At 40.1% G+C, this 72,089-nt stretch overlaps 1 long non-coding RNA gene across 1 annotated transcript; it reads left to right on the forward strand.

The window, feature by feature from the left end:
* The first annotated feature begins 42,291 nt into the window (after window positions 1–42,291).
* On the forward strand, window positions 42,292–47,787 carry LOC134355929 (uncharacterized). Its single transcript, XR_010020222.1, has 6 exons — window positions 42,292–42,489; window positions 45,416–45,494; window positions 45,608–45,688; window positions 46,543–46,654; window positions 46,931–47,058; window positions 47,165–47,787. It is a non-coding gene; the product is annotated as an uncharacterized LOC134355929 (long non-coding RNA).
* The last annotated feature ends 24,302 nt before the right edge of the window (window positions 47,788–72,089 follow it).

A 72,089-nucleotide genomic window follows, 5' to 3' on the forward strand; every position in this document is an offset into this window, starting at 1 on the left:
GTCAGTGTGGACATGGTGGAGGATTACAAATACCTGGGGATATGAATTAACAATAAACTGGACTGGTTGAAGAACACTGAGGCTGTCTACAAGAAGGGTCAGAGCCGTTTCTATTTCCTGAGGAGATTGAAGTCCTTTAACATCTGTCGGACGATGCTGAGGATGTTCTACGAGTCTGTGGTGGCCAGTGTCATCATGTTTGCTGTTGTGTGCTGGGGCAGCAGGCTGAGGGTGGCAGACACCAACAGAATCAACAAACTCATTCGTAAGACCAGTGATGTTGTGGGGATGGAACTGGACTCTCTGACGGTTGTGTCTGAAAAGAGGATGCTGTCCAAGTTGCATGCATCTTGGTCAATGTCTCCCATCCACTACATAATGTACTGGTTGGGCACAGGAGTACATTCAGCCAGAGACTCATTCCACCGAGATGCAACACTGAGCATCATAGAAGTCATTCCTACCTGTGGCCATCAAACTTTACAACTCCTCCCTTGGAAGGTCAGACACCCTGAGCCGATAGGCTGGTTCTGGACTTATTTCCTGGCATAATTTATATACTACTATTTAATTATTTATGGTTTTATTACTATTTAATTATTTCTGGTGCAACTGTAACGAAAACCAATTTCCCTCGGGATCAGTTAAGTATGACTATGACTATGACTATATGAAGTACAATAATTTAATTGACATGTAGAGTATAAGAGCAGGAGGTTACTCTGTAAATACGTATAATATTGGTCAAGCAACACACTCAAAATGCTGGAGGAACTCAGTGGGCCAGGCAGCACCTATGGGAAAGAGTACAGTTGACTTTTCGGGCCGAGACCCTTCGGCAGGACTGACATTGGTTATGCTGGTATACTGTATCTGAAGTAAAAAGACAAGTTAAAAAGAGTTAAAAGAGGGTTAAATAGACATTTAGAAACTATCATTTTAGTAATATAAGAATAAGAATTTACTCTAGTTAATCTAAGGAGATAGAGGGATGGTCTTCATTTCAGGCCTAAAGCAGGGTCCATTTTGTTTCTCTGTAGGCTTGAACCTTTCTCTCTGTACCGTATGTGATCCTGGTCACCACATTACTAGAAAGATGTAATTGTACTGGAGAGGGTATACGGTGGAGGATGTGGCCTTATAACAATGCTGACTTTTTCATGGTTCATGAAATTTTAAAAGGATTTCACTTTTTATGGATTTGTGCCAGGTATTTCTTTTCAGCTACTTTACAGTATGCTCAAGTATACTCATGGACAGGATTGATACTCAATAGGTGAATGCCTTGGTAGTCAACTGTCAACTTGAATGCAGCATGTTACGATTACCAAGGTGAGATAATCAGAATGGTTTCACGATGATATCTAAACATTGTGACTTCCGACATTAGCAAAATATCTCATGTGCATAGGGGAAAATATTTTTTTATTTCAAAATATACTTTATTCAAAAATAAATTATGTACAATAAACCATCCAATAATTTTCCATCCTTTACATACTTTCCCTTATAGTCTGTACATATCCATACTTATGGCCACTCACGTGGCACGCCAGTTGTTCACATCACATCATTGTTGAGGAGTATACTCCCCACCCCCGACCCCTCCCACTCCCACGGGTGGAGAAACCTATACCGTGGTCCTTCCCTACCGGGCCTTTGTGGTGGCTGCACCGAGCTTCAGTGCGTCCCTCAGCACGTACTCCTGCAGCCGAGAATGTGCCAGTCGGCAGCATTCTCCCACGGACATCTTCATGTGCTGGTAGATCGTCAAATTTCAGGCTGACCAAAGAGTGTCTTTCACCGAGTTGATGATCTGCCAGCAGCACCAGATGTTGGTCTCCACGTGCGTCCCCGGGAACAGCCCATAGATCAGAGTCCTCTGTCACGCAGCTGAGGGGATGAAATGTGACACGAGTCCGTCCATCCTCCTCCACACCCTCTCTGCGAACTGACAGTGTGCAAAGAGGTGGGTCACAGACTCCTCCTCACTGCAGTCCTCCCTTGGGCAGTGGGGTGCGGAGACGATTTTCCGGGCGTACAGGAGGGATCTGACTGGGAGGGCCCCTCTCTCTGCCAGCCAGCCGAGGTCCTGGTGCCTGTTGGTGAGATCTGGCGATGAGGAATTTTGCCAGATGAACTGGACGGTCTACTCAGGGAACCACCCCACTGTGTCCATCACGTCCTTCTCCTGCAGTGCCTGCAGGACATTACGTGCCGTCCACTGGGGAAATATATCCAAGTGGAGTTTGACCAATGTGTGAAAGAAAAATGGAGGAAGTGGTCAATAAAAGCACTGGTAGTCTGTCATTCTGAGTAAGAAGTTTGAGATAGGCATCAACAGATAGTTAGAAAACAACAAAACCAGCTACAGCCTAGGACAGACAGTATATTTACTTTAGTACTGTGAAAGAATGTGCAAATTGGCTCTGCAACCATTGAAGGCAGCCTCCTTTTGTGATTTATTCTCAAACCTCTCTTGCAAGAAAGCAAGGAATGTGTTAAAAACACCCTTCTCAGGCATTTAGAGAATGTACTTGTCATAGTGAACAAGTTGATATGTGGCATCCTACAGTCGGAATGCTAATTATGTTTCAGAGCATCCTGAGGTCATGAAAATTGCTATATATATTCGGCTTTGTACCGTTCCCGACATTTACAAATCTGTTGAAGTAGGAACAATAATTTGCAATACAATAATTTTTGGTATGAAAAGGAGAAGGAATGAATGATGGTGCAGTGACCAGACAAAAGTGATGGGCAACAGCAGAGGGAATATTATGTGTAGTGACGTGAGTGAATGAACACTGTGTAAGGATACAAATGCTTATCTTAATGATTCTGGTGAGATTGTTCTTACACCATTCCAGCCATTTTCTGTCAGCCAATAACCTAATCACTTTATCGCCCTGAGGTGAGGTGAGGTGAGGTGACATGATGGCCCCCGTCAGTCAGATTTGACTATGGATATTGCTTCCAAGATGTCTAGATACACAAATCTGGGCAGTACAATATGGAGAGCAAGCTGTTGCCCATGCAGCAAGCTCCCCCTCTCCACACAACTGATGAACCCATAGGAACAACAGTGACTAGTACTGTATGGTACCAGCAGCAAGGCAGGAACTCAATGTAGGACTGCCTTAGGGACTCCAGCTCTGGATTTTTTCCATGGGTTTACTCCCAAAGCCTTCCCCATTAGTGGGTATAACTGCAAGGCAGCAGAGGTTTGAGATCAGAGTTTTCCTTCTCCTAGGTGAGCTGCCAACCACGGCTGATGAGCCCCATCTGCCAGAAGCAACTGGTTTTAGGGCACTAGTACCTGCCCTTGCCCCTTCTCCTGTCAGTAAAAATGGTTCCGCCGGGCTTAGTAGCTAAGCCACCTGTGAAAGCCAGGAGCTAGGCTTGTTTGTCAGAGGCTATTAGAGGCACATGCCATTGGGAGCATTTAATAAGTAGTGGGAGCTTGTCCCCCATTAACACCCACTTCCTCGGCTATAACAACCTTAAGGCTCTACTGCCAATGAAATTATTGAAGCATGAGATTTCAGGGTATTTGAGAGATACATGATAAAGCAGGCCAAAGTCAGCATGGTTTCCTTAAGGGGAAATCTTGCCTGACAAATCAGTTGGAATTCTTTGAGGAAATAGCCGACACGATGGACAAAGTAGAGTCAATAAATGCTGTGTACTTGGATTTTCAGAAGGCTTTTGACAAGGTGCAGCGCATAAGGCTGATTAACCATATGGTATTACAGGAAAGGTACTATCATGGATAGAAGATTGGTTGAATGGCAGGAAGCAAGGATGAGAATGGGAATAAAGGGAGTCTTTTCTGTTAGGCTGCCGGTGACTAGTAATGTTTTGCAGAGGTCAATATTGGGAATGTTTTTTTTCGCACTATATGTAAGTGCTTTTAGATGGCATAACTGATGGCTTTGTGGCCAAGTTTGCAGATGATACAAGGATAGGTGCAAGGGCAGGTAGTGTTGAGGGAGCAGGGAGTCTGCAGAAGGACCTGGACAGATTAGGAGAATGGGCAAAGAAGTGGAAGACGAAATATAGTGTTGGGTTGGGAAGTGTATGGTTATGCACTTTGGTAGAAGCAATAAAGGCGTAAACTTTTCTCTAAACATGGAGCAAATTCAGAAATCAGAGATGCAAAGGGACTTGGGAGTGTGAGTGCAGGATTTCCTGAAGTTAAACTTGCATGTTGAGTTGGATGCAGAATAAAAATCAAAGAAAAGTGAAGAAATAATGTACCACCCCAAAGCTATGATTTAAATTGATTAAGCTAAAGCGTTGCAAATTCATTCCTAATTCTGTTAACACCCAGTAGCATAACGGATTAAAGATTTAATTATGTAACATATTAGGTATGCCAGTTGTGTGGTTTGTGTGTGTACACAAGCTTCACTTTTTCATTGAATTGCAACAGTAGTTTCTTCTATTCAGTTACGTGCCTACCTATCTCCTTAAGAATCATTCAAGTTCATTCTCAAACTATTCTGTGCAATAACAATGATCAGTATGATGGGCTTTATGGCTTTGTGACAAAATTTTGCAGAAATACAAAGAAAGTTGGAAGAGGAAGCAGGGAGTCTGCAGGACTTGGACAGGTTAGGAGAAGGGACAAAGTGGCTGATGAAGTATAGCTTAGGGAAATGTATAATCATGCACTTTGGTAAAGGACTATTTTATAAATAGGAAGCAAACTCAGAAATCAGAGGTGAAAAGGGACTTGCAAGTCTGAGTGCAAGACCCCATCGGGATCAACTTGCAGGTTGAATCGATGGCAAGGAAGGCAAATGCAATGTTAGCATGCGTTTTCAGAGGAGTAGAATATAAAAACAAGGATGTAATGCTAAGGGTTTTTAGGGATCCTTGGAGTACTGGAGCAGTTTTGGGCTCCTTAACTAAGAAAGGATGAACTGGCATTGGAGATGGTCCAGAAGTGGTTCACAAGAATTTTAGAATTCTGAACAAGAAGTTTAGAAGAATTGTGGGGGCGGGGGGGCGGGGAATTGAGGGAGAATCTCACTGAAATCTATTGAATATTGAAACGCCTTAATAGAGTGGATGTGGTGAAGATGCTCCCTATAGTGGGGGAGTCTAGAACTTGAGGGCACAGCCTTAGAATACAGGGATGTCCCTTTAGCCAAGTGGTGGTGAATCTGTGGAGCTCTTTGCCATGTGCAACTGTGGTGGCAAAGTCGTTGGGTATATTTAAAACAGACATTGATAGGTTCTTGATTAATCTAAAAGTTATGGAGAGAAGGCTAGAGAATTGGCTTGCGGGGGATAACAAATCAGCCATGATAGAACGGCGAAGCAGACCTAATGGGCCAAATGGCCTAATTCTACTCCTGTATCTTGTGATCTTATAGTCCTATGGTCCCATGGAACAAGATCCACTTTCTCAAAATCTTCTGGTCGCAAAATCAGTACAGAATCTCTGTTGGTTTTATGCTGGATTATCAGACCATAGGATTTCTTTACTAAATCCATCATTTTTATTATCTTTAAAATTGTTATCATGCCACCAACACTCATTTGTAGAGAAAAGAGCCCCCAAACTGATAATAAAATTGTTCTTATAGTCATAAACTGGTTTTATATCTTTCTAACCAGTCTTTCTTGTATTTCCTACAATGGCTCTACACCCTTTCAACTCTGTGGTAATCAAGCACATTTCTCTAAGTTACAAAAAGATTAAAAGGATTCTTACATTACTATTCTCCTTTGTATCACTGAGTCATCTCTCACAAGAGATTAAACTGGAGTTTGTCCAAGTGTGCCTCACCCTCTTTTCACATTTGGGAAGAATGAAGTGTAGCCCACAGTGGGATTTACAAGACTGTCACTGTGATGTTTTACAGTACTGTAAAACATTTCAGAAACAGAATAAATCAATTGTGGTATCCAAGATTTTTAACATGTACGCTTAGAAATTCCAGTGTGTTGTGTGCAACATGACACTTTAATTTTCAACATTGAAAATGCACAACCCAAAGCTGCTTTTTGGTGGTCTGGATCTGGAGGTTGGTGGTCACAGGACCTAGCAGGTCTTGGGAGTGGTCATTATAGAAGTCTGAAGTGTCAGAAGAGTCTTTTGTACTTTTGCAAATGAAGGCAAATAACTGAAGTACAAACTATCTTCGTAGGACACATATTGATCATTCCTGGCATGTGTGGACCCAGCAAAGCTCTCTATGTCTCCAACCTCACCACAAGCCGTGATATTTACCTATGACTCTATTGGTTGTTAGGTATCCTCCCCAAGATATCCTTTGCATGCAAGAACTAGAACAATATACAGGAGAAACTGTGGACACTGCTTGCATTTCTGGAGTTCACTAACATATCTGTTACACGCACTGCCTACAATTGTTACCGCCTTTCCTTGAGAATGGTATGGTCTTTCATCAATTCTATTATGATTATTAGATTTATTAAGTATGCATACTAGAAATTGTAAAATGTAGGATTTTAAAATGTACTTTGATAATAAATTTACTTTGAACTTTGATGAAGGGTTTCGGCCTGAAACATCGACTGTTTATTCCATAAATGCCACCTGGCCTGCTGAGTCCCTCCAGCATTTTACATCTGGATATCCAGGATCTGCAGATCTCTTGTGTTTATGAATACTGTTCTCTGTTTTCTTCAGACTGGATCCTACTACTCGCACAAGCGTTTTCATTGCCATCATAATATCTGTAGACTCTTTGGTGTTGTTGCCCACTAAGGCAAATTAAAGAGATGGAGCTGTCAACAATATAACCTCTGCTGAAGGAAATGAGAAACATTTTAATGTTTTAAAATGTTTATTAAAAGAAACGTCTTTTAATGAGAAACAAATTGCGAAGGAGTATGGATGAAAATGATGGGGATCTAGGACTTGCTTGTTCAATGACGTGGCATTGCAGGATCCGGGTAGCAGATCAGGGCCAGGGACTGATGCTAATATTGAGTGTTTCAGTGCAATGTGGGAGAATACCTGAAAAATGAGGATAAGCTATTTATTCCATGGCAGACATGCTACTCAGTAGCTGAGCTGGCAAGCCCATGGAAGCCCTCTCATGACAATATGGTCCAAGTCCCCCATCGATGGTCCAAAGGAATCATATGTAACAAATAACTCAGCTCCATCTTGAGCACTAGCCTACAAAGTATGCCGGGCATCTTTAGGGAGCGGCATCCCCTTTTCTCACTGTTACCATCAGGTCGGAGATGCAGAAGCCTGAAGGCGCACACTCAGCAATTCTGGAACAGCTTCTTCCCCTCTGCCATCCGATTCCTAAATGGATATTGAAGCTTTGGACACTACCTCACTTTTTTAATATACAGTATTTCTGTTTTGCATATTTTTTAATAATCTATTCAATATACGTAATTGATGTACTTGTTTATCTATTATGTTTTATTTTATTTATTATTATTATTATTTTCTCTCTCTACTAGATTATGTATTGCATTGAACTGCTGCTGCTAAGTTAACAATTTTCATGTCATATGCCGGTGATAATAAACCTGATTCTGATTTGAATAACTGTCTGATTAAAGTTTTGGTGCAACAATGGACACACAAAAATGCTGGAGGAACTTTTCAGGTCAAGCAGCGGCTTCATCTCAATCCTGATGAAAGGTCTGAGCCTGAAATGTTGACTGTTTATTCCTCTCCATGGATTCTGCCTGGTTTGCTGATCTCCAACATCTTGTGCGTGTTGCCCTGGACTTCCAGCAACTGTAGGATCTCTTGTGATTATTACTAGTTACAGCTGCTTCATGCTGGGTGAAAATAAACTGTATTTAGTGACTAACTTATCTAGGCAAAATGCTTATGTAATCACCCCCAAGAATTTTGAAATAAATTGCGAACTATGAAGATCATATTTCAAAGAAGGGCTTGTACTTTCGGGAACTTAAGAAAGAAATCAAACAATTCCTCATTCTTTCTTACATTTGAAGCCAAGTGTTAATGAATTGAAATCAAGCATTTAAAATACTTGGCAGGTCAAATAGCATCTGTGGGGAGTAAAACAGACTATTTTTTCTGGTTAGTGACCTTTCTTGGAATCCTTTATCACCGTATCAAATGATATGCAAGACTATCTGTTAAACTGTGACTGAATGGGAGCCAAGCACAGTCAATTGATCTGATTATTAAGGTATTTTCTAACTGTTTAACTACCCTGCTCTTTCCTTTTGGCACAGGTCTGAGAAGCTGATATATATTCAGACGCACACATCTTCATCAGCACTAGGTCAATGTCATCCTCTGATTACCTGATAAGACGTGCACTGCTGCAAGATTGAAATGACTGGTCAGCATTTTCTCATTCCCGAGAGAGTTATAAATTTCCATGTGCCTCTGCAGCTATTAGCTTTTCTAAGATGTAATACTCAAATTAGGTGCAAGATAATTCATAAATAGTTTGCAGAGGTGTGCTTGGTGTGCCAAGACACTCTGTACCATTTCAAGCACCTTATGGGCTTCTGACTGCTGCTGCATCAGAGTTAATTGAATTTCTGGCAGAGTGTGGATTTCTTCATGGACGCACAGACAGACACAGGCACAAAGAGGCCGACACAAAAACGCAAATATGCCCCTGTGTGCGAACATAAGCATCAACACAAACTCAAGAAGTGTACGCACCCTCACAATTGCATAAATAAAACACACACAACACTAAACACAAATTAATATAATGCATGAGCAAGCAAACACAATCACATTCACAGGTGTACACTGTCATGAGTTGCTGCCAAGGATTGCGATGGTCTGATTGATGGTTGAGGACAAAGTTGAGTCAAGGTTATGATCAGTGGTTGGGTTGGTACTCAGTGCTCAGAAGCAGCTGTCAGTTGAGGATGGGAGAGGTAACCAGGATAGTGGTAGATAGTTGTGGCTGCCAGCTTGGATTAGCTAATCAATAATTGTGCCTGTGCCAGTATACTTGGGGGATGGGGTTAGAATGAAGGGGGAATAATCATTGCAAGGGATGATAGATTGCCCTAGAATGGGACCCATGGGTACCTCCCTTAAAACTGACCTAACACTTCCAGCATCGTTATCGTGCATCTTATTTGAATTCCTGATTAACATATACATTTGATTTTTCATTGAAATTTGACTGTAGAGCATACAAAACGCTGTACCACTGATTCAATTTCTAAGTGGCAGTTGCTAATTGTGGAGTCCAAATTGAATGTAAAGAGATTATATTTTCAGTGAAAATCAGTCTCAACCCAAGGGTTTCCAGAATACCAAAGAGGTTAGAGCCACAGGTCCTGTTTCCAAAGATCTCAGCGTACTAGGTGAGGTGACACATCAAGAGAGCATTATCTATAAACAAGAAAACATCTGCAGATGCTGGAAATCTGAATCAACACACACAAAATGCTGCAGGAACTCAGCAGGCCAGACAGCATCTATGGAAAAGATTGCCACCATCGTGCCAGTGCCAAAGCAGTCCACTGCCATGGGCCAGAATGACTTCCGTCCAGTTGCACTCACCCCCATCATTGCAAAGTGCTTTGAGAGACTGGTTCTATCACATCTGAAATCCTGTCTGCCCACTATCCTGGACCCCCATCAATTTGCCTATCGCACCAACGGGTCAACAGAGGACGCCATCTCCATGGCACTTCACTCTGCCCTGACTCACCTGGACAGCCCCGACTCTTATGTCAGAATGCTGTTCATTGACTTTAGTTCGGCATTCAATACTGTGATCCCCTCCAAGCTGATCGCCAAACTTCGCCAGCTTGGTATCAGCTCCTCCCTCTGCAATTGGACCCTGGGCTTTCTGACCAAAAGACTCTAATCAGTTAAGTTAGACAACCTCTCTTCCTCCACTCTCACCCTGAACACCGGTGTGCCTCAAGGCTGTGTGCTGAGCCCTCTTCTGTACTCCCTTTTCACCTATGACTGCATACCTGTACATGGTTCTAACTCCATAATCAAGTTCACAGACAACACCATGGTGGTTGGCCTGATCAGAGGGGATGATGAGATAGCCTATAGGGATGAGGTCCAGCACCTGGCCGCATGGTGTACCGACAACAACATGGCCCTTAACACCCAGAAAACCATGGAGATCATCAGGCATGTTAGGAGCCACACTCACGTTCCCATCTACATCAACGGAGCTGTAGTGGAGCATGTATCAAGCTTCAAATTCCTTGGTGTCCACATTTCCAAAGATCTCACCTGGTCCCTGAACTCCTCCATCCTGATCAAAAAGGCGCAATAGCGCCTTTATTTCCTGCAGAACATCAAGAAAGCTCACCTCTGTCCCAGGATACTGACGGACTTTTACCGCTGTACCATTGAGAGCATACTCACTAACTGCATCTCAGTGTGGTATGGCAATTGTCCCATATCAGACTGCAAAGCACTCCAGCGTGTGGTGAAAACCGCCCAGTGGATTATCGGCACTCAGTTGCCCACCATTGAGAACATCTACCATAAACGCTGCCTGGGCAGGGCAAAAAGCATTATCAAGGACGCATTTCACCCTAACCATGGACTTTTTACTCTACACCCATCCGGTAGGTGCCTCAGGAGCCTCCGCTCCCGCACCAGCAGGCATAGGAAGAGCTTCTTCCTTAAGGCTGTGACCATGCCTAAGGGTCCTCACATCACAGCGCTAAGCAGTATTGCACCCGTATTGTACTGTCTCAGTACTTTTATATTTGTGTGCTGTAGCACTTACTTCTTATTCGCAGTTATTTTGAAAATAACAATATTCTTTGCATTTCTGGTCAGACGCTAACTGCATTTCATTGGCTTTGTATCTGTACTCGGCACAATGACAATAAAGTTGAATCTAATCTAATCTAATCTAATCTAAACAGTCAGTATTTCGGGCCAAAACCCTTCATTAAGCCTCGATGAAGGGTTTTGGCCCAAAACATTGAACTGATTACGACATTATCTATACTTTGACTTAGATATTCATTTATTTGTTTGCTTGTTTGTTTATTTAGCGATACAGTGCGGAGTAGGCTCATCTGGGCCTTTGGTCCAGGCTGCCCCGACAACCCCCGACAAACCTGATTAACCCTAACCTAATCATGAGACAATTTACAATGACCAGTTAACCTCCCCGGTACATCTTCAGGCTGTGGGAGGAAACCAGAGCACCCAGGGGAAGCCCATGCACTCCATGGGGAGGACGTACAGAACTGTTACAGAATGACATCAGAATTGAATTCTGAACTCTGGAATGCCCCGAGCTGTCATAGTCACTTGCGCCATCATTGAGGTGGATTTCAGTTCATGAGGCTCTGGTATCAATAAAGGAGAAAGCGGAACTTGTTCATTGGGGTAAAGATAAAGATAAAGATCAGTTTGATTTGTCATGTGAACTTTGAAACGTCAAAGCATAATGTAAAATGTATCATTTGTATCAATGTCCGGGGATATGCTGGGGGCAGCCCATAAGAGCCTGGTGCCATGCTCACAATTTACTTACCCTAACCCATTCATCTTCTGGAATGTGGGAGTAAACCGAAGCACCTGGAGGAAACGCATGTGACCTTCGGAAGAACATAAGAATTCCTCACGGACAGCAGTGGGAATTGAACCTCGATCTTCTGATTGTTGGCACTCCAAAGGGTGACGCCAGTTGCTATGTTACCCTGCCATTATCTGAGGTAAATGTGTGATTACCTATTTTGGTAAAAAAAAGATTTATTAAAAGGTGAAAGATGTGGCTCAGGGGGATAGAGAGAGATCTTGTACACAGGTCATGGAAAATTAACATGGTAAAGCAGCAATGAGGAAGGAATATATATGTTGGTCTTAATTGCAAGCGGAATGGAGGTAAGAGCTGAGTACTACATCAAGTAGTACAATTAGAAAGGTTCCTAGTGAGAACCTGGAATATTTTATGCAGTTGTTGACTGTCTGTCCAAGGAAGGATAAGTACAGTGAAGATTCACTAAGTTGATTCTTGGGATGTTGGATTTTGTCATCAGAGAAGTATGTGATAGAGATTATGAAAGTGGTTTCTTTGAAAGAGGCCAGTACAGAGACACTGCAGCAGTCCTGCTGCCTCAGCTTCAGTCACCCAGGTTGGATATTAATTTCTGGTGCTGTCTATGTGGAGTTTGCATGTCACCCCCTTGGGCTGCATGGGCTGCATTCCATAGGTTGTTAGCTTAAGTGTCCACTGTAAATATCAATGAGTGAGGTTGGATGGTGGGTAAATTGAATGATGTGGGTGGGGCGCGGTTTATTAATGGGCATGGATGAGAGAACAGGTCATAGGAAAAGCCGGCATAGATTGAGAGGGTTGAATGATCAGTTAGGAATTACAAAGGTATTAAACATAAAATCCTTACAGAATTTGGCAGGATGTAGTATTTCCACTGCCTGCGGTGACTGGAGCCAGGCATCAGCATTTTAAAATAAAGACTGAGGTATGATGAGATTTATCACGCATGAGGTAAAGAATTATTGTATTTCTCGATCCAGAACTCACTAAGTACAGTCAACACAAAGAATGATAATTCTGCTCTATTCAAGAAATGTGGTGCTGAGGTTGAGATCCATCATACTCATGTTGAGCAGGGATTCAGGCATCAAGAGCTGAATATCCATCTCCTCCTTATATTTCATGTTATCTTTTACCAACACAGAGAAGATTTTGGCCTGCATTTGTTTGCAGGAGACTAAAGGTCTCATAATATGGTTGCCTTTGTCACTGAACCACCTGCTGCTTATTTGCAGTTGTTTTGATGGAACTAACCTGAATAGCAGGTTGTGTCAGTTGAACAAGTTGATCTGCGGTCAATTATCATCTGAAAAGAAAATCTGGTTTAACCTGTGAATATGTGTCAAGAGCTGTGCAATACTTCCCAAAAGTAAACAGATGCCTGCTGACTGCATCCTTACAGGTGATGAAGCTACTGATATAGTGCATATGCTGATAACCAGAGAGCAGCTGTTTCCTAAATAGCAACACCAGAAGGACTGAGATGCCGGAGTATGATTTAAAATGCCTATATTAGCAATTTCATTCACACTAATAGGCAAGGGAACACGCTGTGATTGCAAATGTTTGCTCTTCAATATGTAGGCTTTTCCAACAGTTAATGTGTCATTTGCAGTCAAATTTCACAAATACAGCATCAACTAACCAGTAATCTCAGCAGCAGGGACCTGCTCATCACGAGATAGATTTCTACATTAAACTCTATGACCTTATAATTGTTTTATTTGAATCAATAATTCTCATCAAAAGTAAATAGATCTACCAAACACCACAATTTAAATATTTTCCATTTTGAAATGTTAAATTGGAAAGATTACTTAATTTATTCACTAAAGCTCACAGCCTAGCCTGTCAATCTTAATAATTTAGGACTGCAGGTCATTGGGTCAGAATGAACATCATCCTGTTTTTCTTTTCAAATAAGTATAGATCACATATTATGCATAGTTTTCGTTGTGATGTCTGTGGAAGGATCCATTATTTTTCTGCTTTTAGAGAAAATAACTGGCAATAGTAAATTACCTCTGAAAATATTTTACGGCTTTTTAAATATTTAAGTAGTTGTTTCATGTTATTGCTTTTAATAGTTTAAAATGGTTTTTAACAAAGGTAATTCAGTTATGCATTTACTGCAGAAATTTTGCATGATGGATGAATTCACTTTGATTACAATTTTTTTCTGCTTTTGCAAGCTGCTTTAGCAATTAATTATATCAAACGCTGCATATGGAGCTCTTTGGAGAAACTCAGACGAATCTTCGATAATATCTCTTAGATTAAGATATGAGAAAGTTTAACTAATAATTTTAACTCATCAGTGATTTCAGAAGATTTGTTCTTAGCTCATTAATCTACTCTTGCATGGATGCCATGGTCAAGTGAAATAGAGTGTGCTATGAGCATGCAATTATTCCTGGACAATTTATATTATTATTGTTTACAATCAAAATTTAACATATACATTGGGGTGGGAATGGAAAATTACAAGTTGACACAAGTGAAAATCACACAATAGTAAAGAAGTTCTTACAGACCTCTAAAATATGAAGAAGAATTTTCAAACCTCTGATAGTATTGTATTTTCAAGATGGACAGAAAAATGAAAGACAGCAATGAAATGAAAGATAGACCACATGGAGGGATGAGGTAAAGACTGTAGGCATTTAGTACCACGTCAGTTCCTGATAACCTGTTTCCAATTGCTGAATAGGAAATGCTTTTGTTAATGTGGTGATGAGGAAGGTTTTCTGTTGGTTCCTCTCATCAGCAAAAGTTCAAAGTATACTTATTTTCAAAGTATGTATAAATTATACAACCATGAAATTTGTCTCCTTACCGGCAGCCACAAAACAAGAAACCCAAAAGAACCTATGAAAAAAAGACTAATGAACACCCAATGCACAAAAAGAGAGAGAGAGACAAAAAACACAAATCGCACCAAACAATAAAAGCAAGCTACCGCGTTCAGAACAAAAGTGAATTGTAGACACAAAGCCTGGCGCAGCCAGAGCAGGCTCGCAGAAAAAGTGATATTAATAAAATATTTAGTTGTATTTCTTGCTTTATGAACCGCCAGTAAACTGTTGCACATCTTCTGTAGCACCATCTTAAACTGGAAGTCTTAAAGCATCTCTAAATTCAGATATTACAGTTGCTGAGGAATAAGGTTCAAGTTGAAATGAAGCTTACAGTATAAACAAAAATCCCGGAATACTCAACCCAGAACTAGTAGATAGGGAAGTATATTTTAGGTTTCAGATCATTGGAGGAATAATAAAAGATTCTCTAAGTTTCAGGCAAGAACAAGAATCAAGGAAGTTGTGAGATTCAATGTCTATGCAAAGACATTGAGACTCAGTGCTTTACTTTGCTGCAAAGCAGGCAGATCACAAGACTCTACAGTCCAGTTGGATATTAATATGAATGCAAAATGGCTACAGAGAAAACAGCATTGACTTGCTTAATAATAAAATATCTGCTCCTAAAGTAACAATTTACATCAGTATACAGATTTAATATAAATCTAGTCTAGTATCCAATTATCATTTTTTTTGATCTTACAATTTTGTTATCAGATCCAGTTTTGAATTCTTTGGGTCTGGATTTGAACTCAAAGTAGGCTTCCTTAATTCTTTTATCAAACCAATGGGATTTGATATTTCACTTTCTGGGTCTAAATCTAACATGATATAATAGAACCATGCGTGATAGAATGGTGCAACATACAGACATGTGTCATTTCTAACCGTGAAGGTTTTGTCAACTTGGCCATTTCTAAAGGGTATACAGGGTGTCGAGGAAGGGATAGCACTTCTGGTGATGGGTCTTGTCATGTCCATTCTGGGGTACTCTCTCTCCTTGGACCCAACTGGACACTCAGCTCTCACATGTGACTCCAAATAGCTGTTTGCATGTGACAGCAGCCACACCTTGGTACACTCCTTAGACAGGTAGGCTAAACTGGGTGAGGGTAGTCAGTGGGATTCATACCCTCCTGAGGTTGGGACATGCTTGTCATATCACGTGAAATCAGCTCTTGTGGACTGGACGGATGAGATCAGAAGTTAGATCCAATGACTAGGAAGATGGTCCTTCAATGCTTCATGCAGAGAGAAAGGGCATGACGAGGCACACAAGAAGTCATGGTCATCCAATCAATGAAGACCACAGTTGGGATGACTTGTCATACCAGTGGACCCAGATTTCCAAGTTAGAGAGAATGGACCTGCCACAGTGCGACAGCTTTTTCATTTAAAAACTCTCCCATACAGGTTTCTTCATGCCTGTCATTGTTGGAAAACCAATCAAACATGTCTGATGATGTTCCCAAATTTAGTTCCAAATGAACAAAAAAATTCAATGAACAATACTAAAGAGAACAACTATCCTCAATGCAAACAACAGGAATTCTGCAGATGCTGGAAATTCAAGCAACACACATCACAGTTGCTGGTGAACGCAGCAGGCCAGGCAGCATCTATAGGAAGAGGTGCAGTCGATGTTTCAGGCCGAGACCCTTCGTCAGGACTCAATGCAAATTGGTAAAGTCTTCACAAAAGCATTTAGACACAGTCGGCATATATTTTTAAAAAAGATGTATTTTATTTAGTAAGCATTGCGTAAATCTTTTACGTGTTGAGAATTAGTGCAGACTGACATTGTTACTCTGCTTCAAGGCAGAGGCACTGCATGCGGGAATGCCAAGCAAAGATCAAAGCAGAAATTGGAGTGATTAGATGATAAAGGGGTGTAGTACAAGGCCAAAGAATGTTATTATGGGACAAGAAACAAAATATGTATCTACAGAGGTTTTAGTGGTAACAGAACAACCAATGGCAAAATCTGCTGTCCTAACTAATTTGAATAGTGGTATAGACTGAAATAATTGAACTCACAGTTAAAACCAAAAGCTTTTAAAGTACGAAATCAAAACATAAGGCTCTGTTTACTGAGTTTCACAGTTTTTATTGGAAAAGTCCACCTCAAGGATGTGAAAGTGGGTGTAGGATAGAGAACTAAAATAAACACAAGAGATTCCGCAGAAGCTGGAAATTCAGACCAACTCACACAAAATGCTGAAGGAACTCAGCAGGTTAGGCAGCATCTATGGAGCAGAATAAATATCTATATAAAAGTGACTGTTTATTCCTATCTGTAGATGCTGTTTGACCTGCTGAGTTTCCTCAGCATTTTGTGTGTGTTACTGTGGAACTCTGTTATGAATTACAGAGTTCTGCAGATATTTTGAAGGTCAGTGCTGCATTCAGAAAGGATGTTCAGAAAAGTGAACACGGAATCTGGACTTCCTAATCCATTTTGGGCAGCAAATATAGTAAGCCGAAATACTAGTTTGTCATCTACTTGTATGGAAGGAATTTATCGGAAACAGCAAAGTCAATGTTAACAAGAAAACGAGGGCTTTGGACAGTTACCACATAATGAGGAGGCATCATGGTTTATCTGGTAAGCTGAGGAAAAAGGATATTGATTGTCAGTCTCATCACACCTGCTCTTGTTTGACACCAGGATGCAGAAAGAGTTATTGAGTAATAATTAGGTGTTGGAGTCTGATGGATTTTACCATTTGCTTTGCAACAGCCCAAAGATTGAACTGACCCCTGAAATTTAATAGAAGCTTTCCTCACCTATCTTTCCAATTGTACAATGCCTTCAACAATTGGATCAAAAAGAGAATTTACATCATATTTAAAAAATAATAATTTATATAAAACAAGATTAGGCAAAAGTAATTCTAAACAGAGTTCTACTAAAACATGATCATCTAAATCCGCTGCCCATATTGCTGAAACCGACTCAGACTGCCTGGCATACATGTACACATAGATGCTTCATGGAAGGTTCCAGTAATTGAATGTAACTGAAGGGAACCGAATTAACTGTTCCACCAACAGAAAATAATTATTTTTAACTAAAAACACTAGTGTACTCCATTAAAGAGATACTGTTGCCATAGTAAAGTTTCAAAAACACATCGTGCCATTTATCAACACTGAGAGCATGACTATACTATTAGTCGTGCAATGTAATCCCTACAGCACTCTACGTTTGAATCACAATTTAAAACATTTTAAAAGTGTGGATATTTTTTCTGTAAAAATCCACTAGTGTTAATGTAAAAGAGATGATTTACATGGAGGATTTGCAGTCTTGCATCCAGCAGTAATTATCATAGCTCTATGGTATGGTATACTCCAAGGTATTACATTCATTGGACCAATTCACAAAACATCCTGCATCCCCAGGGAAATTAACTGTCATTTAAACCAGGTGGGAGACTTTTCCTTCCCTACTGTTTGAAGACACTTATTCAAAATGCCATTCTTCAGTCGGAAACTCAGGTAGTAAGTGCTGCTAAGCTATTCAATCACGGGATCATTATGGATCATCTTAATACAGTTTTTTCGGTAATCATGCGCAATCTTGAGCAGGATCTTGGTTGATTTTTCTCTCTCTAACTTGGATATTTGAGGCTACTTGAAGAAACACTGAGAACAGCTGATGAAGTAGAGATGGGTAATCAAGCCTGGAACTATTTTATGTCTATGAAATTGTTATATGTGTTACATCGATATGAATTTAGAAATAAACCATAAGTATTTCACCCTTTGAAATCAGAATCATGGTTTGTTATCACTAATATATGTTATAAAATTTGTTGTTCTCTGGCAGCAGAAGCATAAAATGCATAAAATATGCATAACTTAAAATAAATATATACTAAAAATAAATAACAGTGCCAAAAGTGAGGTAGTCTTCAGGAGTTCATTGTCAGTTCTTAAATCTGATGGCAGAGGGGGAAAATTTGTTCCTAAAATGTTGAGTCTGTGTCTTTAGGCACTTGTACTTCTTCTCTGCTGGTAGTAATAAGAAGAGACCATGTCAATTTCAAGGTTGGATGATCAATACTGTACGTACTTTGATAATAAATGTACTTTGATCTTGGAAATTTGAATACCCTGGGTAGTGGGTCCCTTAATGATGGATGGCACTATTGCCGAGGCATCGCTTTTTGAAGATGTCCTCGATGCAGGGGAGGCTGGTGTCCACGATGGGGCTGCCTGAGTTTACAACCCTCTGGGCTTTTACCGATCCTGTGCCAAGGTCCTTCCATACCAGATGGTGATAACACCTTCTGAGTGCTCTCCATGGTACATCTGTAAAAATTTGCTAGGCTTTGTTGACATGTCAAATCTCCTCAAACTCCTAATGAAATATAGCCACACTGGTGCTCTAGTCTCTTACTAGCTGTTGAAAGATCCCTTCTCAAGCATCCAAGCAATATCATTAGCCAAATGATCTGGTCTATTCCTAATTGCCGTTATGTGATTGAGTTGTGCATTAGTTAGCCACTGTATGTCTATATTACCAGAGTGACTATAGGTTCCAAATTATGTTATGCTGGTATATCGCTCATACACATGGTTGTACTTTGGCACAGAAGGTCACAGCTAATACAAATGCTGTCGTACAGATCCAATGAACCTAGTTCAGTCCTAATCTCCACTGCTTTCCGAGCAGAGTTTTCACGTTCTCCCAGTGATCTAGTGGATTTTCTCTAGATGATCCCTTTTCTTCTCACTTAAATTGGAATTTGAAAGGTGGTGGGTTAATTAGTATTGTAAATTGACCCAAAGTTAGATGGGTGGTAGAATCTATGGGAATTTGAAAGAGAATGGATTACAGGACTACTTAGTAGTGTAATAGAATTGCTCTGTGAGTAGGCAGAGATACATGAGCTTTTGGCTTCCTTCAACATTTTAAGGAAATATAGAATATAAAAATACTTGATGAAGTTCTGAAACATGTTATAGAAATAGAGGCCTTCAATTAGAAATCTAAAAGAAAAGATCCACTAAGTCCACCAGAATTTGTTACTGTCACACAAGCTGAACCCAGCATTCTCATCTATGGAGAGAGAAACAGATCACGCAGCAAATGCTGGAACTGTTCAGTGATAATGTATTAAACAACTGAAAATTAAATTATTAAAAACACAGAGTATTGGAATGTTAATCCCTCACGCACAGTAAGTGCCCAACACTCCTACTAAATTCTCTGGAAGGTATTTCAGATCGCAAACCAGGGTTCAGCATCATGTCATGTTGAGCACAATCTTCATGTACAAACAGGCAGCATATGAGTCATCTACTGTCAGCCTCACTGTACCCGGCTTTGAGCAACTTAAGAAGGAGTTCTAAAGTCATCAATGCTCACAACCTTTTACAGATGAGCAGTGGAGAGCATGCTAACATACTGCATCACTGTGCAGTAGACAGGAGGGCTCTACATAGTTAAACCTGCCCAAAACATCACCTGCAGCAGCCTCCCACTATTAAGGACATATACACCAGGAAAAAAAAACAGTAATATCATAAACCATCCCATCCACCCTGCTTATGGACTGTTTGACTCATTCCCATTAGGGTAGGAGTTACACAGCATTTATGCAGGACCACTAGACTCAAAAACAGTTACAGTACATCCCCCTAAGCCTTCAGGGCAATCAACTACTCCACCTATTAACATCCCCTCCCAATCACCATGACACCTGGCATCATTTTATGTACATACAATCAATCTATGTATATAACAGTTCTTGTACATAGTATTTTATCATCAGCAGCAGCATCATCATTATGTTAGAATCAGAATCAGGTTTATTATCACCGGTATGTGTCATAAAATTTGCTAACTTAGCAGCAGCAGCTCAATACATCACATAAAATAGAAGAAAAAGGGGAAAAAATAATAACAAATAAATAAAAAGTAAGTAAATCAATTGCAATATACATATATTGAATAGATTAAAAATTGTGCAAAAAAAACAGAAATAATATATATTAAAAAAGTGAGGTAGTGTTCAAGGGTTCAATGTCCATTTAGGAATTGGGTGACAGAGGGGAAGCAGCTGTTCCTGAATCGCTGAGTGTGTGGCTTCAGGTTTCTGTAACTGCTACCTGATGGTAACAACGAGAAAGGGGCATGCCCTTGGTGCTGGGGGTCCCTGCCTTTCTGAGACACCGCTCCTTGAAGATGTCCTGGATACTTCGTAGGCTAATACCCAAGATGGGGCCGACAAAATTTACAACCCTCTGCAACTTCTTTCGGTTCTGTGCAATAGCTGCTCCCCCGCCCCATACCAGGGAATGCGCTACACGGTACATCTAGAGAAATTTTTGAGTGCATTTGTTGACATACCAAATCTCTTCAAACTCCTAATGAAATATAGTCACTGTCTTGCTTTCTTTATAACTGAATCGATATGTTGGGACCAGGGTAGGTCCTCAGAGATCCGTGCCATATTTTTTGACATAGGCAATCATGGCTATAATTATTATGGCAAATGTTTCTACAGAAGTGGTTTGACATTGCCTTTTTCTGGGCAGTATCTTCCCAAGACGGGTGACCCCAGCCATTATCAGTACTCTTCAGACTGTCTGCCTGGCATCAATGGTCACATAACCAGGAGTTGTGCTACGCACCAAGCTAGTCACACAACCATCCACCATCTGCTCCTATGGCTTCACGTGACCCGAATCAGGCAGGTTAAGTAGGTGCTACATCTTGCCCAAGGATGACCTTCTGGCTAGTGAGGGAAGGAATGTCTTACACTTCCTTTGGTAGAAAATCATCTCCACCCCATCACCCAAGTCTTACATGATTGTTTTTATATTCATCTGTATTATTTTTATTGTGCTCTTTTTGTGTATTGTTCTTTGTAATACTGCATTGGATCAGGATATCAAAAACAACCAGACTTGCTGTGTTGTCTAGAACACATTTCACCACTCATCAGAGAGGCTTCGTCAGTTCTGATCCAGGGTGGGTAGTTTTCCAGTTTATAAACTCTGTGATTTGTTTAAAGGTATAGCAATCACATGAGAGTTGCTAAGAGTCATAGAGGTAATGACAGGGTCCTATCTTTGCATGAATGGAGGTTTGAACTGTTTTGGAGATGCCAGGGAAGAAATGTTAGGACTGCATTGTAAGTAGCTGATAGGTTTGTAACCTTCAAATTGACACATTGGATCAGGAGTAACCATCATTTTATTCTCCTTTACACTCAGGTATTGAAGAATGACAAAAAATAATTGTGAATCTAGAATCTTGAAATTGGGCCACTGTAGACCCCTGGAAAAAAGTAAGATTTTGTTTTATGTTATCCTATCAGCTTGTTCTCAGGATTTGGATCCTTTCATTCTCCAAATGCCCAGCTTTAAACTCAGAGGCTGAACTTAAAACTTGGGTTTTCCTACAATGACCATAGTCAGGTGTTGTAAACGCATTGGCACTGTACAGACTCCAGGGTGGTTAATCTCGGCGACATTGATATTGAGAGGTAGTGTGGTGTCCTCTGTGGGGAATTGAAATTCAGAACCAAGGCATCCCAAGTTGCTTCTGTGTGATTATACAACAAAACTGGAAATGTCATAGGATAGATTACCAGTCCATTCTACAGAGAAAAATAGTAATGAATAATTTATGTGAAAAAGTAGTATTGGAATTGCAACATTAGTTATAACAACTAACACTTTGTACTCAGGAGGATGCATGTTGCCACCTGAACCATTACAGTTAGATTACTGCCTAGTAATCACTCCCAAGGAGCCATTATTCTATATAAAAGCCTACTTATAAAAAAGCTTCCTAATCAAAAAGCGTTAAAAGAGCTTCACAAGTCCTGTAACAGAGGGCTATAAAGAGTACTTTGCACATATTTAGGCTGTAAAGTGCCACTAATATTGTTCTTTTATTAAGTCAAAAAGGTATTTGTTTATTCAGTAATGTTAGATTAATAATAGCATTGTCCAATGGAGTCTATACAAATGACAACCTTCTGCCCACTGAAACTTTATGTTCCATCTTTATATTAGTCAGTTATATTCATCTCTCATTCAAAGCAATTTGGAGCCCGTCATGTCTACATTGGGAAGTATTTGTGATGTAGCTCTGGAGAACATCAGCTTGCAACTATGCAGCAGTTTTTGTTGCTACAGTTTTCCACAAATTTCTACAGATGTACCGTGGAGAGCATTCTAACTGGTTGCATCACTGTCTGGTATGGAGGGGGCCAGTGCACGGGATCGGAAAGAGCGCAGAGGACTGCAAAGTCAGCCTGCTCCATCATGGGCACCAGACTTCCCAACGTCTTCAAAAGGCGATGCCTCAAAAGGACAGCATCCATATCATTACGGACCCTCATCACTCAGGGCATGCCTGCTTCTTATTACTACCAACAGAGAAGAGGTGGGGGAGCCTGAAGACACACACTCAAAATTTTAGAAACAGCTTCTTCTGCTCCATCTTCTGATTTCTGAACGGTCCATGAACACTACCTTGTTATTTTTTGCTTTCTTTTTGCACTACTTCTTTAATTTATTTGTTTAAAATATATATATTTCTCATTGTAATTTATAGTATTTTATGCCTTGCATTTTGCTGCAAAACATCAAGTGTCATAACATATGTCAGTAATATTAAACTTGATTCTGATTCTGATTGTCACAATGGACCAACCCAAGGCAAATCAGCAACCCAGTCGTATTTACCGCAATTCAATCATCTGGGTTTGGTCAGGGCTTACACTCCACGTGAGCTCTCTCTCCCTACTTCACATAAGCTCATCAAAATATCTTCTCCATTTCTCCCCTAATAGACTTGGCTTTACTTTGTCTGAAACAAAGAAGATACAGTATTAGGCAGGCTGGCAAAAATATTGGTCATAAAGGGAGATTTTATGCAATAGGTGTAAGCCGAAGAATCAGAAAAGATTTAGATTTAAACCATTGAGTTCCACAAGGAGAATTCACATCACCTTGATTTGGTCTTGGCCTCCCATTATCATGGACTTCGAAGACAGTACAAAACATAGGGCTGTGAATGATAAGGAGGTTAACAATAGACCAGAGAGGTATTGACGGGTAGAATGGACAGAGCAATGACAGCTGAGAAATGTAATGCTGAGAAATGTGATATGTCAGATACTAGGAAAAACTCATGGATATCTCTCTGACATTTGGTTTGTTATTGTCACATTCTGAGGTAGAGCGGAAATCACTGTTTGGCATGCCACCCACACAGATCATTTCAAAATGTTAGTATGTTGAAGTAGAGGCATTTCGATCCTGGCCCATCATGGACATCTTCAAGCACTAGTGCCTCAAACATCCATCACTAAGGACCTACGTCATCTGGGCCTTGCTCTCTTTTCATCACTACCATCAGGGAGATGATACAGGAACTTGAAGACCCATGCACAAAGGTTCAGAAACAACTTATTCCCCTCTGCCATCAGACTTCTGAATGTTTCATGAATTCATTGCTTTTGTATTATTTATTGCAATTTTACGGCTTTGCACAGTACTGCTGTCCCAACGTCATCCAAGTCAATGCTAATAAATCTAATTCTAATTCTGATTCTGAGAGTACAAGGGAGAGGCAATAACAGAATGCAGAATATAGTAATACAGTTACAGAGAAAGGGTAATGCAGGCAGACAATATGTGGCAAGGCCATGTCGGGTTAGCTTGTGAGGGCCAGAATCTCAAAGGATTCAAAATATATTTCAGTATATATGCAGTATACAACCCTGAGATTCATCTTCTCCACAGACAGCCGTGAAACAAAGAAAACCATGGAACTCATTCAAAGATAAACATCAATAAACAAAAAACAAACCACGCAAACGGCAAAAAGAACATTAACCCCTTCCGCCAAGCACAAAAAATAAATCGCACAAGAGGCAACAAGCAAGAATGATTGAAAATACTGAATACAGAACACAATATCTATCTTGCGGGACGCAGAAACAATGACATTTGTTTTTCTACAGCTCAGCATTTAACACTATCATTCCTACAATTCTAATCAAAAAGCTCCAGCACCTGGGCCTCTGTACCTCCCTCTGCAATTGGATCCTCGACTTCCTAACCACAAAACCACAATCAGTGTCTATTGGAAACAACATCTCCACCTCACTGACAATCAATACTGGCGCACCTCAGGGAGGTATGCTTAGCTCACTGCTCTACTCTCTCTACACACCCATGACTATGTGGCTAGGCATAACACAAATGCCATCTATAAATTTGTTGATGATACATCCATTGTGAGCAAAATCTCGGGTGGTGATGAGAGGATGTACAGAAGACTGATATATCAGTATGTATTAGTGGTGTCGCAGCAACTACCTTGCACTCATCCTCAGGAAGACCAAAGAACTGATTGTGGACTTCAGGAAGGATAAGCTGAGAGAACACACACCATTCCTCTTAGAGGGATCAGGAGTGAAGAGAGTGAACAATCTCAAGTTCCTGGATGTCAGTATCTCTGAGGACCTAACCTGGAGACAACGTGTCAATGTAGCTACAAAGAAGGTAAGGCACCAGCTATATTTCATTATGAGTTTGATGAGATTTGGTATGTCACCAAAGACACCTGAGAATTATTACAGATGTACCATGGGGAAAGCATTCTACCTGTTGCATCACAGTCTAGTACGCAGGTGGGTGGGGGGCTATTGCACAGGATCGAAGTAAGCTGCTGAGAGTTGTAAAATTAGTCAGCTCCATCATGGGCACTAGCCTCCATAGTATTCAGGACATCTTCAAGGAGCAGTGACTCAGAAAGGTGGCTTCCATCAAGTAGGAGGTATAGAAACCTGAAGGCACACACTCAACGATTCAGAAACAGCTTCTTATCCTGAATAGAGACTCATCTCATGAACACTTCCTCACTATGTTTTTATTTCCTATTTTCGGACTACTTATTTAACTATTTACTTACTGTAGTTCACAGTTTTTTTTCTCTGTTATCATGTATTGCATTGTACTGCTGCCACAATGTTAACAAACTTCATGACATAAGCCAGTGATATTAAACCTGATCCTGATTCTGATATCTCATTTATTATATTTTTTTTTGCTAATAACTAGTAGAAAAAGTTTAGGAGATTATGATCTTTATTGTTAATAAAGAGTATAAGTGTACCAGGGTCACGATTAAATATCATAAAATCCTCCAATTCATTGGTGGATAAATAAACTTATTTTATGCTGATGTCCTCTCCTAGATCAACATCCCAGCACTGAAGCTTCTTTGAGCAGACTTTGCTGTTTGCATGCCTATTATGAATCAGATACTGTTCTAATCTTTGCAATGGGAAGAGGTAACCATTCAGACAGAGAAAAAGACTCAAGTGCATCTTCAAAAGATCCTTGAAATTATTCTTCATCCCCACTGTCTCTGAGAATCCTGAACATGGTAAAGGAGCATTTGGGATTGCCCTAAGAACCTCCAGTCCATTCACCAGGAGCAGCGATAAGCCTAGTATCTGTGGTGAAGGGAGCACACCAGCTTTCAAATGAACTACCTGCCATTCCATTGATGGTAGAATTTCCAGAACCAACATTGGTCTCCTCAGACACCTCAGATCCTACAGAATAGGAGAGGAAACAAGACATCCATAACTATGAGGGCCTAAGTGAAAATAGGAATGTGGAGAGGGCAGAAAGAGAGAAAGCTTTCCCATCAGCAGAAGGTTCAACCTTCAGTCAAGGCAGAATGAACGTGACAGGAAAAAGAATCAGGAGTGACCTACAGAAAAGGTTTGTTATTCAATGAGTAGTTAGGTTCTGGAATGCACTTGTTGGTTTAGTGGAGGTATGTCGAATTATTAAGGGAGCTGGATAAGTACTTCAGAAGAAAGAACTTGCAGAGAAAAGAGACTGCAGCTGCTGGAATCTGCAGCAAAAGATTCAAGATTCAAAGATTCAAAAAACTTTATTGTCATTCTAACCATACATCAGCTCTGCAGGGCAGAATGAGACAGCGTTTCCCAGGAGCAGTGCTATCATAACGTAACAAACGCAAGACTAAATAATAAACATAACAATAAATAGTAAAACACAACAGCTACACGTCAGATAAAATCAAGTTATAAGTGTCCAGTGCAAGTTAAAAGTGTCCAAAGCAGAGTCAGGTAGAGCAGCTATTTAGCAATCTGACTGCCTGTGGGAGGAAGCTGTTTAGTAGCCTTGTGGTTTTAGTTTTGATCCTCCTGTAACGTTTGCCTGATGGCAGAAGAACAAACAGTTCATGGAGAGGGTGTGAGGGGTTTTTAATGATGTACCGTGTCTTCTGGAGGCATCGAATCTGAAAGAGGTCTTGGGCAGAAGGTAAAGCATAAACAGATAGAAACACTCAGTAAGCTGAGCAGCATCTGTGGAGGCAAATGGATGGTAGATGCTTTAGGTCAAGATCCTGCCCCAGGACTCAGCAAAGAATTTGCAGAGCTATGTGGAGAGAACATAGGAGTAGGACTAGCCAAATTACTCTCTCATCGACTTAATAAACCAAATGGACCCTTTTTTTAATGTAAACATTCAGTGTGATATTGGGACAACGCCTGATCTTTACTCTATCTGGCTGGGGACTGCACTACATGAATGAGGTTCAGTCACAGCTCAGAGACTAGATGAAGGCAATGCTCTGCCAAGAGACTCAGAATCAGATTAAACATCACTGACTTATATGATGTGAAATTTTTTGCTCTCCAGCATATCCACAGTGCAAACCCACTGGCAGTTTAAGTTCCTCCCCATCAGTGATTTCTTGCAGATAGTGCCCAGCTATGTAAAACTAACGCCTTAGAAAGAGAAAAATATCAAGCAAAACTCAAAGGAATGGAGAGGACTGAAGATGAAGATTAGCATGAGTATTTGTTACAGTCATTTGTTGTTTTTGTTAAAATTGTTAAACGTATTATTTGTTATAGTGTTGTGTTATGTTTAAGGTTATTTTATGAGGAATGATTGAACAGTCTATATTCTCTGTGGCTTAGAAGAATGATAGGGGATCTCAATAACTGAACATTCTGAGAGGTATTTACAGAATAAACATTGACAGGATATTTCTTTTCCAGGAAAAATTCGGAAACAGGGTCAAAGTTTCAGGATAAAGACTTTGCCACTTAGGACTGAGATAAGAAGGAATCTCTTCTCCTGAAGCATTGTGGATCCATGCCAGAAATTTATAGATATTCTTCTCACAGTATTACAGTCAGCGATAGACTGTTCTTTCTTAAACAGTACAAGAATAAGAGCAATACCAATCAGGTCGGAAAATAGGGTGAAATACATGATCTTATTATGTGATGCAGCATGCTTCAAGGGGTATAATGGCCAATTCTTGATCCTTTGTCTTATGTTCTGTTAACTACAAATTGAAACTAAGTCAAAATTCCACTCCGTAGTTTCAGTTTCTTTAATATTTAGATCCACCCCTTCCCAGAATCAAAAAACACTTCACAAATATTGACTTAAACGGAAGGTTGTAATGTAATCCAGTTAACCAAAGGTCAAGGAACTGATTAAAAAAAATCCACATCCTCATTGTTAAATGTTAGATTAGTTATTTATTATCTCCTTCTTCTTTAACTTTAATTTTACCTCTTATCTTGATGATTCATTCTTTAGATCAGTTCCATAGATGGCAGCAATGGCATGCTAAGGTAGCCTTCTTTCAGTAATTTGCAGTAATTTTCCAGCGGCAATCAGAAACAAGGAAATTAAGTGCTTTCTACAGCTTCTCCCCACCCCCAACCAAACTACACCCCCAGAGTTCAGGTGTGGTATTCAAATTTAAAACACCCAACAACAACTGGTTAACTTAGCTCAGTACCAAGGAGACTGCAGACACGGGAGTCTTGAGCGGCATACAATCTGCTGGAGGAATTCAGTGGGTCGAGCAGCATCTGTGGGAATGGGGAGGGGAGGAATTGTTAGCATTTTGGGTTGAAAACCTGTATCAGAGTGCCAAGGACCTTTTTGTTATGTGTTGCTGGGTGGCACACCAGAAATCTACAAAGGACCTGCATTGTGTTTTCAGTCATTCCAGAATGAATCATTTCTGCAAAATCTTATGGGAAAACTCAAAACAGAATGAACGCATTCAATCCAATTTGTGTAGTATTTTACAAGATTAATGGAATGATTGAGGCATTGATTGTCATAGAACTTGGATTACCAAGGCCGGTGTCCAACAACTGTGTCTTTGCATTTAAGCATGCAAGTGGACACAGATTTATACTTACCTAATCACTTTCAATTTAAACATTGTAAGTTTTTTAAAAATAGAACAAAAGTCTTAAAATTTTTTGAGGGCAAAAATAAATAGTACATTGCATGCTGATGGGTGCTGATGGATTTAATTCATTACGAAGTTTAAAGAACACCCTGAAAGATCTACTTACGTTTAGGATAAAATTGTATTATTAGTTCTCTTTGAATGTCAACTCTTTTTGCCTCTGAGTTGGTAATAGTGAAAAGTATTTTAAAATCATTTGAAAGTATTTATCCAATTATATTTACCATCACATTTACTGAAGCACAGCATGGATTTTGCCCACCCGAAGGATTCATGGACATGACCTCCAGCACATGCCAGCTCCAGGAGAAATGCACTGAGAAGTGTATGGTCTTGCACTTTGGTAGAAGAAACAGAAGCGTCGACTATTTCCAACAAGAAAGTCTGCAGACCCTGAGGGTCCGAGCGGCACGTGCTGGAGGAACTCAGCAGGCCAGGCAGCATCTAGGAAAAGAGTACAGTTGGTATTTCGGGCCGAGTTCCTGCTGAGTTCCTCCAGCATTTTGTGCGTGCTGCTTGGATTTCCAGCATCTGCCAATTTTCTCTTCTTTGTGATTGGGTTTCAGCCCGAAACACAGAATATGATCTTTTCCTTGATGCTGCCTGGCCTCCAGCATTTTGTGTGTGTAGTGTAGACTATTTTCTACTTGCAGAAAGGATTCGGGAATCTAGAGTGCAGGGGGACTTGGGAGTCTAGGTTGCGGGTTCAGCTGGTGGTGGGGTGGACAGGTGCAGTGTTGGTGTTCGTTTCAAGAGGACTAGAATATAAAAGAGACTCCTGGATGAATACATGGAGTTTAGAAAAATAGAGGGCTATGGGTAAGCCTGGGTAGTTCTAAGGTAAGCACATATTCGGCGCAGCTTTGTGCTGTTGGTTTTCTATGTTTTCTATGTTTCTATAAATATCACATGGCCTTCATTTACCTCAGGAGAGATTGCTGTCATTTTTTAAAATCTTTTTCACAGCAGTGCTGCACCTGACCAGCAAGATTGTTTCTGCAGTGAACGCAATCCATGGGTTAAATGTGAAACTAACCAATATTACTTCCTCTACAGAACCAAGGGTATACAGCCTCGGTCATCAGCTTGCAGTATGCAGAGCATGCTGAGATAAGAGTATGTTCACAGACTAAGTTCCAATTTACAGTCAACATACAAAAGCATACAAGAGGATTGATCTTGAACTAAACATGATAAGATCTTGTAAACTATGGGCCATTATGCATATTTTAGGATCTCTCTCTCAAGGAAGGCAGACAATAATGATCAAATTCACCATTATTTTCAATGCATTGGCACAGTTTTTAATCAAAGAAAAAAGTGTCTGCAGATAAAGATCTCAATCTGGGCACAAAAGTCATTGACTTCCAGGCATCAGTGCCCTTGTCCTTCTACATGCATGGACTACAGTAGAAAACACCTCAAAACATTGGAATGGTACCACCAATCTATCTCCACAGATACTGATTGCATTGGCAGTATAATCTAGCCAACATCAATGTTATCTCCAACCAAAGCAATAATGCAATGATATCCAGGTTATTCGGGCTTCTGCCCCCTTCCTCTCCAGTTCGGATGAAAAATCTCAGCCTGAAACATCAACTGTTGATTCTCATCCATTGATGTTGCCTGAATTGCTGATGGATGCCAGCTCAGAAAGGTGACATCCACTATTAAGGACCCCCATCAACCAGGACATGCTCTCTTGTTATTAATACCATGAGGGAGGAGGTAGAGGAGCAAGAAGACACATACTCAACATTTTAGAAGCATCTTCTACCCCTCCACCATCAGATTTCTGAATGGACAATGAACCAATCTATGAACACAACATCACTAACCTTGCTCTCTTTTTGCAGTACTTATTGCATTCATTTTTATATATTTTATTGAAATTTATAGTATTTTATGCATTGCACTGCAATGTCTGCTGCAAAGCACCAAATTTCATGACATATGTTGGTAATGTTAAACCTGATTCTGATTGCTGCGGTCCTCCAGTTTTTTGTGTGTTTTTCACAAGAGTTTCAGCGTCTGCAGAATCTCTTGTGTGAGCCATTAGTTATATTTTTTAGGCTTTGATGGTCAGACCACGTCATTCACATGACCAACGGCTGACCCCTGAAACAGGCCCTGTATTCCAAGCTCCAGGATTAACAGAATGATAAAGTAAATGTTTCAAAGATGTTTTCAAAGCCTCCTTGAAGAAGTATAATATCCCCAGAGATGCTTGGGAATCTTTGGCCAATGATCATTCAAAATCAAAAAGATTCACTAAAGAAGCATGTCCATTCATTCGGAGCACACAAGGGCCCAGTATAAACTACAGAAGGAAAATGGCACCTCTCAAAAAATTCACCTCCCCATCCAGTTGGCCCATCTCCTACCCCACCTGTGATAGAGTCTGTGTTTCCTCTACTGGCCTCATTAGCCACCCGAGAGCCGTCAGACCTTGGGTGGAAAGACATGAGTTATATCCCAAGGTAAAAATGAGAGCACTGTGGTGTTCAGAACTCTGTCATGTCAAATCATTTTGCCCAAGGATTAATTGGCGAGAGTAAGAATTAGAATTAGAATCAGGTTTATTATCACCAGCATATGTGGTGAAATTTGTTAACTTAGTGGCAGCAGTACAATACATTATAATATAGAGAAAAAAAATAAGTGAATCAATTACAGTAAATATTTCCATTAATTTTAAATAGATTAAAATAGTGCTCACAAAAATAATATTAAAAAGTGATGTCCTGTTCATGGGTTCAATTTCCACTTGGGAATTGGATGGCAGAGGGGAAGAAGCCATTTCTGAAATGCTGAGTGTACGCCTTCAGCTTTCTGTACCTCCTTTCTGATGGTAACAATAAGAAGGCATGTCCTGGATGATGGAGGTCGTTAATCCCCATCACCCAGGGGAGAACCATCAGTCCAGCTATTCACCTCTGACCTCTCTCACATCCACAGACCTGCTGCTCCCTAGATGTTTCTTTTTTTTTGCACCATTCTCTGTAAACTCTAGAAACTGTTGCGTGAAAATCCCAGGAGATCAGCAGTTCCTGAGATACTCAAACCACCCCATCTAGCACCGACAATTTCTCCATTGTCAAAATCACTTGGGCCACATTTCTTTGTATTTTTAGTGATTGATTTGAACTACAACTGAACTGCTTGATGATGCCTCTTTTATGCATTGAGTTGCTGCTACAAATTTGGCTGATTAGTTATTTGCATTAACGAGCAGGTGTATAGGTGTACCTAATAAAGTGGCCACTGAGTGTATACTTTCTTTGTCCAAGGATAAAGTTGCATTAGTTGTGTAATATGTCTGGAAAAGTGAAACCCAGAAATAAAATTTATACCTTACTGACTCAAATCAATTTGTTCAGCTGGTCTACAATTTGCATTGATCACCTCGGAGTTTTTGCTCAAATCTAACAATGGAGTGCCTGCAATTTACCATTTAATTGTGTATGTTTGATTTGAAACAGCTGTGATTCTGAATAAAGCAGAAGTGTTACTGCTAACAGATCTGAAAATGTTTTCATCTGTGCAAAGCCCAGGAGAACACAGTCATCATCATTAGTTACTGGAGGGGCTCCTGCAACAGAAGGATGTTGCCTGCGATAGTGTGTGAGAAATGACCTGAGCTTTGAAAGCACACCTCATTAATATTCAGTCTCACTGTTACATGTAATTAGGCCTGTATGCTGAATTCCACATGTTGGAACACTTCAGCTTCTGCAGTGCACCTATTATCACTTCAAGAGAGTTAAATTACCAATATTCTCAATAAACAATCAAAGTTTCAGACTTTATATTCAATTGCCTAGAAATTCATTTCCAACTGCATGTCTTATGAGGATTGGTTCAGCAAGCTGAGGCTTTTTTCTTTGGAGTAAAGAAGGATGAGAGGTGACTTGATAGAGATGTACTAGATGATAGGAGGATAGTTCAAGTGGAGAGCCAGTGAATATTTCTCAGGGAAGAAATGGCTAATACAAGGGAGTATGATATTAAACTGGTTTGTGAGGAGTATTGGGTGGATGTCAAAGGTAAGTTTTATTTTTTTTACGCAGAGAGTGATGTGTGCATGGTATTTCCTCAGGCGGTGGTAGTAGAGACAGCTACATTAGGGGCATTTAAGAAGCTCTCAGATAGGCATAGATGAATGATAGAAAATGTGGGTTTATGTAGGATGGAAAGATTGGATTGATCTTAGAGTAGTTTAAAGGGTCAGCACAACATCATGGGCTGAATGGCTTGTACTATGCTGTAATGGTCTACGTTCCAGTCGCAGCACTAAACCTGCAATATAGTTACATCAGTTCAGTGTATAGTCTCCAAAACTCATTCTATTGGCTTTATTGACAACGTTATTTATTTTGTCGGTGTTGCGAAACAGAAGCGAATTTCCAAGTTAGTTTCTTCTCATAAACTCATGGAAATTAAGAGCTAACATCAGGAAAACTCGCCATGAAGGAGTCAGGTGGTCACAAAGTGATTTTGTTAGCGAAGACCTGTGTGTGATTCTGTTTCCCCCCCGTTAACCAATACTTGGTTGTATTACGTGGCAACTAGGGATGTGATGCTTTGCCAACAATGCCAACATCCTGAAAATAAATTTGTCAAATAAATCCCATCCAGATGTGATAGACAGTAAATTGAGCTCTTCTGGAGGAAATGTATTTGCAATTTAGTTTAGAATAAACGTACATCTTTATTTGTCTTTATTTGGCAAGGTCCTCCTACTGTGCTGAAGGCATCCATACATATCCAGTAATATAGACAATCAGCCTGAAACTTTAACTCTCGGTACATTTTTCTCTTTCTCGAGTTGCTGCTTTATCTGCTAAGTATTTTTATTTTAGATTTCTAGAATCTTCAGCATTTTGCTTTGGAATTCACTTGTTGAATAATTTACAAATGTTGCCTTACTTAGAGATAACCCTGTTCACTGACTGTATTTTATTTTTGTCAATTTAATTCATTTTAATCCCCTATCAGTGTTTGGTCACACCAAAACAGACCCAATGGGCTGAATGGTCTAGTTCTGTTCCTATGTCTTTTGGCCAAACATAAGGACACTGAGATAAAGACGCCGGTTAAAAAAATGATGAGTACTGGTAAAGATAGTTATTGCTGTAATTAAAATGATAAAGAAAACAGCAGATATTGGAAAGATAATCATAAATAGATACAGCATAGCAACAGGTCACCTGCCACTATCAACCATCCAATTACATTAATCCTTCATTTAACTCATTTACACCTTCCCCACGTTCTCACCAAATCTCCCCAATACTACCACTCATCTACATGCTAGGGGTGACGTACAGTGGCAACTAGCCTGTAAAACCCCTGAGTCCATGAGATCTAGGAGAAATCCGTAGAAAACATGAGATCACAGGGAAAATGCGAAAACTCTGTGGAGACAACACTCAAGGTCAGGATTGAACCCTGATCTTTGGTGCTATCAGGCAGTGGCTCTCCTCCAGCGCTTCAAAATATTTATTGCATAAGGCTTCCCCCTTCCAAGCCTCACCTCTAAGTCCAACAGAACTGGAATGCTTTTACTCTTTGAAGGAGGCGCTGAATTCTCTGTGTTCTACCAATCTGTGACCAAGGAAGTATGCCTCTGAAGGCTAAGGTCAAGGCCCAGAATCTGACCCACCCAGTGACAGTGTTGATAATCTGTTGTCATGAAACTGTAAACTAGCATTTCTGACTACCATGTTATTCTTTATATAGTTCCCTTTCACCCTATTTTAATAATTACCAGTGCAAATCCCATGCAAAACACACAAAATGCTGGAGGGACTCAGCAGGTCAGGCTGCACCTATGAAGAAGAGTAAACAGTCAATGTTTTGGGCCAAAACCCTTCCTCAGGACTAGATCTCCAGCAGCTGAAGATTTTCTCAGGTTTGTGTTCACAAATTCCACTATTGTTTTCAATAAGCTTTATTTCTCTTAATGTTCTACCTACAGTGTTCATCCAGAGTTCCTGTACTCGTTGGATAACAATGGCACCTGATTTTCAATCATCTCCATTTTAGAACCCTCACAATTAAATTTCTGTAACTTCCTCCAGTCACAATTATAGTAGTAGGCAGCCGTCAATCCCAGGGGATTATGGGTTTGCACCTCTGGTGGACTGTGTCCTCTCCAGGGCGCAAGCCTGAGCAGGAAGATTTGAAGAACCGGCTGATGCCCATGCAGTGGGTCCCCCCTCTCCACATCACTGAAGGAAAAGCGCCATTTCAGTTTGGTACCAGTGTCGTCACAGAGGTTGCCCGAGTGAAGCTGTAAACAACATCAAACTGCCTTAGGGACCCAGCTCCGCATTTCTTCCTCGGGGTTTACTCCTGAAGCCTTTCAGGTGGATATGACCGCATGACCGCAAGGCAGCGGAGGTTTAAAATCAGAGATTTCCTTCTCCGAGGCGGGCTGCCACCAAGGCTGACGAGCCCCACCTACCCGAAGCAACTGGTTTGAGGTGCCAGTGGTCCACCTTTACCCTTCTCTTGTCAATAGAAACAGTTCCGCTGGACCTAGTAGCTAAACCACACGTGAAGGCCAAGAGTTGTACTTGGTTGTCAGAAGTTGTTCGAGTCACACGCCACTTGGAGCACTTTATGGGTAGTGGGAGCTTATCCCCACTACCACCCCCAGCTATGACAACCTAGAAACCTGTCATAATTATACATTCCCTAATTGTAGCTCCTTGTGAACTTTTCTCCACATTAAATGGCATTCAAGTGATCATTGATTCCAAGATAAAGACAATAATTAACAGTATGCATATCTGATGTCATTAGTAATAATAATGATTATGATAAAATGGGGATATCAGATTTGGAATCTTTCTGTTTGGTATCTGCTCCTGAGTGTTATTGGTGATCTCTGCAATAATGCACGCCTATGTGAAAGTATTTGGTTAACAGCGGAACGCGCTAATCGCTTGCACCTCAGAGACAACCTAAATATGTGTGGATGGGACTCCTCTCAATGATAATGTTCTGTGCAACAACCAAATTACACTCACTGTATTAGCTGTTGTACAGAAAATAATATGGATGACTTTCGCAGAAAGTGATATTTTTATTAATCTTCAAAAGACAAAATGAAAGTAATGACCAGAACATCCTGAAATTTCTTAGCAGTTCAGGCAGTATCTGCAGAAAGGGAAAGAGAACTAATGTTTCAATTAATTATCCTTCATCAGATCGAAGGAATTGGTAATAATTATGAAAAAGTTGGTGTCTATCTGATTTAGCTTAAAGGAGCTGTTAAAATAGAAAAAGGTGCTGAAAATAAAAGAAAATTGTAAATGATCTTCAGCTACACTTAATCATGCAAAAAAGGATACATTGCAGACACAATAGAGACTACAGATGCTAGAAATTTAGGGCAACACAAAAATTCCTGGAGAAACTCAGGGAGTTAGCAGCACCTATGGCAAGAAGTTGATAGCAGACATTTTGGATAGAAATTCATCAGGACTAGAAAGAAAATGGGGAGATAGCCAATATAAGAAGATGGGAGGATGGGGAAAAGCAAGAGCTGGTGGATCCAGGTGAGATGGGGTTGATGGGTAGGTGAAATGGAACTAAGAGGTGATAGACAGATGTGGCAAAGGGCAGAAGAAGGTAGGAGAGGGCAGTGTAAAAATGGAATAAAAGGAAGGAGGTTAGGAGGGGTGCCAGGAAAAGGAGTGATGAGCAGATCAAGAGGGTGCAGGTAGGGGAAAGAGAGTGAGGGAAAACAAAGGGGGACAGAGATAGATGTTACTGGAAGTTGGAGAACCCTTGTCATCAGACTGGAGACTACCAAGACAGAATATGAAGTGCTATTCCTCCAATCTGTGTCTAGCCACCACTTGTATTCCAAAATAGTACAGCAATTTGTCTGGGAGCCCTACTGAATGGAAAATATTGGTTGTGCTGGCATAGGCTGACCAACTCTCATATTTCCATCTCCTGGATTTCTAAGCACCTTCCTTGCACAGCTATTGAGGTAATTCCTCAGTCAAACCATTGCACAGGATGGAATTCAGCTAATGTTTGACTGGAGAGGCAGTCATTACATTTTCTCTAACCCATCAGCTCCAAAAACAGACAGTAGTCTCAACAAGGTGGTTTTCTAACACTGCCAGTAAAATGAACATTGGGTTTCTGTGGAAAAGCCAATGTTCACTCACAGAGTAAACATTATCTAAGAAAGGAAGAGAACTGAATCAATGCCTGTTGGCTAGAAAATCTAAATAAATAAGACACATCATGCACAACCCAATTTAGTGAAGTGCAGATTTGAAATTCAGCTTTGGATTTGAATACATGTTTGAAGGCACTCTGGAAGAACGATCATGAAGAACAAAAGCTACAAATGTTAAATATTTAAAATACAGGGAGAAAAAATGCTCTTAAGATCCAGCAGAGCAGGAAAATGAAAACTAATGGTTCAGGTAAAGATGCTGGAAGAGAAATAAAAGTGGCCTCTGATTCCTGGCATATCTGACTCCTCTAAATAGACATCTAATTTTCTCCGTATTTTGTTTTCAGAAGCCATCGCAGCCATAGGCAAAAAAATGTAACTTTGTGAATGCTGGAGAAACTTGCAGATTCTAAACACAAGCCCACACCAATTATTGAGGCAGGTACGCCCAGCTTATCTCCTGATTTACCCACTGAAGAAGAAGAAAGTCCTTAACTCTGAATGGAGTCACCGGGACGCCGTCATCACAGTACTTTTTTAGCAGGCTTTCTTATTTTTACGAGGCCGAGTTGCTAGCTCGACGCTCAACCCAGCACGAATGGAAAGCATGCAAGGGAGCCGGCTGGATTCGAACTTGAGAGCCTTCGTTCCGAAGTCCAGTGATGATGCCACTACGCCACTAGCCAGCCCTTTACCCACTACACCCCTGCAGTTTTTTCAAGTATGCGGCATTTCATCTTCTTCTATGTGTAAATCATTGTTTTAACTCGAGTTTACACCTTTGCATAAAAATTGCTATCACAAATGTCAGCCAGTTCTCTCTTCTTATTACCAGTTATTACCTTCTTATTCTTATTACCAGTTTTCATGTTTTCCAAATGACCAATTCAAGTGAAGTTTTATGTGTGTTGCTTGAAATTCCAGCATCTGCAGATTTCCTCGTGTTCAAGTAAAGTCTAATCATTTCCTCACGCAAACAGGTACATGCTATTTAAGTTGTTCTAAAGTATTGAAATATTGTGCAGCAATTCCGCCACAACTTGTCAAAAGCAGATACAATGGATACAGCCCATCCATAACAGAAAAAGCAGTCCCCGTCACTGAGCACATTTGCAAAGAGCACTGCACAAGAAAACAGCATTCATTATTAAAGGCAGGTGGATGTACCGGAGTGAGGTAGATTGATTGGTTGAGAGAAGTTCTAACAATCTTGCACTCAACATCAGTAAAACCAAGGAATTGATTGTGGACCTCAAAACGGGGACATTGGGGGAATACACAGCAATTGTCACCGAGAGGTCAGCAGTGGGAAGGGTGAGCAGTTTCAAGTTCCTGGGTGTCAAAATCTCTGTACATCTGTCCTGGGCCCAACATATTGGTGCATTACAAAGAAAGTACATCAGCAGTTATAGTTCATTAGGAGTTTGAGGAGATTTGGTATGTCACCAAAGACTCTAGCAGATTTCCACAGATGTGCTGTGGAGAGCATTCTAACTGGTTGCATCACTGTCTGGTATGGCGGGGCCAGTGCATGGGATGGGAGATGCAGACTTAGCAGCCAGCTCCATCATGGTCACCTTACTCCCCAGCATTGAGAACATCTTCAAAAGGCAATGCTTCAAGAAGGCAGCATCCATCATTAAGGACCCCCATCATCCAGGGCCTGCTTTCTTCTTATTACTACCAACAGAGAAGAGATACAGGAGCCTGAAGACACACACTCAGTGATTTAGAAACAGCTTCATTCCCTTTGCCATCAGATTTCTAAACAGACAATGAGCCACCATCAGGCAGTAGTATAGATCCCACACCTCCAGGTTCAGGAACAGTTGTTACGCTACAACAATCAGGCTACTGAGCCAGTATGGATAACTTGATACAACTTAACACGGAACTGACTCTACAACCTATAGATTCACGTTCAAGGACTCTACAACTCGTGTACTCATTATTATTTATTTCCTTCTGATTTTTTAATATTTGCATGATTTGCCTTCTTTTGCACATTGTTTGTTTGTCAGTCGTTGTTTATGTATGGTCTTCCAAGACTCTACTGTATTTCTTTTATTTTCCTGTAAATGTTTACAAAAATGAATCTCAAAGTAATATATGATAACATGTATGTACTTTGATAATAAACTTTCTTCGACTTTGAGCACCATTTGCTAGTAAACAATATTTCCCATTGGTGGAATATGCAAGAATTTACATGGCTCCTTACTGACGAGCTTATTCCATGGACCTGCTTTCTCCAGTATCTGGCAAATCAATACCAGAGGAATGAGCTTAAGGTGATAAGCAAAAGATAAGAAGAGGCAGCATAAACAAAAGGCAGTATGAATGATTAAAGCAATACACACAAAATGCTGGAGGAACTCAGCAGGCCAGGCAGCGTCCATGGAAAAAAGTACAGTCAACGTTTTGGGCTGAGACCCCTCAGCAGGACTCATTTTGTGTTTGTTGCTTGGAATTCCAGCATCTGTAGATTTCTTCTTGTTTGTGAATGAATAATTAACTTTGTTTTGAGAGAAAAAAAATCAAAAAATGCTTCCTAAAACAATGCTCAATTAAAAGGCAACTTTCAGATAGAAATTAATCACATTTGAAGAAAAAATAACAGAGGAAAAAGATGAGCACGAACAAATGAGACACCTTTTAAGACCTAGCACAGATTCTGTTGACGGAACAATCCTTCTGTTCTCTAAATTACAAGATTCTGAGTTACATCTTGCTTGTATTTTCAAATAGTGTTTTAAAAAGTGTTTGGGGATATCACTTTATAATATTACAAGGTAGATGGAATTTGGTAATGTAATAGGTACTCACCCACTGCATACCACAACTGGGAGTAGCTACCTTGCATAACAAAGGAATGCTCCTTGCATTGCTCTTGTCATCCCTGTGTCTAATGGTGAGTTCTAGTGATTACTCAAGCAAGCTATGAATCATCATTGTTCTCCTGGAGGAGAAAATGAAGCACCTTGATAGATTTGAATTTCACATTCCCTGGCACATGCAGCAACTTGAAAAGTTTATTTAGGATGCTCTTTCAACACCACATTTAATCTTCGAAGAACTAACCAAACAGTTGATTTGATACATGGTTTAATGATTTTTTTTTGGCTCTTTGCAATTTCTAGTAATCTATATAGTGATAAATCAGAAAGAGAGCTAGTTAGAAAGGCAAAGCTACAAATAATATATTTCAGTTAAGACCCTGACACAGCTTCCCATTTCAGTTCAATTGGTGATCTTGGTCATTTTAAGATGTGTATTTTCCTTGGACAAAAGTCTTAATTGCGTAATTTAAATCTTCTATTTAAAGCTTATCCTCACCAAGAAAATCTGTGTAATTTTTGTTTCCTTAAAGGCATTTTTAGTCATAAATATAAGTGATGTTAATAATTGCAACACGCCCAGCAGTGTATGCTATTCACACACATAAGTAATGAATAAATGAGACTCAAAGAAGAAATATATCTCTGTGTACTCTGAATTTCCGCCTTCCCTAATTATTTGCACTAATATTAGCTCAGCTGTACCCATTTATATTTTAATGAGATAGGGAATGTGTTGGGTGTAACTTGGCATGAACAAAAATGGTGACACACCACTTGACTGTATCGAAACTGCATAGCTCAGGTTAATGCAGATAGACGTTCAAACACACCTTATGCTAATCCCTCCCCTCTGGGAAGGAACTCCGAATGACGCACAAAAACTTTCAACACGGTACAAACTGTTCTCAGTTTTAGGAGGGGTAAAATCCGGCATCACCTAATCCCAGCAGGCAATCTGTTGAAAGGAGATTGAGGGATAAATACCACTCAGTGACCATTATATGAGGTAAACCTGTACAGCTGCTTGTTAATGCAAGCACCTAATCAGGTGGTAGCAGCTCAAAACATGAAAGCATGAAGACATGGTCAAGAGGTTCATTTAATTATTCAGACCAAAATCAGAATGGGGAAGAAATATGATCTCCTGGGACTTCCTAAAACAAAACAGTTTCTAGAGAATGGAGCAAGATACAAAAAAACATTCAGTGAGCAGCATTTCGTGGGCACAAAAAAACCTTGTAAATGTGAGAGTTCAAAGAATAGACAGACTAGTTCAAACTGACAGGAAGGCATCAGTAATTTAAGTAATCACGCGTAATAATGGTGGTGTGTAGAAGAGCGTCTCTGAACACTCAACACGTCAAACCTTGAAATGGATAGGCTGTAACAGCAGAAGACTATGAACATACGTTCAGTGGCCATTGTATTAGGTAGCTCCTATGCTTAATAGAGAGACCACTAAGTGTACATTCAGTAGTGAAATTAATTGGCAAAATTACATTAAAGACAGAATAAAAATAAATGCCTTTTGTTTGTTCAGGGACTATAGTTTTAGCCACAGTATTTTGCTGCTCTGTGGTTATTTTTTAAATAAACAGTCTGTTTTATCGCACAGACTCACCAGTGCAGACATTCTGCTTAATTGGGCTGCAACTCCGCCGACTGGTCTGTTAAAATATGTTTAGTGACTCCTCGGCTGCTGCCAAGGGGTTGGCTGAGGACACAGGAACAGGAATTGTAATCAACTTAAATGACAGAAATATGCCAACCAGCTTGTTCTTCGCAATTCCACGGAGAAGGAGTTAAAGGAGCTTTAATTGTTGCAAGTCAAATCTCTCTCAGTTCTCAGAACAGTACTATGTGCAAATGATGGGCAACATGATGGATTATGTGTTAGTTGACATATCTCTGTCATTGAAATGTGATCACAACACACCGATCCATCTGTGGGAGTTACACAGTCCTTGAAAATGGTATTAACATAAGCAAGACCCATCACCATTGATGATTTTGGCCATTCCAACTTCTATCAAAAATCAGAAGAAGGTGGGATATCTAGGTCTCAGTGTGCATAGATGTTAAAGAATTTATATGAATATCACTAGCAATATAAACTGTAATCTGACTAAATGTACGTTTGCAGAACCATTTATAACCTAGTATATTATGAGTAGCATTTACTTTTTATAATCACACAGCTCAAAATAAATAAATGTAGCTTTGGAAATATATGTATACATGGTTGTATTCTTCAAATCATTCAGATTAAACTTCTTTTCATGCTTGCATATCTGTACGTTGAATTGAGCCAACATACAAGACAATAATGAGCTGGAATTAGTCCAGCTTCCCCATGGCTTGCGTGTATGTTTTTATTTTGCATAAAATAAAATCTACTGACTCATCTTGTTCACGAACTTTGACCACCCAACCTTCACCCACGGGCTGATTTCGTAAGGTGTCATTTAAAATGTTTTATCACTTCCTTCCTGTAAAGAAAGATAAGAACATTTATGTGTTATAAATATGGATGTGCCCAGCTTTACCTGGCTTCTCCCTCTCAAGGGATTTTAGCAGTGTGCGTGCCCACATTTATGTGGTCTATGGAATCACAACTTGATCCTGTATTAGCTAAAGGCTGACAACAAGAACATCAATGACAAGGCATGGTCAGAAGGCAGTGCAAAAGTTGAGGAAGTGTTGCAGGACCCACTTTGCTTTCTACCTAAAGATTTATCACTGGAGAAGCTATCACCTACAATATACAGGGGTAATACGTCAGAAGCTTGCTAAACATTTATCCAAGGGTGGGCATATTTAACCGTTCAAACAGAAGTGTGATGTGATGTGACGTTAGTTCCACTCCTTCATTAAACAAAATTGGAAATGAGTTCTCAATCCACTTTGTTTGCATTAAGGAAAAAATAAACAGTCATCTAGAACAGTCAGAAAACTTAAATTATGATCAAACTAGACTTTACTATTGCACATCTAACTCTTACTAATGAACTAAATTCTTTCTATTTTCTATTCTCACTGAAGCAACTAAGCAGCTCCAGTATTTTCCAATATTTCACTCAATTTAACATGTCTGGGTCATAAGTATAGTCAGACAGCAAGAATCAAAGATGAGGTTACTCTTTCCTTGAATTGATTATATAGTTTCAGGTTTTAAACGAGAAAGTATCATGTATTATTTTAATAAATATCTGAAACGAATTCCAAGAGAGAGGTTTCACAATTTTACAGCTAGAAGAGCAAAACAAAAACATATTCCAAATCGTCCTGCCCAGGCATCTGCTCCCAGGTACTGTGGACACTAGTAATTTGTGGGAAATCTTTCCTCCTCATGGTCTAGGCTGTGAACTGATATAGTCATAGTCATAGTCATACTTTATTGATCCCGGGGGAAATTGCTTTTTGCTACAGTTGCACCATAAATAATAAATAGAAATAAACCATAAATAGTTAAATAGTAAAAAGTAAATTATGCCAGGAAATAAGTCCAGGACCAGCCTATTGGCTCAGGGTGTCTGACCCTCCAAGGGAGGAGTTGTAAAGTTTGATGGCCACAGGCAGGAATGACTTCCTATGACACTCTGTGTTGCATCTCGGTGGAATGAGTCTCTGGCTGAATGTACTCCTGTGTCCACCCAGTACATTATGTAGTGGATGGGAGACATTGTCCAAGATGGCATGTAACTTGGACAGCATCCTCTTTTCAGACACCACCGTGAGAGAGTCCAGTTCTATCTCCACATCACTGGCCTTACGAATGAGTTTGTTGATTCTGTTGGTGTCTGCTACCCTCAGCCTGCTGCCCCAGTACACAACAGCAAACATGATAGCACTGGCCACCACAGACTCGTAGAACATCCTTAGCATCGTCCAGTAGATGTTAAAGGACCTCAGTCTCCTCAGGAAATAGAGACGGCTCTGACCCTTCTTGTAGACAGCCTCAGTGTTCTTTGGCCAGTCCAGTTTATTGTCAATTCGTATCCCCAGGTATTTGTAATCCTCTACCATGTCCACACTGACTCCCTGGATGGAAACAGGGGTCACCGGTACTTAGCTCTCCTCAGGTCTACCACCAGCTCCTTAGTCTTTTTCACTTTAAGCTGCAGATAATTCTGCTCACACCATGTGACAAAGTTTCCTACCGTAGCCCTGTACTCAGCCTCATCTCCCTTACTGATCCATCCAACTATTGCAGAGTCATCAGAAAACTTCTGAAGATGACAAGACTTTGTGCAGTAGTTGAAGTCCGAGGTGTAAATGGTGAAGGGAAAGGGAGACAAGGCAGTCCCCTGTGGAGCGCTAGTGCTGCTGATCACTCTGTCGAACACACAGTGTTGCAAGCACACGTACTGTGGTCTGCCAGTCAGGTAATCAATAATCCATGACACCAGGGAAGCATCCACCTGCATCGCTGTCAGCTTCTCCCATTCCCACCCTAGCCAACTAACTCTCTAATAAAGCTTCAAAGGACTACAAATTCTTCAACATTGTACAGGTAAGTGGTAGAATCTAGATGGATTGAAAGGGATGAAGGAAGTGTGAATCACAGAGAATACCTGTGGACTGCGACAGACAATGGCATTTTTTACATTATAAGGAAATGTAGAAATTGTGTTGTAAAAGATACTGCAGAGGCTCTAAGTGGGGTGCCAAGCCATTTGTGAAAGGGGCTATGAGGAGCTTGTATTGTGCATATTGTCCTTAGGTTCCCAATTGTTCAACCTGCCTTCCAAAGCCTTGCATGGACATTTGCATGGTAAGTCTTGAAGACTGAAGTGGCCAGAAAATGGCATGCAGGTCAGCGATGTGGGGTAGGTCTGCCCTGGAACAAGGCTAAGTGGACCAGCCTGGTTGGATAGTGGATGAGTATAGTAGGAAGGTGGGGGATCCCAGGTCGAGTGGGGAGAAAGATGGAGGACCATGGGTACTGAGAGTACATTCAGAGCTGAACAGCCAATAACATCTGTGAGCTTTCTCGTTGCCTTAAGTCTCTCCTTGGTCAGGTTGCGAAAGTAGCATCATACTGTCTGGGGCTCCCTATGATATGTTCTCCCAAGTCAGCCTGGCTCAAATTCCCTTTAAATAAGGAATGACAGCATCCATACAGCCTAAAATTGGACGACACATCAGAATCACAAGGCCGATGTCCATTCAGATTTCAGAATCACCATGATTTGACCAAGAAATGAAAAGCAACCACTATTTACCCTAGTAAAAATTAATACTCATTTGCACAGTGCTAGGCAGATATTGCTGGCCAATTGTTCTACACTGATTCTCAGGTTTGGAGCATTGCTCGCTGAACAGCTTTAATTTTATTGGTCGCCTGTCTTCCGCCTCCTCCTTCTAAGGGCACTTTGTCCTGTTCTGTATGCTGTCTGCTAATTCTCCTAGTCATGTTCTATCCCAAGGGGAATACGCACTTGAGCATGCATGTCTGCTATCAATTGGTTTCAACAGAGGCTTTGAAGCCATCAAAAAGAACACCAGCACCTGCTACACTATTCCCTACGGACTTTTGCTGCTTAAATCAATTCTAGAAAACAGTGAACGTACATTAAATTGCAGCAGTCAAAAGAAATCAAATATTGAAAACATTGGACCGCAAACTGCAAATCTTGGAAACTTGGATGAATGGTCTCCGATCTGAAATGTTAACTTTTTTTCTGTTTCACCAGATGCTGCCTGATCTGCTGAGTGTTTCCAGAATTTTTTGTATGAATGGATGATCCTTTTACATAACAGCCGTGGTGAGTGGTGAGTGAAATTTTTGTTTCATGAGGAATAGGTCGGATGAAATAAGTTTTGGATAGATCTGGCAAGGAAATTGGAGAAATGTAAGAAACAAATCCCATTCTTAATATCTGCAGGACCAGTAGGAAATCCATTTTTCCTGGGTTCCTGACTGGAAATTCAGGCTTGCTTCTTCCTGACTTCCTCCCATTCTTGAGGTAAGATCAAAACACCATTTTATGTCTGATCCAGAAGAGGCTGCCTGTCTTTTTAAAATCCTACAGGTTCTTCTTCTATCCTGTCTCTGCTATCCCTATCAGCCCAACAAGATAGTAATATTCCTGACCTCTTGCTCACTTCACCACTGACAGCTACGCCTTTCATGGTAATGGTTTCTACATATTTATGACAAGGGATTTCAGTTACAAATTCTAAGATTCCACAGGATTTTGATAAACACCATTAGGAATAACGTGTACAGTTTTGAACCAGATACAAGAAAGAATATTGTCTTCAGATCAATACAGATAACTCAAGCCTTCCAGTTTACTATGTCAGTTAGCAAGGTTATGTCTGATCTGATATAAATTCAACTTCTCATTCCAGTTTAGCTGTAGTAACCTTTAACCCCTTTGCTTATGAAGAATGTATCGACCTTTTCCTCAAGAATACTCTGAGACTTTCTTTCCATTCCACTCTGAGAAAGAGATTTCTAAAGTCCTCTGAACCTTTTACCTCATCTTGGTCCCTATTGGGAAATCCCTTATCTTTAAAATGTGATCTTTTGTTCAAGATTCTCCCATAAAAGGAAGCATCCATTCCCACATCCATTATATCAAGGATCCTCAGGGTGTGATAGATTTCAATGACTGGATTAAAAACTGTCCTGTGAAGAGAGGTTGAGGAAGACTGGTCCACACCCACTAGAATTCAGAGGAAGGGTGAAATACGATGTTATGAAAAGCTTTGACCAGCTGCTTCACCAAGCAAGGAAACCTAGAACTTGTAGACACCATTTCAGGATATGGGAGTCAGCTATTTATAACCAAAATTGGGGGATTTTTCTTTACAGGCACCCTTGGAATTCTCCACAGATGCTCAGCAAGTGAATCTTTCCGACAATGTGGCCACTCGATGTGTCTCAGACAAGTGCAAAGGGACAAGTTCAGAAATGAGAATACATGGTAAAGCAGATTTCACAGGCCCTAAATTTATGTGTTAAACTCCGGTATTCTATTTGCCTCCCCTTTGTCTTCTAAATTATTCCTAAACCCCGTTTCTATTGTCTCCTTATATGGCCTGGTGTCAAATTTTGTTTGCTAATCCTCCTGTAAAGTGCCTAGGGACGGCTTGCTCCATTGATTTGTTTGAACTTGCTGCCAAGTACTTGTTGTGTATTTTCTATTTACTACAGTGCATCTTTGTTGATCAACTGTTAAACTGTTTTTCTGCTTTACCAGGTGTAAGTCTACAGACAGCGTCTTCAACTGCACTCCATATGTCAGCCGTGCCTTTCCCCTGGGGCATTTCATTCTATTATCCATATATGGATATCCAGAGAGCTTCCCTCTGTATTTGCAGGCCTTGGGTAAGATACACAACTAACCAGCCTTAGCATTTGTTTCCATCAGTGATCTTCATAATACAAATAAAAGTCTATTGTTGATGCTTTAACTTTTCTATTCCATCCGCAGCTTCCCCATGAATTTCCAGCTTGTACTCCAACGTTTGACCGGTCCTCCTCTCCCTTTTGCTGGCTGCTGTCAGAGGAAAATGCAAGAGTCTTGGGATCCACATTGCAAGGATTGATTGGCGAGGACGTGGACCTATTTTAGGGGATTCTGAGTTTCATGTTGCATGTTTTTTTGGATACTGCTCTTTTTTTGTTGCTCTTTTTAAATGGTTTGAGCAATGCATACTGATGGTTGGTGCAACTGTAACGATACCCAATTTCCCTCGGGATCAATAAAGTATGGCTGTGACTATGACTATGACTATGGCATACTGGGATACTTCGGCGAAGAGTAGCCCTGCAACCTGTAGTGGGCTAGTGTTATGGCACTGAACTGAACTAAACTGAATACTACTGAACTCCTGGTTTGACGTTTGATATTTGATGTGTTTGCTCACTTTTTGCTGTTTGCGCTATTTGTTCTTTTTTCGTACATTGGGTTTTGATATTTTCTTGACCATGTGCTATTGTGTTTCTTTGTTTTGTGGCTGCCTGTGCGAGTACAGATCTCAGAGTTATATTCTGTATGCATACTTTGATAATAAATGTAGTTTCAATCTTTAAATCTTTGAAACTTCCCCTCCTCTCACCTTTTTATTCAAGCTTCTTCCCTCTTCCTTTCCAGTCCTGGTGAAGGGTCTCAGACCAAAACGTCAGCTCCTTATTCCTCTCCATAGTTGCTGCCTGACTTACTGAGTCCTTCCCACGTTTTGTGTCTGTGCACATACACACCTGCTAACATGACAGGTGGCATGACTCATTCAATTAGAATCATAGCATCCTGGCTCCAGTTGTCTTAAGGCATAAACTTCCTTCATGCATCCAAAAAAGTTACATTAATGGGCATGGGTACTGAAAAATGTACAGGACATTTCTGACCTGTTACTTTTCACACAGTTTCATATTATGCAGGCAATACAGTGACAATAAACTACAAAACCAACATCAAGGAGACTAAGCAACACACACAAAATACTGGAGGAACTCAGCAGACCAAGCAGCATAGAAAAGGGTATAGTTGACGTTTCAGGCTGAGACCCTTCATCAGGACTTCAAGGAGACCAAGCTGCCCAAGAAACAAAGATTCAAAGTACATTTATTATAGAAGTACATATGCAGTATACAACCCAGAGGTTTATCTTCCCACCTACAGCCACAAAACAAAGAAACACCATGGATCCCTTTCAAAGAAACCATCAAGGAGACTAAGCTACCTAAGAAACAAAGATGCAAAGTACATTTATTATAGAAGTACGTATGCAGTATACAACCACCATGGATCCCGTCGAAAGAAACCATCAAGCACCCAATGCTCAAAAAAAGAACAAATCATGCAAACGGCAAAATACAAGCAAATACACATAGAATATTAAGCATTAAACCACTAAGTCATTGAATCAGTCCAGTTCAGTTTAGCTCAGTTCAGTTCAATTTAGCACTGTCATTCTGTAACTGCAGGCCACCGAGCCAGTCCGCCTCGATCAAAATCACACAAAATAGTAATAAAAAGGGAGTAACCAGAAACACATAAAACATGAACTGCAGGGCCTCTACACAAGTCCTATTCACAAAATGTGTCGATCAAACCTTGCCCAAGACCCAAGACTCCAGCAGCAGTGAGTGAGAAGGAGATTGCCCAGCAATGAATAATACACAGCAGAAAATGCATTTAATATACTGGGATTTAAACCATGCATTTAAACCATAAAGCTTCTTTCAATTTGGTAAGATATACCATTTTGTTTCCAGTATCAAAAGGCAATTTTGAAGCCAATTCTTTTTGGAACATAAATGACCTGAATGTGATAACTTGCAGGCTTTGTCAAACAAAAAAAACATAGAATATATTTACCAAGTAAATATCGTAATTCAACTTGAATTAATTTGTTCCGGATAAACTCTCTTAACAAGAGTCTATCTGAAACTTCCTTTTAAACAAATAATGAGAGGTAATATACACTTAAGATTGAGGGTTGCCAGGGTGATTCTGACAGGTGGGAAGGATACAGTTCTTTGAACCACCTGGCCTACATCCTTCCTATTGCTTTCCCACAAAAAGGTGTGGAGAGGGAAAGTCACATAAGGTATTTGTCTTCACTTTCATTGTGTAATTTTAAATCCACGCCTTTATGACTAGGAATTTGGCAGCTGCAAGGTGGAGAAATGCAGGCAGTTTTCAACTCAAAGTTGCAAGTTATTTGTTGTTTACTATGCATGTATTTAATCAAATATATATCTGAAATCAGAAAGAAATTTACATTAGAAGAGTATATAAAATATGCATTTATGAAAATGTTCAACAGCTTGCCTTTGTAATTACCTGTAGGGTGTAAATAATGACTAGTTTCCTATCTGAACTGTTAATTTCCTCCAGAATGGTGTCGCAAGTGTTAAAATAGTTCTCAGCGCCCAGGGCCAGAGTGGGAAGATCTCCATTATGATTGCCATACAATAACAGAAATATGTAAGAGGTGGGTGTTAGAAGGGGATAAGAACAGAATTAGTTGTAATAACCACTCCCTCTCTTCTAGGTCAAGGAGCCTGTGAATACTCACTATTAAAACTCATACATAAATGATTAAAAATGAATAAAGACCAAAGAGAACACCTCCTTAAAAAGGCAGTGCTCTCAGGTACTACAGAAGACAATGATGGGAACATTCAGAAACATCAAAAAAGTACTTCCTTTTGCATGAATGTCAAACTCACATCTATGTAATTTTGCATCATAATTGTATGAGGCACTGTGTTATATGTCTTTCCTGAACTGTGTACTTCTGCATACCGTCTCTAATCTTCCATTCCACTCCAAGGTCCTTGAATTGATCATCACACATCAAAATCACCTCCTCTGCAACTTGACGAGTTGAATTTATCCAAATAAAAGCTGAGGTGTGATCAACTCATTGAGGGATCAGCAGTGGAGACAGTGAGCAGCTTTAAGTTCCTGGGTGTCCACGTCTCTGAAAAGTTCCCTCAACTTTTATCCTGCGCCCAATATATTCTTGCAATCACAGAAAAGGCATAATGGTGGCCATATTTCATTTGGAATTTGAGGAGAATTGGTGTGTCACCAAAGACACTCACAAATTTCTGCAGCTGTACCATGTAGAGCATTCTAACAGGATGCATCGCAATCTGGTATGGAGAGGCTACTGAACAGGATTGGAAAAAGCTGCAGAAAGTTGTAAACTCAGCCAACTCCATCACAGCAACTAGTTTCCTGAGCATCAAGGACAATTTTGAAAGGCATTGGCTCAAAAAGGTGGCATCCATCATTAGGGATCCCCATTACTCAGAACATGCCCTCTTCTCATTACTACCATCAAGGAGGAGGTACAGGAACCTGAAGACACACACTCAACATTTCAGGAACAGCTTCTTCCCCTCCACCATCAGATTTATGAATGAACAATGGACCCATGAGCACAATTTCACTATTTTTTCTTCCTTTCTTTTTGCACTACTTACTTAATTTAATTTATATATATACTTTGTATTGAAATTTATAGCGTCTAATATTATGTATTGCAATGTACTACCGCCACAAAAACAAACTTCATGACACATGTCAGTGATATTAAACCTGATTCTGATTCAATGTTTCCCATTGTGATGAAGACCTGATGGACATCAGAAAGGAGCTCTGTTGTGGTCAACTGTTCCATAGAAACCACCCTTGCTTCCACCAGTTCACCAAGAAGACACATTTCCACATCCACATGCTGTTATGCCAAAATGGGAAATAACCATGAGGCCCAACTCTAACGCATCTGATCTCCCACCTCACTATTGAGTCTATTAGTGGTTACGAATAGTGCAGAGGCAGAGCTGAGGCCCCATCTAATATCCCTCTGCCCCTACTCCATCCCTCCCCATCACCACCTGTTCCCAGTCTCAGAATAAGCAGCAGCACCAAGCATTTTTGATGAATCATTAACTTTCATCAAAAATATAGATTAAAGTTGTTTTTCTTTTCTTTATTTCACTTTATATTTATCTTTTCTATTAGGTTATAGTAGATTAATCTATGTTAACTAAATTTACTACTTTCATTATCTTTATATTTTAAACATTTAAATTGCTCTGCATACCAGAGGACCAGAGGCATTTATAAAAAGTGAGATTAGATTAGTATATTATCATCTATATCAATGCAATAAAATTCCTTGTTTGCATGAAGCTTCTAGAGTAAACAGTTGACATGCTTGCCGTAACAGGGTGGCAATTTAGCATAGTGGTTACTGTAATGCTGTTATAAATCCTAGGTTCAATTCCACTGCTGCCTGTAAGGCGTTTGTACATTTTTCACATGGTCCATTGCTTTCCGCTGGGTGCTCTGGATTCCTTCCAAATTCTGAAGACATGTGGGTTACATGCATGTATTAGGCCATGGCAAGCTAGTTAAATCAAAAGGTCCTGTTACTGTGCTGTAAATCTAAAATAAAGATAAGTATTTATATCAAATACAACAATAAATTCAAAGACAAACAGAGAAGAATAATGCAATGACTATATGCAAACTGAAGTGGTGAATGAAATAGTAAAGTGACAATAGTGGAATAACTGGGAGAGGAGGAGCACTGTATGAGAACATGGTAGCAGCATCAGGAATCTGGAGTGAAGGAGGTGAGTCTGACAGCAGTGGGGAAGAAGCTGAATATCCATGTTTTCAAGCCCTTGTATCTTCCTCCAGAAGGTAGAAGAGAGAGAGAAAGATGAGGAAAACCAGGGTGGTAGGCATCCTTGATGAAACTACAAGCCTTCCTGAAGCAATGCACAATGAAGGTGAACTAGATGGAAGGAAGTGGTGAGTCTGTGAGGGATTATGACACCATCAAAGAGTTTGTTTTACTGTTTTTCTTTGTCTGTCAAAACACAGAGGAAACTTCATGAGCTTCCGAAGCCCCTGATAACCCTGATATTTTAGTTTTTGAAGCCGATATGAGAGTGTCCTTCAGGAAGTGAAGCCACAGAAAGCATTCAGCACAAATGGGGTACCTGGCCAAGTACTAAAGATCTGTGGTGATCAACTGGCTGGGTATTCACTGAGATCTTTAATCTCATCTGCTTCAAGTAGGCTTCAATTATACCAATGCCTAAGAAGAATATGGTAAACCTGCTTCAATGACTATTGTCCATTTGTACTTACGTCCATAGTCATGAAGTGCTTTGTGAGGATGGTGATGAACTTATCAACTCGTCCTTGATAATCAACTTGAATCTGCTCCAATTTGCCTACTATCACATCAGGTCCAGAGCAGATGGCATCTCATTGACTTTTCACTCAACCCTGCAACAACTGGGCATCGAATATGCATACGTCAGGATGCTGTTTATCAATTACAGCTTAACATTCAGTACTATAATCCTTTCAAAACTAATCAATACGTTTCCAGACCTTGGTTTCAATACCCCTTTGGGCAATTGGATCTTCAATTTCCTAACTTGCTGACCTCAGTCAGTTTGGATAGGCAACAACATCTCCTCCACAATCTCCAGCATCACAGGTGCACCAGAAGTCCGTGTTCTTAGACCCCTGCTCTACTCATTTTATACTTATGACTGTGAGGCTAAGCACAGCTCCAATAGCATATGTACATTTGCTGCTGATACCACTGTCAGTGACCGAATTATAGGTGGTGACGAATCAGCATATAGGAGGGAAATTGAAAATCTGGCTGAGTGGTGCCATAAAAACAACGTCTCACTTAATGTCAGCAAGAACAAGAAGCTGCTAATTGACTTCAGGAGGAGGAAACCAGAGGTCCATGAGCCAGTTTTTATGAGGGGATCGGAGGTGGAGAGGATCCTTGTTAACATTTCAGAGGATCAGTCCTGGCTCTAGCATTTAAGTTCCATTATGAAGAAAGCACAGCAGTGCCTCAACTTCCTTAGAAGTTTGCGAAGATTTGACATGACATGTAAAGCTTTGACAAACTTCTATAGATGTGTGGTAAAGAATATACTGTCTGGTTGCATCACAGCCCAGTATGGAAACACCAATTCCCTTGAAAAGAAAATCCGACAAAGAGTAATGGATATGGCCCAGTCCTTCACAGGTAATGCCCTCCCCACCATTAATCACATCGACACAGAGCGCTGTCGCAGGGAGCCAACATCCATTATCAGGGACCCCCACCACACAGGCCATGCTCTCTTCTTGCTGCTGCCGTCAGGAAGGAGGTACAGGAGCCTCAGGACCCACACCACCAGGCTGAGGCACAGTTATTACCCCTTAACCATGAGGCTCTTGAACTAGGGGGGATAACTTTACTCACCCCATCACTGAATGTTCCCACAACCTATGGACTTACATTCGATAACTGTTCATATCATGTTCACAATATTTATGAGTTATTTATTACATATAACAATAATTATTATTTTGTTTTCATTTTTATTTACACAGTTTGTTGTCATTTGCACATTGGTTGTTCAACTGTCCTGCTTGGTGTGGTCTTTCATCGATTCTACTGTGTTTCTTGGACTTACTGTCTATGCTTGCAAGAAAACGAATCTTAGAGTTGTATTTGATGACATATGTATTGTACTTCCCTCCAAGCTCATAATCTTCTATGGTCCTTGAAGACTGGCATCAATTTAACTCTTCATTGCCCTCTAGTCTTGGACTTCCGCAAATCACTATCTTCCACTTGACAGCTGTGCTTTGAGCTGCTAAGTCCCGTTCTGAAATGCCCTCTTTAACCACCACAGGTCCTTCTCTTCTGTTAAGACTCACAAGTTTATCTACTCTTTCCCGATGAACAGTTAACTTAAAACTTTAGGATCAGCTTAGATTTTTTGTATTGAATGGAAGCGTTACCTTTGATGTGTTTGTGGATTTTTCGCACTACAAGTAAATACAGCAGCCACAAGGCATTGTTATAAATATTACTGAATTAACTGATTTACAAATTTTGATGGATTTTATGCTGATAATTCACAAGATTATACACTCTAGTGATAAATTAAAGATCCTGAAAATCATGCATTGCAGTTAGATTACTTAATAAAACGTTACTGATGAACCCAATCACTGCTTACATCTCCGATGCTGTTCAGACTTGAATAGGAACAAAAGAAAGAAAACATGCAGACATTTGTGTCTTGTTGCCCTGCGAGGAGGGGTAATTGCTGCAACAGTGACCCTCACATTAATACTTGAGCTTTAAAACTAGTGCTATTGGCTGCAGTTTTATACAGTCAAACATTCATAACAACATTAAAAACAGAGCAGGAATGGGTCATTCAACTCCCGCCATGCCTGCTTTGCAATTTAATATGATAATAGCTGATCTTTTACCCTACTGACACTTTCCTATACTAATCCCACACTCCTTGATTCTTAATATTCAAAAGCTAGATTTATCTCTGTCTTGAATATACTCAGTGACCCTGCCTATACTCTTGTCCTGGGTAGAAATTCCCAAATATTCACGACACTCTAGAAAAAAGTTGAAAGCTCAAAGTTAAAGTAAATTTACTATCAATGTACATATACAGGGTATGTCACAAAATGCAACCTAGAGATTCAATTTCTTGCAGGTATTCACAGTAGAACAAAGACAATGGAATCAATGAAGGACTACACTCAAAGAAAGACCGACAAATGGTGCAAATATAGAAAGATGCAAGTAATGATAAATAAATAAATAGATGAATAAATACACAAACAAATAAGTAAATAAATAGACACACAGTTAGGCAGATAGAGAGATAAATAAATAAATGAGAACATGCATTATAAAGTCCTGGAAAGTGAGTACAAAGGTTTTGTTCAATTATCAGTTCAGAAGCTATTCATGTTGGTTCAAGAGCCTGACAATTGAAGCATCTGAAACTGTTAAAAGTGTTCCTGAACCTGCTGGTTTGGGAGCTAAGGCTCCTATATCTTTTTCCTGATGGTAGCAGTGGGAAGAGAGCATGGCCTTGATTGTGGGGGGGGGGGGTGGGGTGGGGTTCATTGATGATGGATGATGGATGCTGCTTTCTTGTGGTAGTGCTCTTTGTAGATGTGCTCAATGGCGAGGGATGGACTGGGCTGTATCCATCACTTTTTGTAGGTTTTCCCATTGTTGGGCATTGGTGTGTCCATACCAGACTGTGATGCAGCCAGTCAGAACACTTTCCAATGTGCAATTATAGAAGATTGTAGAGCTTTTAGTGAACATGCCAAATCTCCACAAACTTCGAAGAAAGAGATTTCTTTTCAACCTAGTGCTGATAAGCCAACTCCTTATTTTAAACTGTGATCCTGCTTTTTTGACACACAACATACAGCTGAATCGTTATCCTTTCAAGCTCTCTGAGGATTTGACTCTTTTTCAGAGCTCACTTCTCATTCTTCTAAGCTGAAGAAAGCGTCGCCACACTCTGATTAATCCCACCTCATCGACCATCTCTGAATCAATCCAGTGAAGATTCACTGAACTCCCTCTTTTGCAAAAAATTATCCTTTCTTTGGAGGAGAAATCGAAGTTGCACCAAAAAAAATCCAGATGTGACCTCACCTGATCTCATTTGGTTTCAGTAAGTTATCTTTGTTCTTGAACTCAAATGGACTTGCAATTGTTCTCAATTGCTTTCACATTCATCATGTTCTCATTTTTCTATGTCACTGATTGTAATCATAAAATAACTCTGATTGATTTGTCAAATGTGATGTCCTTTCTTAAGTCCACATTCATTTTTCTCAATGCTTTATTAATTTATAAATGCCCTCTTACTACCTCCTTAATAATAGATTCTAGTATTTCCCTATTGTAATTGTCAGACTAACCTGCTGATTAACTTTCAGTGATTCATAATCAAGTACACCAGGTCCCTCTGAATGATAGCGTTCAATCAGTCATGTGTAAGAAATACTCTGCCTTTCTATTTTTTTCTCAACTAAATTGGATGACTTATCCAGCTGCATCATATTTAATATGCTATGTCTTTGCCTGTTTGTTTAACCTATCTATATCCCTTCATGCATACACTGCTACCCATCTTAGAAAATCAGTGAACATTGAACTACCCCTCATGCAAATCATTAATATAGCTTGTGAAGAGTTGAAGTTGCCACACTGATTCCTGGGGCATCCTATTAGTCACAGTTTCCCGTAAGTAAAAATAACATTTTATTCCTGATCTCTATTTTCTGTCCATTAAAAAATCTCAATCCATGCCAAAATATTTCCCCCCAATTGAATGGTTTAATAGTTTAACTGATCCCTTGTCTGACACCTTATTGAAAGCTTCTGAATGTCCAAATAGAGCAGATAATCTTGTTCGTTTTTTATTCTGTTAGAAACAGCTGTTATCCAAAAAATTCTGAGTGCCCATCTACTACATCCTTAATAGTAGATTCCAACATCTCCCCTTCTTAAGCTATCTGATTTCTAGTTCTTTTTCAAAGTATATTTGTTCCGATCCTGTGTCTAAGAACTATTCTGGAATCCACAGAAGTTTGATCTGTGAATGACTTCCACTGCTCCCATTATATCAATTGTGAACCTTTTCAAAATCTTGAGTTGTAGATCATCAGATCGTGGAGTTTAATTGGATTTCAAACCCATTGAAGCTTAGAATGCTATTCTTTCCTACTGTTAATATTAGCAGCCTCTTATTCATGCTAGTTTCATTATTCACCACTATTTTGGATACGTTTTCCATGAAGAAACAAATGTTTAATTTCTCTGCCATGTCTTTATTCCCTAATTTTTCTGATTTTTGTCTGTAAAGATCCACACAAACCTTTACTACACTTTTTTTCACATCAGTAGAAGCTTTGATGGTCTGGTACAGTCTCAGTAGCTGTGCATCACATTTTACGTAGCGTCTCCTTATCAATTTTGTGGCCTTCCTTCCATTGCTACATTCTGAACCTCACCCAATTTTCAGGCTTGCTATCTTATTTTTTTAGTAACAGCACAACACTTTTCCCTTGATCTAATACTTTTAACCTCGTGCCAAGATGAGGCCACCCTCAGGGTGAAGGAGCAGCACCTTTTATTCCATCTGGGCAGCCTCTAACCTGACAGCATGAATATTGATTTCTCCTTCCAGTGAAAAAAAATCTCTCCCCCCATCCCCCTCCTCCTATTCCTCACTCTGGCCTCTTACCTCTTGTCCTGCCTATTGCCTCCTCCTGGGTTCCCTCCTCCTTTGCTTTCTCCTATGGTCCACTCTCCTCTCCTATCAGATTCCTCCAGCCCCTTATCTTCCAACCCACCTGGCTTCACTTATAAGCTTCTGGCTATCCTCCTTTCTCTCCCCAAAACTTTCTGTTCTGGCATTCTACCCCTTCCTTTTCAGTCAGGAAGAAGGGTCTCAGCCCAAAATGGCGATTATTTATTCATGTCCATAGATGCTGCCCTGACCTGCTGAGTTCCTTTGGCATTTTGTGTGTGTTGCTTTAACTTCTCTTGTTCTTACAAACTACGTATTGGATTTATTTTAAAGGTTAGCCATTGTTCATTTACAAGGATGCCTTTTAAAGTAATTCCCCAAACTACAGTTTCCACTCACTCCTCATACCTTCATAAATTGTTTTGCGTAGGTTTTAGAAACTGTTTTCAGATTAGACTGTACCTTAATCTTTGTATTAAAGCTCTATCTTATCATGACTGCTCTGCCCCGAAAGACCCTCAACTGCCAGGTTGTTAATTGATCTTTTCTCATCACACAAACACAGATTTAAAACAGCCAACACTCTTGTTGGTTCCTCAACATATTGATCTAGAAAACTAATTCCCTGATCCTCCAGGAATCTGAACTCCAAAGTATTACAGCTAATTTAAATCACCTGGCCTATCATAGATTGATGAATCTTATAATAAATGTATTGCCCTTGTTACATGTGTCTCTGATTTACACACGTACTTCAATATCACCACTACTTTGTTTGGGGGGTGCTGCCAATTCCTACCAATGTTTCTTCATCTTGCTGTTTCTTTGCTCCACCCAAGCTAATTATAATGCTGATTTTTGAGGGTAGATCTTGTTCTTTGCTGCCTTTGAGCCATCCTTTAATGCCTCTACCTCTTTACCATTTTACCTTCCTCTTTGAAGAGTGTCTTGGAATATTTCAATCTCTTCCATGTAACTTTGCACGCCACACCTCTGTCTTGACCAGACCTTTGCATTTCTTTCTTCCATTAATTCAGCTATAAATAGAATAAGGTAGATGATTTTATACTGAAGTTAGAGACAGGCAGGTATGATTTTATAGGCATCACTGAATAATGGCTGAAAAAAAGATTATAGTTGGGAGTTTAATGTCCAAGGATACACATTGTATGCCAATAAAAATCTGGGACCCATTAAGGTGCCCATACCTACCCCTTGAGTCTGGACAAAGTAAAAGGAGATAAAGGAGAAATTATTGAGGGTGAGGACCAGTTCTGCCAGATGGAGTTGGGTGGTGTTAAAGGGGAACTGAGTGGGACTTTTGTTGAGAAAGAATCAGAGCTATTTAAGGCCTTGAATTTTCTGATGATTCAGAGAGGGGTCCTTTTCAAAGGGTAGGGAAGAGAGTTATCTGAGAGTTTCCGCTTGGCCTCAGAAAGGTAAAGGCCACACTACAACAGCACCCCCTTTGTCTGCAGGTTTAATGGTAAGGTTGGGATTGGTGGAAAGAGAGTAGAGAGCAGTGCATTCAGAGGGGTAAGTCTTATGGAGGAGTGAGGAGTGCTGAAGTTGAGCCAGTTAATGTCTAGTCAATAATTAGAGATGAAAAGATCCAGAGCAGGCAGTGAACCAGAGTGGGATGTCCAAGAAGAGGAGGAGGGTTGGAGACTGGAGAATGGGTCATCAGAGTGGGTTGGGAATTTTGTCAAAGAAATGAACTTGGAGGTGGAGGCGATGGAAGGAAAGTTCATTATCATGACTGGCATGGAGCTCTCACTGACGTGCAGGTGAAGGGGGACAAAACTATTCAGAGAAGGGAAGGTCGGAATGAATGGTGAAGACATAGCTGAGTTTAGAGCTGGGAACAGAGGGGGGAGAAGAGATGGTGGCATCAGAAAGGGTAGGATAAGGGTGCTTATGGAATGTAAGGTGGGAGGAGTCTGAGGACCCAAGGGGTGACGGGGAATCCTGAGAAACTTGGGACTGGAGATTGGTGGTAGAGGTGGGATCACTTTGAGGACTAGTAGCAGTGAGAAAGGTCTCAGCCTGCAGGTGCTGGTGGCCCAGGTCCAGGTTGGAGCTGAGCTAGAGTTTGTATAATTCTTAATTTAAGGTCAAGGAACCCTTAGAAGACAGATCATATGATAGAATTCATGCTGCAGTTTGAGAGATAGAAGATAAAGTCAGATGTATCAGTACTACAGTGGAGTAAAGGGAATCAGAGAGGCATGAGAGAGGAGTTGGCAAAGTTGATTGGAAAGGGACACTATCAGGGATGATGGCAGAACAAAAATGGCTAGAATTTCTGGGAGCAATTCGGAGGTCATCGTTGTTAGGTCGCACCTGGAATTTCCAGTTGGTGGACGATTTCCCTCCACACCACTCTGGCTTTTTGGGAAATCATGTTTGTGGCTGGTTACAGCAGTAGTTTGCCTTTGCCTTCTGCCGGGTGAGTTTAAAGAGATCACCACCTCTTGCAGTGGATGACCAGGACGTCTAAGTGCCTTGTTGTGCTCTTAGAGCTCCACAACCGCCTGCTGGTCTGCCTTCTTGACCGTTGGACCATTAATTGGTCTCTTCCGCTCAATACCCCATGACCAGACTTCACATGCTGGGATAGACAGATCCCCTACCTCACCGAGGGGCGAAGACCCATCGGCTATCCTCACCTGGTTTGGCCTGTCTGCCAAGACAGTTTACCGGGGTGTGGCTGCTCGCGTGCTACAGTTACTTGGAGCCACAGGTGAGAGCTGAGCACCAGGTGGGGACCAAAGTTGGACGAGCTGCCCTGAAAGGGGCACGGCAAGTCCCCCACCAGAGGTGTAACCCCTCCCTTGACACCCCATACAGAAGACACAGGATAAATACACCCCAAAGATAAAAAAGTATCCTAAAGGGAGGATGAGGCAACTGTGGCTGACAAAAGAAGTCAAAAACAGCATAAAAGCAAAAGAGAGGACATATAATATAGCAAAAAGTGATGGAAGTTGGAGGATTGGGAAGCTTTTAAAAAGCATAGAAGACAACTACAATGCCATAAGGACAGAAAAGATGAGACGTGAAGGTACTCTGCACAGGAAATGTACATTAGCCAATAATGTAAAAGAAGATACCAAAAATTTTTTTTCGGATACTGTATATAAAGAGCAAAAGAGAGTCAAGAGTAAATATCAGACCACTGGAAAGTGACATTGGAGAGGTAGTAATGGGGGATAAAGAAATGACAGATGAGTTTAAGTATTTTGCATCAGTCTTTACTGTTGAAGACACTACCAGTCTGCCAGAAATTTGAGAGTTTTATGGGTAGAAGTGAATACAGCTGCTATCATTAAGAAAAGGTGCTTGGGAAGCTGAAAGGTCTGGGGGTCGATAAATCACCTGGATCAGACAGGCTACACCTTAGGATTCTGAAAGAGGCAGCTGTAGAGATTGTGGAGACAATCTTTCAAGAATCACTAGATTATGGAATTGTTCCAGAGGATTGAAAACTGCAAATGTCACTCCACTCTTTAAGAAGGGAGGGAGGCAGAAGAAAGGAAATTATAGGCTAGTTAGCCTGAATCAGTGGTAGTGTAGATGCTGGAGTCCATAATCAAGGATGAGGTTTCGGGGTACTTGGAGGAACATCATAAAATAGGCCAAGGTCAGCATGGTTTATTAAGGGGAAATCTTGCCGAACAAATCTGTTGAAACTCTTTGAGGAAACAGGCAGGACAGACAAAGGAGAGTCAGTGGATGTTGTTCACTTGGACTTTCAGAAAGCCTTTGACAAGGTGCCGCACATGAGGCTGCTTAACAAGATGGTATTACAGGAAAGATATTGACATAGATAGAAGATTGGATGATTGGCTGAAGGCAAAGAGTGGGAATATTTCAGCTGGCTACCAGTGAGAAGAGGCTGGTATTGGTGATCACTTCTTTTCACATTATATGTCAATGATTTGAATGATGTTATTGATGGTTTTGTCGCCAAGGAGGAATCAGGGAGTCGGCAGAAGGACTTAGACAGTTTGGAATAATGGGCAAAGAAGTGTCAGATGGAATATAGTGTAGGAAAGTTTATGGTCATGCTCTTTCATAGAAGGAATATAGGTGTAGATTATTTTCTAAGTGGGGAGAAATGCAAAGGAACTTTGGCATCCTTCAGCCAGATTCCCTAAAGGTTAACTTTCAGGTTAAGTTGCTGGTAGGAAAGGTAAATGCAATGTTCATATTCATTTTGAGAGGATTAGGATATATAAGAGTAAAGTTGTAATGCTGAGGCTTTATAAGGCATTGTTCAGACTTCACCTGGAGTATTGTGAACTGTTGTGGACCCCTTATCTAAGAGAAGATGTGCTGCCCTGGAAAGGGTCCAGAGCAGGGTCACAAGAATGACTCTAGGAATGAAAGAGATAATGTATGAGGAACATTTGACAGCACTGGGTCTGTACTCACTAGAGTTTAGAAGAATGAAGGGAGATCTCATTGAAACCTATCAAATATTCAAATATGGCGTGGATATGATGTGGATGTTTCCTAGAGTGGTGGAGTCTAGGATCAGAGGACACAGCCTCAGAATAGATTGACATCCATTTAGAATGGAGACAAGAAGGAATCTCTTTATCCGGAGAGTAGTGAATCTGAAATTCTTTGCCATGGACGGCTATGAAGGCCAAGTCACTGGGTATCTTTAAAGCTGAGATTGCCAGGTTCTTGATTAGTCAGGACATCAAAGATAATGAGGAGAAGGCAGGAGGGTAGGATTGAGAGGGATAATAAATCAGCCATGATGGAATGGTGGAGCAAATTCAATGGGCTAAATGGCCTAATTCTGCTCCTATGTCTTATGGCTTTATAAGTATACACTTTGAATCATAAGATTTTCAAACAATTGGCTTACCTGAATAATCCATAATGTTTGAGTGCTGTCTTTGGAAAATTTCCCTTCAGTTGTCTTGCTTACACTTTACAGAAGGCCATTTTGTGAAGCTGAGGGCATTACAGACTGGTGTCCATGCAGAAAGGAAAGTGGTACTAATTTTTTTAATCTTATAGATTCTGCACAGGAGAGGGTTTAATATAAACATGCCAGTTCTCTTTCTATGTTTATACTGTAGAGCAGGTGAGTTTACATATCACTATAACATCCAACTGAGCTATTATACAAGCCTTTTTGTAAATTCTATAATTGCCTCCTGAGTTTTCAAAGGGCCGGGAGAGAACTTTACTTCACAAAAAGCCTGTTCAATAATATCAATGTAGCTTGTATTACACTATTCCATTCCTTTTATATTATCTTTAGAAGCCCTCGGGCCTTACTTTTTTGACAAACTGTTTTTCATTCTTAAGCAAGAGCATGCTGTGTTTTGGTGGAATCTTTGTCACACAGAATTTGGAGCAGAGGGTAATTGACTGAAACAGTGCACAGTATGGCAGCAGCTGATTTCAACTCCTTTGTGTTTACTCTTTCTTACAATTTTGGTTTGGGGTATATTGCCTGCATTTTGGTCTTCTGTTTGAATTAGTCATTCAGTATCAAGGTCAGCTGGACTGTCATGTGTGCATGCTCCAAGAGTTGAAATTTTCACTTTATACTCCTGCTGCTTTATTAGGTGCAGGATGTACAGAACATTCACTGAGTAAATGTTTTTTTTAATCACTAATTTTTTATTGCAACACCAACAAATTACATTCAATACAACCAGTTGCTGATTACATTATGACTGTTTAACCTAGCCACCCCCCAACCTTTATCACCATCCCCCCCTCCACCCCTCATCCTCTTCCTCATCCCCACCCCCTCTCCACTGCTGCCCCTCCTCTCCACCCCTCGCTCCCCACCCATCCCTCTCCCCTCCACCAACCAACTGAATAGATGTGCATACACAGACAGAGCATTCCTATTTTAACAGAAGATCTTTTAAGTTAGATATCAAATTTGTCCACATTAAGATTGTGTTTGGTCGTGCATCATTTACTCTTGCTGACGATAGTTCCAGGTAAGAAATGTCCAAAAAGCTCTGAAGCCAGTGAGTATTTGAAATATCCTGGGGAGGTTTCCAACGCTGAACTACAATCTTCTTAGCTGCAGTCAGGCCTGCCAGCCAGACTTTGCGTGTTTTTTCACTGAGTAAATGTTCATGGTTTTCTTCTGCTGCCATAGCCCACTTACTTCAAGGTTTGTCATGTTGTGCATTCAGAGATGTCCTTCTGCACATCATTGATGTATGGTATGCTTTTAGAGTCAGCTTGAACCAATCTGGTCATTCTCCTCCGACCTCTCTCTCTCACCACAGAACTGTCACTCACTGGATTTTTTATTTGTTTATCACATTTTCTGTAAACTCTAGAGATTGTTGTGCAGAAAATTCCCAGGAGATCAATAGTATCTGAGATACTCAAGCTATCCCCTCTGACACCAACAATCATTCCACTGGCATGGTCACAAAGATGATATTTCTTCCGTATTCTGATGTTTGAATCTCCTGACCACTTCTGCCTCCTTTCATGTATTGAGTTTCTGCCACATGATTGGCTGTCTTGATATTTGCATTAATGAGCAGGTGTACAGGCCCGCCTAATTAAGTGACCACTGAGAGTATTTGTAAGCAACTTTCCCCACTTTCACTTCCTCTTACTCAGTTTCCTTTCCAGATGCTGCTGGAGAGCTCAGTGCACAGCAAGGGGCGTAGCACTTCACAGCAACTCCTCCTTACCAAGTTGTCAGATGTCAAGAGCATGGCATTGACCAAGCATGCTGTGCAAGGTGTATGGAACTTGTTGAGAACTTCATGTTTATTTTTTCTTTAGTTACAGATTTTGTTGTGTGAATCAGAGGCTGGAAAAACTCCAAGCTCCTATTCCATTCCAGCCTCTGCTGTTAATGCCAATGCATGTATCTATGCACATTGACAAAAGAAAGTCGAGGGTATGTGACTCTTACAAAACCAGTGCAGATTGAGCCTTACCAAACCGATGTTCAGGTCTCCAATCCTACTGATTTATGATACTGAGGACACTGAAGAAACCATAGGCGCCTGATGGGGATTGCTGGGGGTTAGAACTGATCTTTCTCTGGTTCACAACATCAAGCTGTTTAATGCAAACCCTAATATAGAAGGATTTAGAGGAAGAGAGATGTGGCCATCACCGCTCAGTTTGAGTATGCAATGTAGCCTATCAGAGATAAAATGACAGGATGATCTGAATTCTCAAGGGAGAAAATTAATGGTTTCTGTGGTGTTGTGGTTATCACATTCGCTTTGCATGTGAAAGGTATCTAGTTCAGTCCTGGGCAAAAAAAAATACTGTTCATTTATTGGGCACCGCATTAGCATAGTAGTTAGTGTAATGCTATTACACTGTCAGAGATCCAGGTTCAATACTGCTGCAGTCTGTAAGGAGTTTCTAAATTCCACATTCTCCCTTGGATTTCTCTGGATGCTCCAGTTTCCTCCTACATTCCAAGGACATAGAGGTTGTAGATTAATTGGTCCTTGGATGTAATTTGGCAGTTGGACCAGAGAAACCAACTGGTTACAGTGCCGTGTCTTTAAATAAATATATTTTTTAAAAAACTAGTGTACAAGCAATCTCCTGTTACCAAGGTAACAACAAATTTAAATATGCAAAATGACTTTACTCACAGCACTTTCATTTATTTTAATTGGTTGAGGTAATCATAATGTCAAGCTTTTAGAAAACCAGAATATATTAAAATAACATACAAAGCAAACAATTCTAAATGCATTATTTCATGTAAACATAGGCCAGGGCATTGATAGCCCATTCTCGACTACATTTTGGAAACTTTACCAAGTATTGGGAACTTACAAGTATTTCCTCTATTTAACAAGTTTTGAAAACCCACAAATATTTTCTCATTGCTGACAAAGATATTCCTTCCAGGTCTGATGAAAAACAATTTTCTGTCCAGCTCCATCCACTGGGTTAAAAAACTGCACCTTTATAGCAATTTTTTCCCAGAACAAACAAGATGCATGAATGAAAAGTTAACTCATTTTCTTTTTCCATAGATGCCATCAAGGTATGTGCAACAGCTTCTGCTATTACTTTAGATTTCCAATATCCCCAGTTTCATACATTAGCAGTAAATAAAGCATATGAGATCTCTTTATTTAAGACATGTATGTAACACAATTATCTTAATTTTAAGGAGCTTCACATGAGCATAGTGGTTTGCACAATGCTTTGCATAAACAGCAACCTGGGATCCATTCCCACCACTGCCTGTAAGGAGTTTGTACGTCTCCCCGAGACTGCGTGGGTTTCCTCTGCGTGCTCCGGTTTCCTCCCACAGTCATGTTGTCAGGTTAATTGGTCATTGTGTAAATTGTCCCGTGATTAGGGAAGGGTTAAATCAGGGGTTGTTGGACAGCACGGCTTGAGGGGCTGAAAGGGCCTGTTCCACGCTGTATCCCTATAAAATATAAAATAAGACCATATTAACTATGGAGGGCCACACAAATGCATGATGAGGTAGAAGGTCTGAAGCTGTTCTCAAATTGAAGGAAGAGAATTAGGGAGGTATCCATAGTCATAGTCATAGTCATACTTTATTGATCCTGAGGGAAATTGGGTTTCGTTACAGTTACACCAACCAAGAATGGAGTATAAATATAACAATATAAAACCATAAATAATTAAATAATAATATGTAAATTATGCCAGGAAATAAGTCCAGGACCAGCCTATTGGCTTATCCAGAAAGTGGGTAAGACAGCTGAGATTCTTCAGAGCTAAAGGTAGGTCAGAGATGGAAATGAGGAGGAGGTGGCCAATAGTGAACATTTGGAACTGGATGAATCATTTAATCAAGATATGTTAAAAGCGGCGATGACTGCATTTGTGCCCAAAGTTCAAAGTAAATTTAGTATCAAGGTACATATATGTCACCATATACAACCCTGAGATTTGTTTTCTTATGGGCATACTCAGTAGATCAAAGAATCATACTAGAATCAATGGAAGACCACACCCAACAAGATGGACAAACAGCCAATGGGCAAAAGACAACAGTCTATGCAAATACATAGGAAAAAGAGAAATAATGATAATAAATAATCAAGCAATAAATACTGAGAACATAAGACGAAGAGTCCTTGAAAGTGAGTTCATTGTGAACGAATTTCATGCAGATTATAGCAGATTGGTTCTAACTGAGCACACTTTGGATTGAATATCCTTCACAGCCTGTTGAATAGAAGTTAATTTCAATTTGTTTGCAAGTAATTGTAAAAATAACAGTTGGCTAAGAAAGGGAAAATTATCTGCAAAATTAATTAGATATATAAACAGCATTTTTTTTCTGATTCCCTAATGTAAGGTTTTGTCATACAAAGAATTCTAGAAAAATATGTGCTGACAGTTGTATATATAGTTCAATATGAAGCAAGTCCTTCAATTTTCCCGTAAGTGGGTTGGGTTGTTTTTGTTCACAGTATATTGCAAAACTAATGCCACAATCAGTATAAAACCATTTCCTCTTCTCTGCTGCTTCTTCAATTTCCCTCCTAAAGGTCACTTAAAGTGATCACTGGATGTTGCTATATTTTTAATGACCTCTATATAACAAAAGTGCTGCTTGTTGTAAGAGTGTAGATACGAAAGAAAGAAGCTGCAATTATATTGCACCTTTCACATTTTCCTGTCAAAGGGGAATAAAAAGAAACAACATTATTGAACTGCTTTTGAAATAGTCATTGCTTATTTCATAGTGACCATTATAATGCAGGGAACATTCATCAAAACAGCTCCAATGTGATAAATGGCCACTAGTGACAATACTAACTGCCTCTCACTGCTGAGAGTCATTAAGTTCATTGACTGCTATAATGCCTGGATTAGCCAACAATGTGCTTCTACTCTCACTGAAGAAAATACTGAACATCTCCTGACATTGAGGAAGGCTCCAGTCAAAATTACAGCTGTGAAGGGTCATTATATTAAAAGCAATCACAGTTGATTTGAAATCACGATTACAAATCTGAGCAGCTTTCTACATAGAAGCGTTATGTGGAATATTATGTTGCCAATTTGCCATTCAGTGTAAGTGACATGAAATTAGAAGCACAATACTAAAGATCCATAACAATCTGGAGGAGGCATCCTATCTGCTTTAAAATGATTCTGTCTAACTATGCTTCGAACCATAGGAGTTGTTTGAGATCATAAATCAATAATTCTTGGTCTGTGTTTACAATGAAGAAGGACATAGGAGTTCAGGAAAATGGACAGTAGCATCCTGAAGCATGTCAAGGTTATGAAGGAGGAAGTGCTGACTGTCTTGAAGCACATAAACATGGATAAGTCCCTAGGGCCTGACCAGGTGTATCAAAGGACATTGTGTTAAGTGAAGGTGGGTGGGGGGGGGGCAGAATTTCTGGAGCTGTGGTGGGGATTTCTGTATTGCCATTAGCCATGGATGAGATACCGGAAGAATGGAGGATGGTGAATGTTGTGTCTTTATGTAATAAGGACTGGAAGGACAAGTCAGGAAACTACAGGCTAGTGAGTCTTACTTCTGTGCTGAGAAAGTTACTGGAAGGGATCCTGAGGGATAGGAAGTCCAAAAATGCAAGGTCTGAAGTGATAGTCAGTTTGACTTTGTCCATGGAAAATTATGTCTCAGCACAGTAGATAATGTGTACGTGGAATTAAGCAAGGCCTTTAACAAAATCCTGCATTGTAGGCTGATCCAGAACATTAGAATATATGGGATCCAGGGTGAAGTAGCAAACTGGATACAATATAGGTTGGTTGCATGCAGGTAGAGCCATTAGCGAAGGGTTGCTTTTCAGATTAAAGACCTGACAAACACCATGGAGTGTTAATGGACAGTGAGACCTTGGGGTATAAGTACAAACTGTAGTTCCCCAGACAGTGATGACACAGGCAGACAGAGTGGTGATGAAGGTGAATGATATACTTGATTTAATTGGCTGAGGTATTGAGTATTGGAGTTGGATGTTGAGAAGATCATTGGTCAAGCCAGATTTGGAGAGTTGTGTTCTGTTCTGGTCTGGTCACCATACTATAGAAAGTTTAGCTTTATTTATCACATGCACATTTAAATATTGGAATATACAGTGAAATATGTTCTTTGCGTCAACAATCAACACAGTCCGCAAGTGCACTATGTTTCTGGTGCCAATATTGCATACTCAAAACATACTATCACGAACAGATATATGTCTTTGGAATGTGGGTGTCACACAGACACAGGGAGATGGTAGAACCTCCTACCAAACAGCAGTGGGAATTGAACCCCAGTTGTTGATGACTTGAACTGTAATAGTGTTATAGATAAGCTCTTCGCTACCGTACCACCAGATGTGATTAAGATAGAGAGGGCACAGATGAGATTCACAAAAATGTTGCCTAGACGAGAGGGCTTAAACTATGAGGAGAGATTAGATAGGGTGGGAGTGTCTTCCCTGTACCAAAGGAGGCTGAGTGGTGACCTTACAGAGGTTTATAAAACTATGAGGAACATTGATAAGGTAGACAGTTATGGTCTTTTTCCCAGGATAAGGGAGTCTAAAACTAGAAGACACTGTTTTAAGGTGAGAGGGGGAATATTTCAGAGGGGTAAGATTTTCCACAGGGAGGGTGGTGTGTATAAAATGAGCTGCCAGATGAACTGGTGGAAGAAATACAATTACAATGTTTGGACAGGTACATGGACAGGAAAGGTTAAAGGACTATGGGTCAAACACAGGCAAATAGTATTTGCATCTTGGTCAGCATGGACAATTTAGGCAAAGGGGCCTCTTTCCATGCAGTACTACTTGAAAATTACCAATTAACATTTTACTTACATGAATAATGGCAATGCTATTCTTCCTTAATGAGTAAATCTAAAAAAAACAGGTTCAGCACACAGCATCTAATTAATATGTAAATACATTAACATCCTTTCACTGAATGAAGGAATCATTACAAAATCTATAAAAGCATAACCTCCATGTGACTGGAGTACTGACAGTCCCCGGTTGACATCTGCGCGGAGACCACATCATGGAACTAGTCACACACTGCTTGCCCTTAACTGTGTGGTCTCAAATGGATTGGGGAAATTCCTTCAGAGAATTTGTGCAACCTCCTGGGCAGCCTTTAAACCAAAAGTGGGGCTCCTTTAATTGACCCGTACAATTTATTGGACCTGAGGGGAGGGTCTCTGCATGTGTGCATGAATACACAGCTCTCTTCAGGCGAACAGATTCAATTTGCAGCCACAGTATAAATAAGATGCTGCCAGACACAAATCAATAATGTAATTAACCATCTGAGATCGGAAGTACAGTGCCACTACAGACTAAAATTGCTTTTGATTAGTAGAAGTGTTCAGTGTTTTTTGTACAAATGAGCAGGGATACCAAAGTGTCCAAAGGATCTTAGAATCACCTGCTTCCTTGGCAACTGGATGCACTGACCATTGTCCCCAAGTGGTCAGGGTGTTGTCAGGTTAACCACACTCATCAAGGTCAACTAGCCCAATCATTTCAACCCTTCGTGCTGTTGCAAGCTGGTCTTGACAGATTTGGAGAACTGCCAACAAGAAGGAACTCATAAGTGTTTAATCACATTTGGGATCAAAATAGAGCAGAATACACAATACACTACTTGGGACACACACACAGACACACACAGACACACACACACACACACACACACACACACACACACACACACACACACACGCAGGTGCTGCGGCAAATGCATCTTTTTATTGCCTGCAGCTCATTGGTAAATTTAACAAAAATTGTTTGCTTTGTTAACAGGCCAAGAAGGATTATGTTCCAACGAAAATAACTAGTAACTGCCACAGGATGCTTTCTATTTCCAAGACCTTTCTTGCCTGATCATAATATGGAGATCATCATAAAAGCCCACTGAAATGTTACTTTGCAAAAATCATTTAATGTTAGCATATAAATCATTTTCCTCTTACATTGCTCAATCACACCTTTCTTCAGTTGGAATGCCAAAAGCTGGGCTTCATCTTGCAAAATTTGAATGACTTTTTTTTACTGACTAATGCCCTAAGGATGATTTCTTTTCATCTGACAGATTTAGGTGAGGAAAGATAGGAGAAAGTTAATAGAGCATGAATGGACTGGTTGGCTCTATTGCCCTTTTGCTGAGCTGTTTATCCAGTTTAATCTGTAGATTGTTCAGCAAATTTGTTTCTGCACTTCATTGAGGAGAAATTGTTGAATTGTGCCTTAATATCTGAAATACAAAGCCACACCTTGGTCAACTGAATTAAATGAAAATGAGCTTCTATAACTATGTAGCTCTCTTTTAATACTGCATGAAAAGGAAGCCTGGATTATATGCCTGAATTCTGGTGTTTTAAACCTGAAACCATAACAAGGGAGACAGAAGAGACTGCAGATACTGGAATCTGGAGGAACAAACAATGTACAGGAGGATATAAACAAGTCAAGCAGCAACTATGAGAGGAGAGAAATTTTCTTCAAGATTCAAGAAAAATCTTACAAAAGGTAATGGATTCAGGCCAGCACATCAGAGGAAAGCTCTCCCAACCATTGAACACACCTACATGAAATGCTATCATAGCAAAGCAGCATCCGTCATCAGAGATCCCCACCACCCAGTTCATTCACTTTTCTCGCTTCCGCCCTAAGATAGAAGGTGCAAGTGTCTCGGGACTTGCACCACCAGGTTCAAGAACAGTTGCTACCCCACAATTATCAGGTTATTAAACAAAAGGGGATAACTACACTTACTTGACCATCCTTTGAGATGTTGCCACAACTAATGATTTCACTTAAAGATCTTTGTTATCTCATGTTCTCGTTATTTATGGCTATTCATTTATATTTGCATTTGCGCAGTTCGATGTCTTCTGCACTCAGGTTGATCTTTTATTGATCATATTATAGTTGCTATTCTATAGATTTGCTGAGTATGCCCGCAGGAAAATGAACTCAGGGTTGTATATGATGACATATATGTACTTTGATAATAAAATTTACTTCGAACTTTGAACATTGAAGATTCAAGACTGAAGTTTGTTTATCAAACTCTCCAGTACTCCTAACAAAACAGAAAATTCACAAATAGAATTATAACAACTCTACACCTCAATTATCAGGAAAAATGTGAGAATGGAAGAGAAACCTTAAATTTAACAATGAGATATTTTGATGTGTTCCCATCACAGGTATTACAATATTGAATCAGATGGATGTTTTTTTTTTAATGACAATTCAGTAATTTCATCTTCATTACTAACTGCAGAATTTTCACTTCCAGATACATTCAAGTAACTTTCTTAAATTCTACAACAGCCACAGTGAGATCTGAACTCATTCTTTCCAGTCAATAGTCTAAGCCACTGGATGGGCATGACCACACTAGCATTCTCAATGTAATATAAGAGTTTCTGCAGCTATTTGCCTCCATCAAGTTAAGAAACGTATATACTCCTGCTTTTGTTATTCCATTTCTGCATCTTATTGTTCTAGATCAATTATCAGCTTTGTAAAGCTGTTTTCAGCAGAAGTAATTCTGGTCTAAAAATCAGCTCTGGAAGTGGAGGGGAAGAATGTGACACAGGGGCAGAAAATTAATGGATGAAAATATTCATTAAATGAACAAAAACAAAATTTGTGCTTATTATTCACAATTGCTTCCTTCAGCCAAGCATCCACTTTAGGCAGAAGCAAAGTGGAAAATGCTGGGTGAACAAGGCAGGTCAATCAGCAGCTGTTGAAAGAAAGTGATGGTTTAATACTTTA

The sequence above is a fragment of the Mobula hypostoma genome, chromosome 13, assembly GCF_963921235.1.
Source record: "Mobula hypostoma chromosome 13, sMobHyp1.1, whole genome shotgun sequence".
Taxonomy (NCBI): Eukaryota; Metazoa; Chordata; class Chondrichthyes; order Myliobatiformes; family Myliobatidae; genus Mobula; species Mobula hypostoma.